Source organism: Sceloporus occidentalis, unplaced genomic scaffold (assembly GCF_023333645.1).
Source record: "Sceloporus occidentalis isolate IW3139 unplaced genomic scaffold, rSceOcc1.0.p SCAF_140, whole genome shotgun sequence".
In the NCBI taxonomy this organism is placed as follows: Eukaryota; Metazoa; Chordata; class Lepidosauria; order Squamata; family Phrynosomatidae; genus Sceloporus; species Sceloporus occidentalis.
Genome location: NW_028317120.1, coordinates 1,487,441 through 1,558,859, shown reverse-complemented (window position 1 = coordinate 1,558,859; position 71,419 = coordinate 1,487,441). Strand labels below are relative to the sequence as shown.

Sequence of the window (71,419 nt, the reverse complement as noted above, 5' to 3'; positions counted from 1 at the left end):
TTACCAGAACTATGGACTTCCCCACACTGTGCTTGTGCAATATCGCTGATAGAAAGAGGAAAATGATGGCTTTTTAGAGGGCGCCCACCATATCCATCGCTTCCCATCACTCCTGAGCTTTGCTACAGTCTATGTCTCTGGTCTCTTGGTGCCTCCTGTTTGTTCAAGAATTAGAGAGAAGATACCGTCCAAGTTCTGAGAAGCCAGGGCTAAGGATACGCACCGTGAGAATTTACTTCCTCCTTGTCTGAGATCTTCTGGCTGATGGGGTTGGCCGTTTTACATGTATACACTCCTTCGCAGAGCTGGTCGTCTCCATTAAGGTGCAGGACGGTGTCGTTGGAATCCCTTGTGATATTGCTTTTTATTTCAACACCCTGTTTATAAAAAATTGTGTTTAACGGCTCTCCTCCATGTCCACTGCAATATAGCAGTATCTGATTTGCCCCTCTGGTTTCTTTCTGTAAAACAGGCACATCCACTGGATCTGAAATAACAAAGAGGAGAGAAGAGAGAGTGAGGATAGAAAACAAAGAGAGAGAGAAAAGAAAGAGTGAATAGAGGGATAAGAGATAAAAGAGGAGAAGAGAGAGTGAGATATTGGAGGACAGAGAGGAAATGGTGAAAGAGAGAAAAAGAGAAATAAGACTTATGACTCACTTCATCTAAGTGCCAATAATCATGAGTTTACCAAGGGATTCATTCCATGACATATTCTGCTGGCCCATACTAATCATCAGGAACTAATTTGTCATCTCTGTTCTCTCATATACAGGCATTGTCCTTTTTGCGTTTGCCCCGGTTTGCATCGTTGCTGCCTGTCCTGCTTAATTAATTCAATATTTAGATTCCTAAATGCCAGAAATCGTGAGTTTGCCAAGGAGGCAACAAGGAATGACAAAGAGGAACTTTGAAGATCCCATCAATCAATACTCTACTCGTCTGCCATCAGCTGCTGACATACTGGATTTTGTGTTCCCTCGCTCATTACATTCTTCTCTCCCAGGAACTTTTCACCTTCACTCTCCCTAACCTCCACCTGCTCTCAACAGCTACTACTCGCTCCTCATGACGCTCACGTTTGTAACCCTGGCACTAAGCCGAAACCTTGGACATTGTTCCCGCGCTGCTGAACGTAGTTGGCGGATGTCTCGTTCTATGTCTCATCTCCTCCCTGTCTCATAACCCTAAACGTCTCTTCAGTACTTTCCATTCCCTTCTTCGCCCTGTCACAACTATCCCGTCCGTTAACCTCAATGCCTCTGACTTTGCCACATACCGTGCCACATTTCCTAAAACGCAATCTCTTCAAAGCTGAACTTCTCATCTTCCCTCCATCAAGATTCCCTCATCAGTCTCAGCGTTAATGGTGCCATCATCTCCCCGTCTCCTCACACTCCCTGCCTTGGTAACTCTAACCTCTCGTTCAGCCCCCATATTCAGACCGCATCCATCTCTCCATAACACAGGATACCACTAAGGATCTTGTCCATGCCCTCATTATCTCCCATCTTGACTACTGTAACTCTGTCTTAGCCGGTCTCCCTTTTAACCGTCTCACCCCTCTACAATCCACCATGAATGCTGCTGCCAGACTTATCTTCCTCTCCCATCGCTTTACTAACGTCTCTCCCCTCTGTCGGTCTCTTCCCTCTGTCGGTCTCTCCACTCTGTCTGTCTCTTCACCAGCTGCCTGTGTGCTTCAGGATTCATTTCAAAATCCTCACTCTTACTTTCAGAGCCCTTCACAGCGGTTCCCCTCCCTACATCTCCTCACTCATCTCTAAATACACTCCTCACCGGTCTCTCCTCACTCATCTCTAAATACCCTCCTAACCGCTCTCTCTTCACTCATCTCTAAATAAACTCCTCACCGGTCTCTCCTCACTCATCTCTAAATACACTCCTCATCGGTCTCTCCTCACTCATCTCTAAATACACTCCTAACCGGTCTCTCCTCACTCATCTCTAAACACACTACGGACCGGTCTCTCCTCACTCATCTCTAAATACACTCCTAACTGGTCTCTCCTCACTCATCTCTAAATACCCTCCTCACCGGTCTCTCCTCACTCATCTCTAAATACCCTCCTCACCGGTCTCTCCTCACTCATCTCTAAATACACTCCTCACCGGTCTCTCCTCACTCATCTCTAAATACCCTCCTAACCGGTCTCTCCTCACTCATCTCTAAATACCCTCCTAATCGATCTCTCCTCGCTCATCTCTAAATACCCTCCTAACCGGTCCCTCCACTCATCTCTAAATACACTCCTAACCGGTCTCTCCTCACTCATCTCTAAATACCCTCCTCACCGGTCTCTCCTCACTCATCTCTAAATACCCTCCTCACCGGTCTCTCCTCACTCATCTCTAAATACACTCCTCACCGGTCTCTCCTCACTCATCTCTAAATACCCTCCTAACCGGTCTCTCCTCACTCATCTCTAAATACCCTCCTAATCGATCTCTCCTCGCTCATCTCTAAATACTCTCCTCACCGCTCTCTCCTCACTCATCTCTAAATACCCTCCTCACCGGTCTCTCCTCACTCATCTCTAAATACCCTCCTAACCGATCTCTCCTCACTCATCTCTAAATACCATGCTAACCGCTCTCTCCTCACTCATCTCTAAATACCCTCCTAACTGGTCTCTCCTCACTCATCCCTAAATACACTCCTAACCGGTCTCTCCTCACTCATCTCTAAATACCCTCCTAACCGGTCTCTCCTCACTCATCTCTAAATATCCTCCACACCTTTCCCTCCACTCATCTCTAAATAAACTGCTCTTCTCCTGAATATATTTCATAATTGTTGTGATCTGGAAACCACCAGATATACAAGAGAATATATCTGAATATTTTTACCTAAATATTAGCAAATTTTACGAAAAAAATATTTATATATTGAAATACATCAGCGAAAAATGAAAAAACAAAGAACAATAGAAATATGACGTAACATCTTATCGATGATGATGATTTCCTGTACTCACCAATGACAGCGATGCTGAAAGTCCTGCGGACCGTGTAATTTACCAGGTGCTCGTAGGTCCCGCTGTCTTCCTTTGTCATGTTTGCAAGCGATAAGGATCCGTTGAGGAATTTAGCTCGGTTTTTGTAGTGGTCGCGCAGCAGCTCCCCTTTGTGGTACATTGCCACCCAGCTCGGATCTCCCTTTTTCTTCAGCTCATGAATCGTATTTTCATCCAATTCCATTCCAGGAAATAAGAACGACGCTCCGTTCGCAACGTACTCCACGGGCTGGGGGACATCCCGTCTGGCTATGCTGGCTGGAAAAAGATACAGAAGGAAACCATTAATGATGTAATACGTTCTGGTACCGACTGGTACTGTTAGAGCATCTGAATTTAATACGAGTTCCCGCAATAATACAAATGATGAAGTAATAGTATGAGAACAAAGCAAAATCCTCATGAAGGACAGCCCTGTGTCCCATGTAGCCCCAGTGATGAGCAATGCATACGAAAGCAATTTCTCTCCCAACAGAGAACTGGAATCCAGCATCACCGCGGTGCGGAGCCCAAACATAATAACAAATCCACATCCAAAGAAATCAGTGCCAGCGTTCTCGCCATTTTCCAATAAAACCGAGAGAAGAAATTAATTGTCACACGTGCACTAAAAATAGTGCAAATCGTGAGGCTAATAAATTAAGCGTCCAGCCATATTCCTGCGGCAAATGCAAAAAAAAATTAAAAAATAATAATAATAATTTGGTTATCACATGCAGGCCCGTACCGTAAGTGTCAAGGAGAGAAAAGTTGTGAGGCCATTGGTGCTCTTCACGCGCACGCACTTCAACAACATTAGTGCAAGGCAACTCAGGACTACTCTGGGTGCTTGATTGAGACACCTCTGGCTCCAAGATATCTCAGAACCCAGGGCCAAGGCACCAAGTTGACCCCCCCAACCCTACACTACCCTACCCATAAGGCTTAACCCAACAACAAAACAAAATCTAACTACCGTATTTGCTCAATTATAAGACGACCCCCCAAATCTTAATATTAATTTAGGAAAAAAAGAAAAAGCCTGAATATAAGACAACCCAATAGGAAAAAAGTTTTACCAGTAAATGTTAATTCATTTAAACTATTATTTTTAATAAAAGCTATGATTGAGAAAAATATTTTGGTTTTATTTCCTTCTATTTTCCAACCTGCCCCCCAGTTATGCACATCTGCCACAGAAATGCCTTATACCCCCTATATGCCACTGTGCCCCATGATATGCCTTTTAACCCTCTAAATGCCACTGTGCCCCATGATATGCCTTTTAACCCTATATGCCACTGTGCCCCATGATATGCCTTTTAACCCTATATGCCACTTAGAGGGTTAAAAGGCATATTATGGGGAAGAGTGGCATATAGGGAGGTTAAAGGCATTTCAGGAGGCAGAGTGGCGTATAGAGGGTTAAAAAGGCATTTCTGGAGGCAGAGTGGCATTAAGGGGGTTAAAAGGCATTTCACAGAGCACCCTGCCTCCAGAAATGCCTTATGCCCCCCATTTAACACTCCCCCCACCCCACCCCGCCCCACTTACCGGTACTTCTGAGTCTCCTGTCATGTAGCTGGGGCAGCGTGTAGCAGTGGGGGTTGTCTGCTTGTCTGCGTGCATCGCGCAGACATTCCCCGGCTATCAGAGATCAGAATTCCCCACGCCGGCGCCGGTGCTGGTGCCAGTGCCGCACCGGTGCGGGGAACTCTGATCTTTGACAGCCGGGGAATGCAATATGCAGATCATATGCAAATAAATTATAACAGAAAACCACTTACACAATCCTGCCATCAGAACCAATAATATTGGTCGGATTGACTGGATGAAGGGGGGTAACTGGTATTTTGGGAGCTCCGGCTTGCTCACTGTTGCCACCTGTGGATGGCTGAGCACTTTTTTTTTTTTTTTTTTCACCCACGATTTGCACATTAGGTGCATGTGTGCCAATAAATTGACTTTTGGAATCACTTTTTTATTTTATTTTTTAACATGGTGAGGCATCGATTTTGTTTTTGTTTTTGCGGGGAGAGAAGGAATTGGTCTAGCACATCCCTTTGGGCAAATAAAAAGACAGAACTCATATTGAAGCAAAACAGGAACTGGCTGTATTGAGGAAACAATCACCACCAGCCTCCAAGAGCCTTTAACCCCTTCGTGACAAAGGCTGATTTTACTTTTTGTACCCTTCGTGACAATGGCCGTTTTAACATTTCTGCGCTGCTCGTGTTTAGCTGTAATTTTCTTCTTTCCCGTTTACTGAACCCACACACATTAGATATTGTTTTTTCAGTACAAGAAGGGCTTTCTTTAGATGACATTGTTTTGAGTGTATCATATTATTTACTATTAAAAAAAGTATAAAATATGGTGAAAAATTTAGAAAAAAAATTACTGTTTCTAACTTTTAGTTGAAAAATCTTTTACTCATCTATAAAAGGTAATGAAAAAACCTGCTAAATAGATTCTACTATTTGTCCTGAGTTTAGAAATACCCAATGTTTTTATGTTTTTTTGCTTTTTTCTGCACGTTATGGAGCAAGAAGTACAGGTAGCGTTTTGCTATTTCAAAGCCATTTTTTCCAAATCTGGTAATTCTTCCCCCCATGTGCCATTTCGGGTATCTTTGAACCTGGCCAATGCAATTTACCCCATCAAATCATATATTTTTGAAAGCTAGACAGCCCAGGGTATTCCAAATGCTGGTATTTTAACCCTTTAAAAGCACTTATTCTACCATCAGCCTTTGTCAAACTTTATGGTAGTAATTTTTTTGCATTTGTTTTTTCACACACATTTTACTTTAGGTATGAATAAACAGGTTCTGGTATATGTCACTATCATAAAACACCCCAATATGTGTTTAGCAACATCTCCTGAGTACAGCGATACCTCACATGAATGATTTTCCCTGGCTGTTTGGGGGCAAAAGGGCCACATTTGGGGCATGCACACTTTTCAATGTTGAACTTTGGCATTTGGGGATCCACTGCCCATGCCCTATTTGGTACATCTTTGAGCCGGGCCATTTCAGTGTGCCCAATAAAGCCATATATTTTGGAAAACTAGACACCCCAGGGACTTTCAAATGCTAGTATTTTAACTCTTTCCATGCACCATATCTACCACCAGTCTTTGTCAAACTTAGTGGTAGTCATTTTTTTGCATTTGTTTTGTCACACACATTTTACTTCAGGTATGAATTAAAAATTTCTCGTATATGTCACTATCACAAAACACCCCAATATGTGTTCAGCAACATCTCCTGAGCGCAGTGATACCCCACATGAATGATTTTGCCTAGCTGTTCGGGGGCAAAAGGGCCACATTTGGGGCATGCACATTTTTCAATGTTGAACTTTGGCATTTGGGGATCCACTGCCCATGCCCTATTTGGTACATCTTTGAGCCGGGCCATTTCAGTGTGCCCAACAAAACCATATATTTTTGAAAACTAGACACCACAGGGTATTTTAAATGCTGGTATTTTAACTCTTTGCATGCACACATTTTACCACCAGCATTTTTTCAAAGTTTGCAGTAGTATTTTTGTGTGTGTATTTTTCCCACACACACCTACTTTATGTATGAATTTACAGCTCCTGGTATATGCCGTTTTCACACGACACCCCAATATGTGTTCAGCAACATCTCCTGAGTACAGTGATACCCCACATGGGTTTGTCATTTTTGGGGGAACTAAAAGGCCACATTTGGTACGTGTGCATTTTTCTAATTGGAAATTAGATGTGTGGCCATCCTTCCCCCCGTGTTAATTGGGACCTTGTTGAACCCGGCCAATTCAATTTACCCCATCAAATCATAAATTTTTTTAAAGTAGACACCCCATGGGCATTTAATATGCCAGTATTTTAACTCTTTCCATGCGAGAATTGTTTTAGACTAATATGCTAACTTTAGGACTTGCTCACAAAAATATATTTTTTATATATTTTATTTTTTTTTTGTCTTTTTTTTTAAATTTTTTTTTAAAAAAAAATTCAACTTGAAGGTTCCCCTGATAGTGACATAAGTGGGAAATTATTTTTACATTTTACTGGTTTTTTACTATTTTTTTTCTAATTATTATTAATTTTATTTTATTTTTTATTTATTTTTTCTAATTACACTGTGATTAGAAAGCTGAGCTCCATTGACTTGCATGGTTGAATGCAGTACCTATATTCAACCTGCAAGTGGAGCCAGAGTTCTCTAGAGGGTCTGGAGACCGTCTAGCGAACTTTAAAGTCTTTGTTGTTTTTTTTTCCCGGGCCGTCGCCATCTTGCTGATGGCGAAGATCACCGGCAGCTGCGGCTGTGACCGCTCTCCGGAGCGGTCACAGTCCATCCCCAGGTAAGTGTTTGGTGTCGCTGGATGCCTCCTGATCGACACCATTTAAGTTTAGGAGGCGAACGTTGATCGCCTCCTAAACGCTTTTAAAACGGGCGTCCGCCGCCATACAAAGTATGGCGGATGTTGACGCCCCGGGGAGGGGCCAGAGATGGCCCCTTTGTGCCGATAATGGCGTTGCTGAATGCCTCGAGGTCGAGGCATTACAGCAACGCCGTTTCGATGCAGAAAGCGAAAATAGATCGCTTTCTGCACCCGTTTAAAGAGGTGCCGGTCCTGGCACGTCATTTGTCGTTATCAACTTGAATTTCCGTGACGTGCCCGGACCGGCAATTGTCATCAAGGGGTTAAAAAGGCTGGCGGTGAGTTATGACCAGCTTGCATCACACCATATGTAAAACACAATATGCAGATTGTATGCAAATTAGTTATCACAGAAAATCGCACCAATTTACTCAATCCTGCCATCAGACCCAATAATATTGGTCGGACAGACTGGAGGAAAGGGGAAACTGGGTGCCCATTGATCCCCCTGTTGTGCCTCTCTAGATCTTTTGGCTAAGCTTAAGTATAGTACTTATATGCCTTGGGGGAACACTGATTCTCTGGAGTCATGATGTGCTGTTTGCATGATGCACTTTGGTGGCTTTCCATTTACCACATGCTTTTCCTCTTGTACCTGTTGGATTTTGGGATTAAGCTGAATATTTTTGAACCTGGTTAGGCCAGAAATGGCCAGTCACTATGTTTTTTTGGGACACTGTTTTTTTTAAGAGGCAGTGAAGCTTGTCTTTGTTGGAGGAGGTGTAGGGAGCCTTATGGCCCCTCTCTCTCTCTCCAAAGAAGACTGGGTTCCCTTCAGGGGAACCCAGTATCATAACAGGCTTCTGCTGCTTCTCGCACAGAATGCTGCACCAAGGAGCACGCACCTCGAGCTCCAAAACAAAACAAAACACAACAAAACAAAAGGGCACAACAGAGAGCCTAGTTCCCAGGGTGACATTAATTCAAGCAGATATTGCGTTGTGATTAGTGTCCACCGTAGCCTGCTAGAAGTATGTAATGCAATCCAGGGGTCTGCTGTCTATAATGGGAAATACAGCCTCCGCGTGCCCCCAAAGTCACGGAGGCTTCCATGATATTGATGGGAAGTTCGAATCAGTAAAGTGAATCGGATCATTTTGACTCGTTCATTGAAGTGATCCGATTCATGATCCGAATCTTCGGATCACTCAGTGTGACTCACAGCAGTTACTGTTTCCCAGTCCCTGCCTGCAGTCACACTGACGATTGGCCCCGCCCCTTTCATTACAGTCAATGAACCTTCCTGCCTGCCTACTCTGGTGATGTCACTGAAGGCAGAGAGTCATTCAGAGATTCAAATCTTACAGGGATTTGGATCTTACAGAGAATATCACTGACACCATACTGTTATAAATAAATACATTAATAATCTTCACTGCCCCCAGGATTTACATTCCCCTTAGTTTGCCCCCCTTTACCTCTAACTGCACCTTAATTTACTTAACTTTATTAAATTAATTAAATTAACCCTCAGTACTCAATTATTAAATTAACCTTAAAGACCTGATTAACTATAACTGCCCCTAAATACCCCATTAACCATAACTGCCCCTGTGACGGACCCTGTAGAGGCAGATGGTCTCTGCCGTCAATAGTTCCAGCGATCTCCTATGGTCTCCTCAGTATACTCCAGACTTCTAGTAACCAAGTAGTTACACTCCACGATGAAGTGTCCCTTGTCCCCAAATCACAGACACGGTTTTAGGCTTGAACAAGTAAGAATCTGCTTTAGTGTACACCAAACACCAACTTTATACCTGAGACCATCTTGATAAGAACAGGGTGAACAATACATAAATACATTAGCTTAAATACTTTTGTGACAGAACCCTCCATCACTGGGGTCCCTGGAGAGGCCTGAGAGCCAGCCTCCTCCCTATCGACTATGGGCCCGGGCCTTGTAGAGACTTCTGTGTGTGGATACAGGGGTTCAGTCTGCTGATTTACCCCATGTTTTAGCACTCAGAGTCCTGTTTTCACCTCAACATGAGTGTTGCCTGATGTTTGGGGTGGGCTGTAGCCACACTGTGTAGCTAAGCTTCGGATACCCACAGTGCCAATGCGGCTTCGGTGCAGCGACGTCCCTCCTTCTATCTACAACGCTGGTTCTGCCTGGTGCTGAAGGGGTTACTTGTTGGTGTACCGGCAGGAGGAAGCAACGTTTGGCGGGAGTACCCAGTCGGGGTACAGGTCGGTCCCGTCTGTTTGACCGTGTCCATGGATTTTGTCGATTGTTCATCCGAGGATGTTAACCCAGGATGGGGGGATGAGGCTGCGGTCTTCCCACTGGGGTCCTCCGAATGCTGGGTAGTTCGCTCAGATCCACAACCCCCAGCTGAAGCGCTGACAACAGGGTGGGGAGCCCCTGGCCTCTGCCCCGTATCTGGAACAACAACAGGAATCCAGGGAGATGCGGTAGCCAGCCCATATCCCCAGCGGCAGCAGGAGCACGAGGGAGTGGAGGGTGCTGTCCCTCCTCCCCAGCGGCTGTTGGATAACCCGGGAGACAGCGCAGTCGGCTCATCTCCCCAGCGGCAGATGGAGAACCAGGGAGGGGATGCAGGCGGCATCACTCCCCAGCGGGTGGGCGAGTGTCCAGGAGATGGTGGAGCCGGCCAGTCTCCCCAGTGGCAGCTCACAACTCTGGGAGCGGAGGAACCTGTTCTCCCTCCCCAGCGGCAGATCCCAGTTGAGGGAGCTGAGAGTGTCGTCCCTCCTCCCCAGCGGCTGACGGATGAACTGGAAGACGGCGCAGCCGGCTTATCTCCCCAGCGGCAGATCCCAATCGAGGGAGCCGAGGGTGTCGTCCCTCCTCCCCAGCGGCTGACGGATGACCCGGGAGACGGCACAGCCGGCCCATGTTCCCAGCAGCAGAAGGAGCATCAAGGAGGGGGTGCAGGTGGCATCACTCCCCAGCGGCCAAGTGAGCGCAAAGGAGATGGCGCAGGCGGCCAGTCTCCCCAGCAGCAGCTCACAGATTCGGAAGTGGAGGAACCTGTCCTCCCTTCCCAGCCACAGATCCCAGTTCAGGGAGCCGAGGGTGTCTTCCCTCCTCCCCAGTGGCGGACAGATGACCTGGGAGATGGCGCTGCCAACCCATCACCACAGCGACAACAGGAGCCCCAGGGAGAAGATGCAGGCATCATCACTCCCCAGCGACTGGGAAGATTCCAGAGAGAAGGTGCTGTAAGCACTTCTCTCCAGCGGCAGTTGTATTTTTCTGGAGAGTCAGAGGTGGGGCGGGGGAATACTGCTCTTGGAGGGGCAGATTATTTGGGGCACCAGTTTCAGGAGGGCATTGATGGGCTAAGTGAATTAACTGACTACGGAGTCAACCCGTTTGGGATTTCCTCCTGTGTCAGTCCTATTTGGAAGGGGGAGAAGTGTGACAGAACCCTCCATCACTGGGGTCCCTGGAGAGGCCTGAGAGCCAGCCTCCTCCCTATCGACTATGGGCCCAGGCCTTGTAGAGACTTCTGTGTGTGGATACAGGGGTTCAGTCTGCTGATTTACCCCATGTTTTAGCACTCAGAGTCCTGTTTTCACCTCAACATGAGTGTTGCCTGATGTTTGGGGTGGGCTGTAGCCACACTGTGTAGCTAAGCTTCGGATAGCCACAGTGCCAATGCGGCTTCGGTGCAGCGACGTCCCTCCTTCTATCTACAACGCTGGTTCTGCCTGGTGCTGAAGGGGTTACTTGTTGGTGTACCGGCAGGAGGAAGCAACGTTTGACGGGAGTACCCAGTCGGGGTACAGGTCGGTCCCGTCACAACTTTAACCGGCACCAATCAGGAGAGGGCTAGAACAGGGAGAAACCAATCACAGTGCAGGGTGTGTGGTCTTTAGGGTTAATTTAGGGACATTTATGGTTAATGGCGTACCTAGGGTTAATTTAGGGTTTTTTACTTTTCAAGTGCATTATTTTACATTTATCAACATTAAACTGCAGCTGCCACACTCTCCCCCATTTTTCAAATTGACTTAAGTTATTTGCCATTTGAGTTGTTCCACCCGGAATGTCTACGCTGCTGCAGACCTTTGTATCAGCTAAACACATCCCTTACCAATAAGACCACCAGTAATATTACTAATAAAAGTATTAAATATGACGGCTGTAATATTATGCTTTTATTATAACTTGCACCTCACGTTATACATATCGCTGGAAGAAAGTCAGTTCCTCTCCCGAATTTCCTCATAAATTATATTATTTGAAGAGTTTATTGGTTCCTGGCATTCTCTCCTACCACCACTGGGTGGCACTGTGCTCCTGCATCATCTTCCTTAAAGGCTGAAAAGTTGGGGCCCGGAGAAATGCCAGCAGCACAGCCAATCACAGTTAGTTTTACAGACAACACGCAGGTTTCAGTCCGACTCCTCACGCATCGAACAAAAACCGGTTGGCCTTTGGTTGGCCAGCCTTCCTCTGGTGGCGTTCTGGGTTGGTGGGACACGGCGTGTTGAGGGTGCAGGCGTTGGGTCTCAGTGGGTCTAATCAGACAGTAAAAACATTGAAACCGGCTTAGAGGGTGACAGATAAGTATCCTCTGGAATGCTCTCCCCCGGCCTTTACTACTTAAAAAAATCCCTCAAGACCCACTTCTTTAAGGACGCTTACAACATGTTTTACTGCAATGTTTAGGACGGACTGGCACTAAAATGGCTAAATAAAAAGTGTTAAAATGCCCCAAGTAAAAATATATACTTTTGTTGAGCAGTTTTTCTTTTTCTGGCCGCTATTGGGGCGCAACTCCCAGCATGTGCATCATTTATATTAAACCCGGCAAGTGCCAAAATAAATGAAAATACCAGGCATATGAGGCATTTCCAAAAACAGGACAAATACCCAAAATACACGTTTGGAGTTTTTCCCCCATTTGCACCGGTTATATTAAGTTTTTATAGGTGAAACTGAAAATATTTCCTTTTTTTCCTAATTTCCCCCACATTTTTAGATATTTTTCATACTTAATGATGGTTTATATATAATTATTATTTCACTAGAAAGCCCTATTTGTGCCAAAAAAAACAATATAATATGGGGGGGGCACTAATTGAGAAGAGAGAATTTACAGTTAAAGATTAAGACACAAAAATGGCTCCGGTCTTTTAGCACAACCTTAGTAACAAAAACCCGGTCCTGAAGGGGTTAAGCGCCCGTGCTGCGTGAGGAATGTGGTGTATCCGCGAAGGGCGTAGTTGCATCAGTCAGTGAATGGTTACTTCCGAACGTTTGTAAGATGATGACTTGGAGTATTTGTTGATTCACAGATTACCTCCGTGTTTGGGAGGCGATGCAGCGGCTGTCATGGATTGGAGGGGGAGATCAGGTGGCTTGTGACGTTCTTACTCCTTGTGTAGACCAGGACGTAGAGGCTCATGTTGTTATACAAAGCGGGAGAAAGGCTGATATTTGCCCGGACATGCAGAGGTCGACACCAACGGCGCGCATGGCGGAACGTTTACTGGGGTGGGCAAGTTAATGATGTTCTATGGACCTTCACAACCCTTTCCACGGACACCGGCGTGGCGTCTGACCCCTGAAGACAAGAAGCATGCGGTCTGATGACAGCGGTCCGGAGAGGAAGGTCGGAGGTGACCTCCTCACGTGACTGCAGACTAAGCGTCTTGTAGGTGGTATATTACCGTATTTGCTCGATTATAAGACGACCCCCCAAAATCTCAATATTAATTTAGAAAAAAGAAAAAGCCTGAATATAACGACTCTATAGGAAAAAAGTTTTAGCAGTAAATATTAATTCACATGTACATTTTTTCGTCATATTTAATAAAAGCTATGATTGAGAAAAATATATTTTTTTCTTTTTATTTGCCAACCTGCCCCCCAGTTATGCACATCTGCCCCACTGGCTTGCCACTCCGCCCCCAGAAATGCCTTATACCCCCTATATGCCACTCTGCCCCATGATGTGCCTTTTAACCCCCAGAAATCCCTTATACCTCTATATACTTCATTTGCTCTGAAAAAACCTTGTCTTATAATCGAGCAAATACGGTAGTTATTTCATAATAATCCAGCGTGGCTGCTATTTTTATCACCATTTCCGGTCTAAGGCAGACGGATAGTGAATTTATAACCCTTTCATTGCCAGAACCCAGTCATGCTAACATTTATTATTTATTGTAATCACATTCCACATTCCACAGCGCTGTACAAAGGGTAGACAGGACATAACAAGCAATATATAACATAACTAGACTTACAGAAACAAGAGGCGAGGGGGGGCCCTGCGCACAGGATCTTACAATCTAGAGCAGACCTGGGCAAAGCACGGCCCGCGGGCCACATCCGGCCCGCTGAATAGCTCGGACCGGCCCGCAAAGAGTGTCCTGGTGACTCACCAATGAGTCCGGTGTCCCCCCCCCCGCCCCGGTCACTTACCTTAAACTCCTGTGTTGGAAGCGTTTGTCTCGGGTGCCGGCGCTTTACGCTGGGCGCCGGCATATGACGTCAGACGCCGGCGATCAGCAGTGAAGCGCCGGCACCCGAGACAAACGCCTCACGCTTCCAACACAGGAGTTTAAGGTAAGTGACCGGGGCGGGGGGGGAGATCCTGAGAAGGGGGGGTTAGGGAGTTAGAGGGGAGATACTGAGAAGGGGGGGTTAGGGAGTTAGAGGGGAGATACTGAGAAGGGGGGTTAGGGAGGGAGGTCTTACTGTGTGTGTGTCTTACTGTGTTTGTGTGTGTGTGTCTTACTGTGTGTGTGTGTATCTTACTGTGTCTGTGTGTGTCTCACTGTGTCTGTGTGTGTCTTACTGTGTCTGTGTGTGTCTCACTGTGTCTGTGTGTGTCTTACTGTGTCTGTGTGTGTCTTACTGTGTCTGTGTGTGTCTCACTGTGTCTGTGTGTGTCTCACTGTGTCTGTGTGTGTCTTACTGTGTCTGTGTGTGTCTCACTGTGTCTGTGTGTGTCTTACTGTGTCTGTGTGTGTCTCACTGTGTCTGTGTGTGTCTCACTGTGTCTGTGTGTGTCTTACTGTGTCTGTGTGTCTCACTGTGTCTGTGTGTATCTTACTGTGTCTGTGTGTGTCTCACTGTGTCTGTGTGTGTCTTACTGTGTCTGTGTGTGTCTTACTGTGTCTGTGTGTGTCTCACTGTGTCTGTGTGTGTCTTACTGTGTCTGTGTGTGTCTTACTGTGTCTGTGTGTGTCTTACTGCGTGTGTCTTACTGTGTTCATAGCTTATTCAGTTATTGTAATAAATATTTTAGCCCATTTTTTAGCTCAAAATATTTTTTCCTTTTTTTTCTCCTCTAAAATCTAGGTGCGTCTTATCAGCAGGTGCGTCTTATAGAGCGAAAAATACGGTATGCACTCCGAAGCCTTGTTCATTTTGTTCACTTCTGTGCTGTGCTAATAGTTATTCAGGCCTTACTTATTCAAGCACCTCTACCAATGACGTAGGCTTGAATAACTTTATTAAACAGCACATAAGTTAACAAAATGGACAAGGCTTCGGAGTTTGTAGTTTGTAGAGGTCTGGCCCTCTAAAACCATTCCAATTTCTCATGTGGCCCCATGGGAAAATTAATTGCCCACCCCTGATCTAGAGGGAGTAAAGAGTGCCGCTGTTAGAGATGGAGGAGCCGCCCCTAGTATAAATCAGAACAGAGGGTAGGAAAGTTGAGCTAAGTTGAGGAAGGGGTTAATGCGTGTGCGATTCTCACCTGTTTATCCTGAGACTTAAGTAAAAAGTCACCACTTGTAACAGTTATAAACTGATCATTGTTAGCAAAGCTGCTTTGCCGAGAACATTGAATACAGAACATCTGGACACCCCCCCACACACACGATCATTCTGCCCCGCTGGGAGTTTTAGGGGGCTGTTAATAGAGTATAAGAGATATGCCCTGACCCTGAGCTACCGGAGGGGCTACCGGGGTTCCCAGGTAAAGGGCTTTAGGGGTTTTTTTTGCAATATTTCTAATAAATCCTAGGATTTTACCCCATTTCTCCAAAAGGACAGACCGTGGGTGGGAGATGTAGTGCAATTTACATATATATAAATATTTATATATACATACATACAGTATATATGTGTTAAGAACCCCTTCCCCCGCAGCCTTACCGGTCTGCAGTCTGCACAGAAGAAGAATCAGACACAGGAGCCTGGAGGACATCATCTTCAGCTCCTTCTTCTCAGGCAGTGCGAATGAATGAATGAGATGTCACCCAGGAAACTTTTTCTACAGAGATGAGGTGACTAAGCGGGAACACCGTGGTTTCACACCGTTCTCCAATCATGATGCAATACGAGGGCAGCGCCGAGTACATCCAGGACTGTTTTTTTAGTTACTGTTATGTCTGCACTTGTATTATTGAGCAGATATGTAAATATAAACATATATCACTCAGCAGCGTTTTGTAAAATGTATTTTATTGTTACACATTATTTTATGCACTTTCCTTGAGTATTAGGACTGCTTCTACCCATGAGAGAACACAGCCCCAAGCCCGGGCTGCCACACTCCCTGCAGGCACAGCTGTCCGACCTGGGTGTGAAGAGAGGGTAGTACATTCCATGATCTGCCACCGGGCTGTTGTGGCACTCTCGATCGCTCCGCCGCTGCCTTGACATCAGATATAACAGTCATTGCATGAGATTTTCCCAGCCATACCCACTGATTACATTAAATTTATCACCGCAGCATCAGGATAGCAGATTACGTACATACGAACATGTACACACATACATACATATATATATATATATATATATATATATACACACACACATAGATACATATATATATATATATGTCACGGAGCTGGCTAGTCCGACCGACTACCTCCGCTGTCTTGTGCTCCCTTAGCCTGGGACACCACACTTTCTTCGGTTCCCCAGTCACTCGCCGAGACTCAGTGTCGGGTAAAACCAAACGAAGACTGATTTATTTCTCACACACAGAGCTGGATATATCCACAACAACACACATTAACATAAAAACAAGATATTGGGGTACAAACTGGCCCCTTAATCTGCCTCCCAAAGACAACAGGGGCAGTAACGGGATTAACAATACAACAGGATCCCAACCTCCACTATCTATTACTGGCCAAAACCAGTTCCGGGGATGGCCGGGGTAAATGTCTGTAGTAGTGGAACTGGGGGCGGCACAACATAATAATGCACAGTGGGGGTAATATTAAAGTAAACCAATGGCAGTCACTCCCTGGTGGCAGATCCTGGCTGTCTGCCGGAGATAATCCCCTCAGCCAGTGATGAGATGATACTGCTGGGGGTAGCCACAGAAGTCTTTACAAACCCAGGGCCCGTAGTCAATAGGGAGGAGGCTGGCAGTCAGGCCTCTCCAGGGGCCCCAGTGATGGAGGCTTCCGTCACATTTCTCCCCCTCCCGAACGCGACTGACCCAGGAGGAGACCCTAGACGGGTTGATTCCATAGTCAGTCAGTTAATTTGGCCCATCAATGCCCTCCCAAAACTGGTGCCCCAAACAATCTGCACTTCCAAGAACAGTAATCCCCCGCCTGGCCTCTGCCTCTCCCGGAAAATATAACTGCCACTGGAGAGAATTGCCAACTGCACCTTCTCTCTCGAGTCTTCTCAGCCGCTGGGGAGACGACAGGGTGGCGGGGGCTCCTTCAATCCAGAGGTGGGGATCTGAGCCAGCTGCCCAGCATTTCTGAGGACCACAGGTGGCAACCCCAGTCACATATCATCCACCTGTATGGGATCCGTGGAGAGGCTGGCTCCCAGGCCTCTCCAGTGGCCCCAGTGATGGAGGGTTCCGTCACAACGTACAGACATACACACACATACATATATATTCACATACATACATATGTCTATATCAGTTGCAGATTGGAGCGCTATCTATTCCCAGCATGGAAGGGTTAATAGATGGAAAGCAGCCCAACTGAGTCCAACTAACCTGCACTGCAATGTTTAAAGACGGTAGGAGTCTAACAACCGGCAGAGAGGCCGTTAAACCGGAGGCCCGAAGGCTTAGAGAAAGCTTCGGGCAAAACAAACGCGTGCTTTGCTGCGACTGCTCGGTTTATGACCGGGAGTTGGATTCGCTGGCCGGTTGGTTACTGAAGGAATGCTTTGTATAGATAGTCTCCAAAATGGAGTAGGGTTTGTTTTTGTGTTGCAGCTTAAAGAATTGACACAATAAACATTTCTTGTCAATAACTGTTCCATCCTGCCACGATGTTGTGTACTGTGTGAAAAACCACAATTTTACATGTGACAGGATGGCTTCAAAATGTCCAGAAATTTTACATCTCTATTCCTGCTTAGAACATTCTAAAATAATGGAGGGGGGGGGGGGTGCCTCATTTCCCCAGCATAGTTTATTTCTTAACCCTTTGCTTTCCCTCTCTATGGGGTGTTACAGTTAGTTACATGGGTGATAGGAGTATAGTCTGCAAGGACCGGCTAAAGGTTGGTTGGATCCTGGAGCTCTGCTTAATTTACTCAATTTAACCCCTTGATTGCTGGCAATAGTCAGCAATCACATGTTAATTTATGTTTTCCCTATCCTCCTTTAACCCCTTCCCCTGAATTTTAGTTACGTCCACCCACAATTCCTACCCCCCCCAGTACCTAGTAGTACCCTCAGCATTAACCATTGCATGGCTGAAAATACCCAGCACGCTCCTGCAGCCATATAACATTTTTTTACAAAATCCCCCAATTAATTACCCCACTGCCTCTGCCACACCCAACACCTTACCAGGTCACCAACCCCATGACCTTGGGTAAGGCAGGAGCACACTCCAACCCAACCCCACTAATAACCCGTTAGTTACCTGGGAACTTTGAACCTGCAGACATATTTTAACCCTTACCTCCCACAACCACCTACCTTTACAGGTTACCCCGCTAGGGTGAGCACAGGTCCCGGATTCACACTGGGGGAATGCCTCAATCCAGGACAGTGCATTAAATGAGAAGTCTGAGTGAAGGAGGCCTTAGTCTGAGAGTTCAGAAGCCTCTTCTGATAGGCTGCAGCCAGCACCAGGTTTGTGTGTGTAATTTCTGCCAATAGGGGGTTAATACTCTGAATCGCCTCATGTCCGGTAATAGAAGGGTTCATTCTCTGAATCGCCTCATGTCCGGTAATAGAAGGGTTCATTCTCTGAATCGCCTCATGTCCGGTAATAGAAGGGTTCATTCTCTGAATGTCCTCATGTCCGGTAATAGAGGGGTTCATTCTCTGAATCTCCTCATGTCCGGTAATAGAGGGGTTAATTCTCTGAATGTCCTCATGTCTGGTAATATTTATAAATTACAATATGAATATATAATGAAAATCATAAACATTCAGAGCTGTGCAGTTTTCAGGTGCTGGGAGGGGGGCTCATTTCACGGAGTTTGCGTTACGTGCGGGGGGGGGGGGTCTTAGATACCACATGCGCGATACTAGCCTTACCGTCACTCACAGCCTTACCAACAAACCCTGCTCTGCTCCTCAGCGTTGGCTCTTTCTTGGGCCCTTTCCTACCAGGGGACCCAAATCCCCGTTCCTCCGAGGCCGACGGCTCTTCCAACGCGCGCTATCTAAATAATCCTCCCGATTCTAAGACGAGACCAACAAGACCTTGATTTAAAGGCAACGCTCTTTAATGTGCATATGACATCTGCAGTCAACCATCTTGTGGTCCTGTAAGCATTGTTACCAGTATGACATCATAATTGCTTTAACGTGTAAGTGTAGTAATGGACAGAGAAGTTAGCAAATCGGCCGTAGAGAGTCTGGACATACCGGACTTCCGTCTTCTTGAAGCCCAAGCTCTCGTATAACCCGTGGGCCGCTCTCTGTATGATTGACGTGTCCAGGGTGACCTGCTTGCACTCATGCTGGTGGCCAAAGTCAATGACCATCTTGCAGAGAGCTTTGGCCACCCCCTGGCCGCGACTTCGCTTCGCCACCGACAAGCGCCTGAGAACCAGCGTATCTTCGGTGTCTGGGGCCGGCTGGACGCCAACGATCCCGATAACCTTCCCTTCGGCCTCCGCAACCCAGAAGCAGCACTTCCTCTTCAGGAGGTAGGACTTCTCGATGTCCTGAAGGTCTGCTCCATGACATCGCTTCACATACGCTTGGAACTCGGCCTTCATCAGACACCAACCGGCGGCTAACTCAACCATCACACCTACCAGAGAGAGCGGGCAGGACTTGGAGATCGCGAGCAGCGAGATAAAAGAGAGCGCAAGAAAGACATGCACCCGAGGGAGCCTCAGGAGGTAGAAGCAAGTCGAGGGAACGTAGCCCAGCATCCCCTCCGCAAACAGGAGACGAACGGCGGCACGATCCGCGCTCCTGTATCTTCGGATAGAGAAGTCGGCCATGGCCTTCCAGCGGAGCTGTTAGGAGACAAAACGTGGTACATATAATCCCAGAACCCGCCGGCAGATCGGCCCCCGTCTGGTTGCCCGTTTCTCCTGCTGTAAAGACTCAAACCTTAATGAGTCGTTGGTCTTGTTTAATCCCCTCACTGTATTACCATCTTCTGCTGGGAAGCTGTTTCAGTTATCTACCACCCTCTCAGTAAAGTAAAACTTCCTTCTATTCCGTCTCAGCCTCTGACCCTTTAGTGTTAGGAGGGGGGTGCACCGGAGGAGTAATGATTACTAATGTGAAGACTAATGCCCAAAATGCCAGCCAGAAAGTCAATTATTAAGAATCCAGAAAGTGGCCGCTTGCTGCCCCTGGGGCCGCAGTGTCCTGCACATCTGACATGCTGTCCCTGCTTTGATGATTGTATTTGAATTATGAATAAAGTTTCATGTTTTGAAGATGCCACTAGCAGGCCGTGACAGACTCCACAGGGTACGGCGAGTATAGGGTTAACAGACATTTTTTTTATTTTTTTTTTATGGAGTCCGAGGTGCTGCAACTGTGCCGTAGGTAGCAGAAGCCAGAATACGATACCGAGTTCCCTCACGGGGAACCCAGACAAATCCCCCCCCCCCCATGGGAGGGTCGGATCTTGAGTCTCCCCCCGAAGGGTGAGACTCCTTTACTGGCCTCTAAAACGAAAACAGTGTCCAAAAACAACAGTGACCAAATCGTGTGCCAAATCATTGTGAGGGCCTCGCCGTGAGATAAAAAAAAAAAATGTGAGATCAAAACAGGGAAATGAATTGGCACTCGTGAAAAAAACAAAGTGATATATAAATTAAAGAAAAATAAATAAGGACAGACCATTTCTGGCCTAGCCAGGTTCAAAAATAAACCTTAAATCTTAACCCAGGACCTGATGGTACGAGGGGAAAAGGTAGTGCTGGTAGGCCGCCAGTGAGAACGTGCGCTCACCGTGTGTAGTGGCGTTCAGTACCACACACGGTGACTCCAGCATTTCTGCCGGGGCAAATCAGCACCTCGAGCTCCATGCTTTCCCGGCCCTAAGGCCAGAGGACCAGTGTTACCCCCCCACTACACTTGATCTTAGCCAAGAGGCTGAGAAGCGATAACAAACATCTCCGGTGCAGGCGCCCTTCCCTTCTCTCTACAACACTGCTTCGGTCCAGCACTGAAGAGGTTAAGTACTGGAGTGCAGTTTGGCGGGAGTACCCAGTCGGGGCTTCCCACATGACAGATCTATGGTATAAAAATACCAAATACGGTAGGGAACCCATTCCGGGAGCACGTGATAGGGTGACTCCCAGCTCCGTCATGTGGGGTGAGTGCGACATCATCACAGCTGCTTTTTATTTGTAAATATCCAGCTACAGGAAGCTCCACGGATTCCCTTCACGCCCACTCACCCCCCCACGGCAGCGACCTTGGGGCTGCTTCATAAAAACCTACAGAGAATTGCGTCGGGGAGGGGCCTCTGGAGACCCTGCATAGGAGGGCAATTAAAACGTGGAACGCTCTGCAGGATAAAGCTCAATAGATTTAGAAACTTGGAACCCCAGATCGCAGCCATCCAGGCTGCGGCGCGCTCTAACGGGCAGGCCCCTCTTCAGGAAGGGTCTCTCACGCCGCATGCTCTCTAATGCCTCAGCCCCCCAGCACTACTTGGCGGAGCGCCTCTCTCTGCAGGCGATGCGCTCAGTGCCAGTCAGCCCCGGCTCGCGAAACGCAGCGGGTAGCGTCTATTCACAGCGCAGGAACTTTCCTGACACTGATTGGCTGCTCGTTTAGACCCAACAGGCCCCCAAATCCTTTCTGCGATTGGCTGCTCCAGCTACGTATTATTCTGTCTCCCTAAACTGTTTTTTGATTGGTGTGGGTGGGATAATTATCTAAAACCTAAGGAAATAAGCATTAAGAGAAGGTAACAAACCAAGGCATGGAAAGACGGAGCGGGGTCAGCAATTCCCCCGCAATACTGACCTGCGGCTTATAACGCGTCCTCGTTCCGGGGCAGTCCACCTCCAGTCTGCGCGTTGCTCGAGTATTATCAGAACGCGGACTCCGCCGCACCCAGGGAGATACTTTACCCCCGCTGGCTGTGTGCAGGAGGGGCAATCTGTACAGGGGTGACGGGTTGAGAAGGGCTGGGGTAACAGTGCAGGGCAAATGAGGGATGATGAGGCTCCTCACATAGAAAACCCCTGGGGGATCAGCCCCCTTCTGGCCTATCCGGTCTGCCCGTTATTCTTGCTGTAGAGACTCAATTAATTCCGGGAGTCCTAACGGCTTTTCTTCTACTTTACTGAGAGGGCAGTAGCTAAGTAGAACAGCCTCCCGGCAGAAGTGGTAGACGGTAATACAGTGAGGGGATTAAACATGCATGGGATAGACATACGGCTCCTGAATCTAAGACGAGACCAACGACTGATTAAGGTTTGAGTCTTGACAGCAGGAGAAACAGGCGACTAGACGGGGGCCGGATGGGGCCGATCTGCCGGCGGGTTCTGGGTTTCTCTGAAATAGCCAACGCCTTAGATATCAGTAATTGTGGCGGCGTGGGGGAGGAAGTGCAGAGAATCGATCAGAATAGTCTCAGCGTGGCTTTTACTGAAAAGACCCAAAATATAGACATTAAAAAATAAAACATGCGCCCCCCCCCACTGGGGGTCACACGGCGGGACAAGAAACGGTGCAAAATCCGTTCAAATACAGTGCAAACCACCCCCACCCCCTGCTCGGCTGATGTTTTTAGATCATCTCCACCAGCCCTGTGTTCTAGAGCCCCGCGGCAGTCCGTGACATCTTTCCTCAGATCCCGGTCGTTCTGCTCCGTAACCCAGAACGAGGACGGTCCGGTGTTGAAGCCCCACATTCTCCGGAAGGCGTCCGCTGGCCCCCATCATGGTTTGGAGATCTTTCTGCTCCTGGCGTTTTACTGGATTTGGGGGGCATACGGGGGGGGTTACAAGTCCTCGTTCGGCAGAAGTACTTCTCACCAGGGTAGGGTTCAGCTGACATCGGGCTGGTCGGAGGCTGCGTTGCCGTGGCTGCCGGCGGCTCGGTTGCCGGGGACACGTTATAGGTCGTAGGTATAGGTGAGGACAGAAAAGTTGGAGAACATCCCAAACCACGTCGGGAAGACCTTGTCACCGGTCTTCTTGAAGCCGATGCCCTCGTACAGCTTGTGAGCGGCCCGCTGGATCATGGAGGACTCCAGGCTCACACTCTTGCACCCCCGCTGCCGGGCAAAGTCAATGACCGCGGCGCACAGGGACCGCGCCACCCCCCGGAAACGCTGGTCCTTGGCAACCGACAGACGTCTCAAGACCATCACCTTCTCCGAGTCCCGGGCCGGCTGGACGCCCACCATGCCTATGACCCGGCCGCCGGACTCGGCCACCCAGAAGCAGGACCTGGCGTCGTCCATGTAGGACTTCTCGATGTCCATGAGGTCGTCGCCGTAACACTGATCCACGTAACGGTGGAACTCGGCCTTCAGGAGCCGCCAGCCAGCGGCCAGCACGGCCGTCATGCACAGGAAGGACAGCAGGTAGGACCTGGAGAGCACGAGCAAGGAGATGAAGGTGACCATGAGGACGAAGTGGACGCGGGGCAGCTTCAGGAGGTAGATGCAGGTGGGGGGCAGATGCTCGATCATTCCCTGCGCAAACAGCAGGCGCACGATGTCATAGTCCCGGGTCTTGTACTTCCGGATGGAGAAGTTGGCCATGATGTCCGGCCGCTTGTTCTACAACGAGAAGGTCCACGAGTCAGTAACGGCCTTAAACATCCCATAATAATCACCCCATCGCAATACAATCAGTACAATAGAACTGCTTCCCGGCAGAGGTGGGCCGTGGTGCCATTTGGGGCCCGTTTGCCAAGTGCCCCTGTCATTAACCCCTGGGGAGGGGGTTAATGCAGAACCTTCGGGGCAGAACCTTCACAGCGCATGCGACATGGGAGCTCTGGGCAAAAGATTCAACAAAAACACACACACACACACACTCACACCATGCAGAGCATCGCACCCCCCCCCCTCACACACACACACACACACACACACACACACACACACACACACACACTCACTCACTCACTCACTCACTCACTCACACTCACAGCATGCAGAGCATCGCATCGCACCTCACTCACTCACTCACTCACTCACTCACTCACTCACTCACTCACTCACCACGCAGAGCATCGCACAAACACGCACGGGGCCTATAGCTATGGAGAGACCTTCCGCAGCTGTCACCTTCCCAGCATCCTCTGCTTCCTGTCATCTTCCGACAGCAGGCCCCGCCTCCAGACCGGACTTTAACCCCGCCGGTGCCAGAGAGGAGAGATCACACCCCAAGCACGAATACATTGCCCTTTAACCCTTTGGCTGCCAGGAGTCTAAAAACCCGAAAAAAGAAAACTTTTATTTCATCAGATAAAAATAATAGCAATATATTTCCACATAATCAGCGGGGCTGGCGCTAGAGCACAGATTTTATACTGGCAGCGAATGAGTTAATCTGTTACCATTTTCATGTAAAATCTGTGATAATTCGTGTCGTTTATTAATTACATAGAATTCAAAGGCTTGAGAAGATGAGAAATCCCCCGCCGGCCCCTCGTTAATCCTCTCACTGATTACATAGAATGGCCGCCACCGACTCACCACACCGGCCGATCCCTGGAGCCACCATCCCAACCTGCCTCGCCCTGCACCGTCCCAACTACCACAAACTACTACATTACCACCGCAACCCCACCGAAACCCCCATTACACCGCAGCCCCACCAAAACCCCCATTACACCATCCCTGGTTTATCTCCAGCAGACAGCCAGGATCTGCCGCCAGGGAGAGGCCGCCATTGTTTCAGTTAATCTGTTTACAGTTTTTTTTACGATCGCTTTGACAATTTGTTCAATACTTTTAACAATCTTCCTAAACTCTTAACACAGTTAGCACAACATCCGCCCGTGTGGGCGATACAATTAACACATTTCTTGTTGCTTTGACACAAAATGCACGTAGTTAACACAAATTTCAAATGCTTGGACTTCTTTTACACACGAGCTCAACCAAGACGAAAACAGCGGATTTCCACGGCCGGATTTATGAACGCTTCCACAGAACTGTATCTCAGAACTGAAAGCATCAGCTTCCAAACCCAACTTATGGGCTAAAGTCACAGCCGTTCGTATTGTGAACTGAAACACAAATATTTCATTCCATCGCTACAGAGAAACAGCGGATTGAACGGCAATAAATCCCATCCAATCGCGGAACCGTACGGTATCCCGCAAAAGGAACAAGAAAGAGCGACAGAAAGTAAGAAAAATGCGTGCATGAGTGAGATGAAGATGAGTACCGGGACAAGGGAGAGGAGTGGGACGAGGGAGAGGAGTGAGATGAAGACGAGTACCGGGACACGGGAGAGGAGTGGGACGAGGGAGAGGAGTGGGACGAGGGAGAGGAGTGGGACGAGGGAGAGGAGTGAGATGAAGATGAGTACCGGGACACGGGAGAGGAGTGGGAAGAGGGAGAGGAGTGGGACGAGGAGAGGAGTGGGACGAGGGGGAGGAGTGGGACGAGGGAGAGGAGTGGGACGATGTCACGATCCGTAAGTGAGCTGGTAAGCGAAAGGTTCCTAATCGCAAAAACACCAATCCACACAGGACAAAATCCAGACGAGGTACAATAGGGCATAAGCAGAGGCAGCGTCAAAAACAAGCAAGGGTCAAAGGCAGGCAGCAAAATAGATAATGGTTGGTAAGCGAGAATAGGAACTGGTACACGAAGGGTCAAAACACAGAGCACGCTTCAGTATAGGAAATAAACTTCAACTGATACTTCAGCAAAGGATACTGGGACTGAAGCGTCTAAATACGTTCAAATTTGGCGCCAAAATGACGTCAGTATTTGAAACGTGTTGCTATGGCAACGGTGGAGCGTGTCCTACGTTTAACTTGATTCTGCCGGCAGCTAGAGGGAGACGCGTCTCCCTGGCAACGGAGCGAGCGCCCCCTCCCTCCTGTTAACCTCCGGCTGCAGCTGCGTGGGAGTGTAGCTGGAGAGGCCCTGCTTGCTGCTGTGTCAGTAAGCCGGGAAGGAACGGAGACTTCAGCGTGGGAATGATGGCGGGGGTAAGTACTTGATTTATGACAGACGAGGAGAGGAGTGAGATGAAGACGAGTACCGGGACACGGAAGAGGAGTGGGACGAGGGAGAGGAGTGAGATGAAGACGAGTACCGGGACACGGGAGAGGAGTGGGACGAGGGAGAGGAGTGAGATGAAGACGAGTACCGGGACACGGGAGAGGAGTGGGACGAGGGAGAGGAGTGAGATGAAGACGAGTACCGGGACACGGGGGAGGAGGGGGACGACGGAGAGGAATTAGAGTGCGTGATGGCACTCAAAGGGGTGACTGATGAAATAAGAGCTACTATCATACACCATGTCGTAACCCGCAGTACGGGCTTGCGGTGCAATGGAATAACGACAAAGCCCGTAGGCTGACCGTGGATCCGAGGAGGAAAACCCTCCCCACAAGAAAAATGGCACTTGTTGGTTGTGTAGTGTTGGAAAGGAGCTTCTCTAGAAGAAGGCGCTATGGTGAGGGTGGAAGGGAAGGTAAAAAACGGATTGCCTTGCAAGGGAGAAGATAATGAGAACCTCTCCTCACAGAGGCTGCTGAGATAGAATGTCCAGGGCAACAGGAAAACACCCGGGACAAACCAACTACAGAAAAGTTACAGGGGAGGAGGAATAGCCCAATCTCAACTATGAGAATTGGAAAGGTTGCCAGGGCAACCAGCCACTTAATGGGAGAAAGGGAAACAACAAAATAAACAAACTTGTTCCATGACAATCGTATAAAGGCAGACCTGACACATATAGAATAACACAGGTTCTGTCATTCCATCTGATGTTAGTGTTTTCTGATTGGCTAAATGTTCCTACGGGACGAGAACGCGTGTCAGAGTTTGGGATTAATTATTTGGGTTTGAGACACATTTGCGTTATTTTGGTAAAGTGTATTATGTTACTTTATTATTGTATTTTGAAAGTTAGTGTTGGAGTTTAGTTTACAATGTGTGATTTTAAGCATGAAGTTATTATTATTATTATCTTTTATTTTTAACCATTTTGTCAATTGCGTGTTGTAGGTTTGTCTGTGTGTTAAAATTCTTGAAAAATGTTCATAGCGATCCATGAATGGTGGGCTTTTTCCCCAGGAAAGGTTTTTTAAAAATGAGTATTATCGTTTCTAGCAAAGCCCGCTTGGTCTGAGTGGAGAGAGAAAAGTATCAAAGAAAGCCTGTTAGCTAAAATGTTGGCGTATAATTAAAAATAATTGTTTGGGGTAGAAATGGGACTAAAGTTTTCACATCTGTCAGGTGTTTTTCCTTGTTTGTGAACCGTAGCTATACGCGCGTGAAGATTTTCAGCTGGAATGGGACCTTTTGGCATGAAGGACTGAAATTAAGAGAGAAGGTGGTGGCCGAGGACTGGGAAGGAAATCCTAGAATAATAATAATAATAATAATAGCTCATCTGGCCCAGAATTTTTCTTTAACTGATTTATAGTGGATTGAAGTTCATCCAGATCCATGGGAGCCAATAAACCGAAGGTCGTGTCTTGAGGGAGAGCAGGCAAAGAAACAGAATGAAGGCAATGATTGATAGAATCTAATGTGGGCTGCGGAATGGCGTCGTCATTACAAAGGTTGTATGACGGGACCCCTGGAGCAATCGGCAGAAGGGGTTACATGACCCTGCCTGCATTAATGCAGGTGCTCCTGGCCCCTGTCCCCCGCTTTGTGATTTATGGCCAGAAGAAGCAGGTGGGGTTAATGCCCTCTGGGCGACCCCAGGTGCTGAGGGGGAAAAGGGGTGGGTCTGGCCAGAAAGCGGGAAAAGTTGCTATATAAAGGGGATAGCGCTATAGGACATCCTATTCACAACGACGACGACTAAGGAGCCTGCTTACCTGCTGTATGAAGATTCTCTCCCGCCCTGTTTGGAAGTATTGAAGGTTTCCGTGCGCTGAAAGGTCAGAAGGTGACACGGCTTAACCCGACCCGCTGTGTGGAGGACCACCCGGAGGTACCTGGCGGGTGGTCTGCCGCTGATGCACCATGTTGCAATGTTTATAGTAGCAGGCTTAGGCGGCGAGGTGATTTATTGACAATTAAATGCTTTATTCTGCTTTCTCAATAAAGTACGTCGCAGCATTTAGGTAAATGAATGCCATTTCTAAATCCAAGTCAGGCTGGTGTCATTTATCGTGTGTGTATTATTTAAGGTAAACACTGTCATTGTATAGGCGGTGCAAGAAAAGTAGTATCTAGCAAACTCATCGGCTCAATGCGATGGTTTTTTAAGCGGTGTTCCCCTCGCTGCGTTGACCAACTGGGGGCTGCCGAAAGGCAAAGATTATTTACCGGCAGAGCATCGGCTTTGTTACCCTTGGAGTAAAAACTTTGGCGTAATCGCAGCATCATCTGAATTTGATGGCGCTATATAAAACTATAAATAATAATCTGTGCTGTACGTGCGGATTGGATCTCAGAAGGGTTTTGTTTGTTGGGAGTTTCAAGGTCATATAAATCAGAGGAGAGAATCTCCCTCCTGGGCCATTTCTCTTTTCAGATGAGAAGCAATACTACTAAATCTGCCCCTTATGAGCGATCCATAAAGTTCCAAAAGAAGGAAGCGGATTTTGATTTTCTTTAAAGTATAAATCTAAGTCTGAATGAATTTGAGATTTAACGGACTCCTCCGAGATCAGAGAGTTGTTTAGACGCCAGGATCCTCGGCCTATAAAGGGATGAGCGGCTTTTAGAGATAAATACAATGGTGCACGGTCAGTCCGGTAATCCCACCGATGGAGCACCCCCGCGCTGATTGAGATGTGAATTTGTCAATTAAAATAAATTCCATTCTCATGTAAGATTTGTGTAATGCGGGAAAAAAAAAAGAATAGTGTTTTTCTGATGGGTGGCGAAGACGCCACATTCCATACCTGGAAACTTCTAGTGTCTGGCTACCCAGATCCTTCCCTTGCGGGACGCGGCCAGGACTACCCACTGACGGAAAAAGGAAAAATGGGCAGGCCGTGTCAAGACCCCTCCCCCGCTTCGTGTCAAGACCCGGAGGAGCAGCGCTCACCCGGCAATCTCCGGAGTTCCCTGGTATGCACATGTCACCTTAGGGCCCTCAGTACACAGCGTAAGGTTAGACTCATTAGGCTTCACATGCTTTATACCATCAACTCAAACACTATGCTTCTACTCTTTTGTCGAATGCCCACCTCACCAGACCATTGACCAACTTTGAAAAACTCATCTCACCTACTCTCCCATATTTGCGCCCTATTGTTAGACGAGTTTTGCGCCACTAAACCGTTTTTTCCTCAGCTTGCGGGAAAGGGATTTGTCCATTCCATTCTCTGACCCTGAATGGGATCAAATATTTCTGTTTACACATAAGGGGTTTCTCTCCAGCAACATTCAAGAGTGCTGCTTTAAACTGCTCTCGCGCTGGTACAAGGTCCCACTGGATTTGCACCACTATTTACCTCATGTATCCCCTTTGTGCTGGAGATGTGAAGCCGCTGATGGCTCCTATATACATCTCTGGTGGGAGTGCAAAGATATCCGTCCATTCTGGGGGGCGGTCAGTGCGGTGATCAGGGAAGTGGCAGATCCTGATTTTGTGCCCTCTCCTGAGGTATTCCTTTTACACCATACTCACTCCTCATATGGCTCTTATAAACGATCCCTCTCCATACAACTAATTCAGGCTGTCAAGTCCATTATTCCCCTATTTTGGAAAACTCCAGGCCCCCCTCCAGTTGGCGCCTGGTTTTCTAGGGTTAACTATATTTACCTAAAGGGTCTAAAGGGAGGCAGTATAGAAACGGCCTTAAGTGGCTCCCGTGGACGGTCTTCATTTCCTCACCGCGTCTGTTAGACCTATGTTTCGGAACTCCTCAACGGGACTAATCCTGTTCTACCTCCTCCGCTGCCGCTCCCCCCTTCCGCTTGGGCCCATGTCATTATTATCGCTCTCCACGCAGAGCACTTACTTACACAGCCACTCTTGCATGCGGAGTTTCTGGTAGTCTTGATGTGCAGTGCATTTTCTACTTGTTTTTATTTCTGTTCTCGTGTACCCACCGCACCGCGATCTCCCCTGCGCTCTCCCCTGCGCTCTCCTGATACCTGTCTTTGTGTGACATGATACCGTTGACTCTGGCATGCTGTTCAATTTAGGACCCTGTTTAGCTTCCATTGCTACACTTTCTGTAAAGTATTACTACACAGGTCCTCGATCTTCCATATTTCAGTTCCGTATAATATTGTGCATATTGTACATGGATGCCATTATCTGTCTGCACTTTATTAGTATGCATATTTTCAATACAGGAGAATTGACCCCCCTGGTATGCACATTTCGTATAAATGGAATTAGTAACGTGGAGTTAGCCGACATCCTCATTTGGAATTATCTAGAAATGTTCTATTCCTAGGCCTCACTTGGAAATGTAGCTGCTGTGGCCTCTTCCCCAGTGGACTCCTCATAAGTGGGCAGTTAAGAGTTAAATTGGAGGGAAACAGCATACCGAGTGCCACCGCAGAAAACATGATTTCACCAGCGCCGCTCCCTTCCCCCGTTCCGTCAGACTTTCTGCCCCGTACGCAACTTTCAAAACCTCTCTGAAAACCCACCTGTCCAGGGAAGCGTACAACATTCCTTCCCATCACTCCCAGCCATCATCATAATCATCTGAACAATCGATAGCTTCAACACACCATCGGAACCAGATCCACTCATCCCCATCCCCTATTGTCTCACTTCCCCCTCAACCACCGACTAGATTGTAAGCTCCTGGGAGCAGGGCCCTCTGCGCCTTTGCACCAGTTTGTTATTGCATGTGCTATTGCGTGTGCTATTGCATGTGCTTTTGCGTGTGCTATTGCATGTGTTTATAAATTGTTCTTCTGACTGTAACAGTGCTGCGGAATCTGCCTGCGCCAAATAAATAAATAAATAAATAAATAAATGTAATGCTCCGGAGGAAACTTCATCTTCCAGATATCTTTCTCTGCAAAAATAATCCCAATTATTTACCAAGAAAGGGGTTGCCTTTTTTTTTTGTTTTGATCACATTTTATGGTTTTTCTTCTGCAGAGGTTTTACACAAATCTTATTCAGAGTAAATAATGCATTTAATGATTAATCATAAGACACCCGGGCCCAAGGACTCTGAATATGTTTGAGTTTGAGTGTTTATGGGGGTTGGGGGTAGCAGCCACAACATAATACCCTCTATACCTAGAATTAAGTGAATATTGACAATTTACCCCATTGACTGTAAAATATTTCACCCCCATTAATCTGAAAGTGCCCCGATCCCTCAAAGGATAGGCTTTCCGGATCCTGGAGTCAGCGCTGGAGATCCATTCCCCACCAACACACCCCACTCAACCAGCTCCCGAAGTGGTTATTGTCTCCTGGTCGGGATGTCAAATTTGTAGAAGAAGAACTTAAAATCCACCGCCTTGGCAAGGGGATGATTCAGGAACGTCGAATGCTGCCACCGGAATCCCATGCGTTTGTACAAATTATGAGCAGCCTGGTGACCCAACGTGGTCTCCAACACCACCGCTTGGCATCCACGTTCTCGGGAAAAGTCGATGAGGGTCCTGCAAAGAGCTTTGGCAATCCCTTTGCCTCTGTGACTCCTGGCCACCGACATCCTCTTCAGTTCCGTGTGCCGCTCTCCGCCGGGGTAAGAGGATGGTACGGCGGCCACCATGCCCACGACAACTCCCTCCGACTCGGCCACCCAGAAGCAGTGGCCGTCTCTCTGCAGGTAGTACTTCTTTATGTCCAACATGTCATCGGAAAGGGCATGTCTGACGTAAGAGGCGTACAGATCTCTGGTGCCCAACCACAGGCCGACTAAAGCCAGGGCGAGAGAGCCGACGGAGAAAGCGATGGACTCAACGAGCAGCAGCGGAAGAAGAAACACAACCCCGAGGAAGATCCAAACACGTCTGAGGGTAAAGGCGTGCTTAAAGGCCACACGCGTGTGCTCGATGGTGCCTTCCGCAAACAGATCCCTCACCGCGGCATAGTCCGAGTCCCGGTACAGTCGGATGGAGTAATCGGCCATGTTCTCACCTGCATCAAAGAGTCACATAGAATGATTAGAAGGTGGCGGCCATGGTGCCAAGACTTTATACGGACCCTCGTCTGGAAGAAAGTTATTCTCGTGGCGGCATTAGCCCAGAAATACAAGACCTACCCTCAATATATGCAATGTTTACCCTGGGCAGCATCTCAATAACTCATATATGTCAATGTATGAGAGCGAGCATGAGTGAGAGTATGTGAGAGAGTGAGTGAGAGTGTGAGTGAAATATGAAGAATCTTCCTGCATTCTATAGAGAAGAGACGTACTCGGGTCTGAGTGCGTTTCCGTAGGAGCGTTGGAGATATCTGGGACTCTGGTGGGTTCAGGAGTTGGGTTGTGAGGAGAGTTCAGTCCCGGCCCTGTCCGTGCCCAGGATATATACAGAACTGTGATTTCTATTACGTCTTATAGTCTGACACGTGCTGATAATGCCACCCGAGTCTCTCCGGAGGTGACGTCCGTTACAGTCTGATGTCATCGATTACAGCTCAGGAAGTGGAAATAACACGAAAGTCAGTTTCTTCTGGGAAAAGTCTCATTTCTTTTGTGTTGTAAGCAGCGCTGCGCTGTACGGGGTGTATGTGGAATGCATGTTTATATGAGGTGTATATCGTATGGATGCTGGATATATATTGATGTGAGATGTATGTTGGATGTATATTGTATGGATGTGGGATGCTTATTGATATGAGGTCTATATTACATGGATGTTGGATGTATATTGGATGTATATTGGGTTATATTACTGTATACAGCGCTGGGGGGTTATATTACTGTATACAGCGCTGGGGGGGTTATTATTGTATACAGCACTGGGGGTTATATTACTGTATACAGCGCTGGGGTTATATTACTGTATACAGCGCTGGGGGGTTATATTACTGTATACAGCGCTGGGGGTTATATTACTGTATACAGTGCTGGGGGTTATATTACTGTATACAGTGCTGGGGGTTATATTACTGTATACAGCGCGGGGGGTTATTACTGTATACAGCGCTGGGGGTTATATTACTGTATACAGCGCGGGGGGTTATATTACTGTATACAGAGCTCGGGGGGGGATATATTACTGTATACAGCTCTGGGGTTATGCTGAAGGAGAATAATTTCTTTCTGTGGCCCGCAGACGGCCAGATGCAGGTAGAATATGACAGACGTGTCCCTCGTTTTTTATCCCGACCCTGACTGGATTCTTTCTCTTCAGCTGCATTCATTCCATAAAAGTCAATCCGTTTCACGCTTTCCAGGACTTTGTGACCTTTGAGTGATTTAATATGGGATCTAAAGGTTAAACCAGGTACATAATGAGTGATTTATAAGCAGAAACAAAAACAAGCAGAAAAAAACACAGAAAATATGAAAATCCATGAAAGTGCGAAACATTTCTTTTTTGTGTCCAAATTTTCTGATGCCACCCGCAGAAGGAAGTAGAATTGGGAACCGAAATGAGCATAAAAAGTATTTAAAAAAATGCCAAACCACAAATTTAGAAAGAATTTGGAACTGGGTCCAAGATGTTTCTTTCTGCGTCTTTCCGGGCGATCATCTGTCTGCCGGGATGCTGTATTTGTACGATAACATCTTGTTGCCGATCAGCCTCGCCGTAATATTTGGGGAGTGGAAGGAACGTGTCTGCCGGAAACCCATCCCCTCGTAGAGCTTCTGAGCGTCCGTCTGGGCCAGAGAGGTCTCCAGGACCACGGCTGCACATCCGCCTCTCCTCGCAAAGTCTACGATGGTCCTGCAGAAAGCTTTGGCGATCCCTTTCCCGCGGTGGCTTTTCATCACGGACATTCTTTTGAGCTCTACGTGCTGCTCGCCGCCGGGAAGAGAGAAGGTGGAAGCAGCCACGGTGCCCACCACCTGCCCACCAGACTCCGCCACCCAAAAACCGTACCCTTCCCTCTGCATGTAAAACTTCTGGAAGTCCAACATGTCGCCCGAGAAGGTGTTCTTGACGTAGGAATGAAAGAAATCTCTACTGCACATCCACAGGACGAGCGCCGCTGAGACGAGGCTCAGGGAGGAGAGGAGAAGCGACCCGGTGGTCACCAGGATTAGAAGAAACGTGGCCACCACGAAAAGCCTTATGTGGGGGAAACGTAGAGCTTGGTGAAAGGCCACCATGGTCAGGTCCTTAACACTTTGGCCGTACACGTACCTCGCCATCTCAAAGTCTGAGTCCTGGTACTGCCGGATCGAGTAATCTGGCATTGTTCCCTGAAGAAGGTAAAGCATGGATTTTAGGGCAGTGTCGCGCTCAGGGCTGGATTCCTCTTAAAGCACCCAGAGAACTATTTCACCGAGCGAGAAGGAGCTTACCGGTAGCTCCACCCACTTATGTACACGCCCCAAGCCTTCTGAGCATACTTGAGTACATCCTTTGGGTTGTAAGCTCTACAGGCCAGACATTCACTGTCTCTGCTTAGATTCGGAGATAGGAGGATGCTGATAAAATTCCCTCCAGCTCCAGCCATCCAACACCATCGGTATCTAAATAAAACAGGAGAGGTAGCTTGATGGGGAGGAATAATCACGTAGATCTAAAGAATAGGAAGTTAAGATGGTTGCCCCTATGACATACACCTAAGCAGTGGTGCGCACTGGCCCAGGCAGCAGCCCCTCTCTGCAATGGAACCTGGGGGGGGCCTCATCCTGTTGGCCAATCAGGCTCCCAGGTAAGTCACTTCCCAATGGCACAGTTGAGGAGATCTAGACTGACAGAAGAAGGTCTTAAGGGGCAGCTGGGGAGTTCCCCGGGGTTAAGCCAAACCTAAACACATCACCCCCCATGGGATACACATAGAGTGGGTTCTAATACACACAGTCCTCACTTTAACACACAGTATCGAGTCTACAGAGCGCACAACAACAAGAGCATGGCAACAAGAACACAACAACATGCGCACAACAAGAGTATGACAACACGCGCACAAGAGCACGACAACAAGCGCATGACATGCGCACAAGAGCACGACAACAAGAACACAACATGCGCACAAGAGTAATGAGCAAAAAGCGCACGACAACAAGCGCATGACAACCAGAACACAACAACATGCGCACAACAACAAGAGTACGACAACACGCGCGCAACAAGAGCAAGGCAGCAAGCGCATGACAGCAAGAGCACAACAATCCCATGACAACAAGTCATTAAATTTTTTCAAATCATTAGCGATTCCACCACTGTAAAGGTAAAAACATGTCTGCCTGGAGAGGCTGCTGGGGGGGAAAGTGGTCTCTTTTGGGGTGTCTAGGGGGTAATAAACAGGTTTAGTACACACCCTGGGCCATCACTTAGCCCCCATCACCCCCTTTCCCTGGATCTGAGGTGCACTCAGCTTTGGCACATGGTATCTCGTGCCACCTCACCAGGTTAATTGCCTCGGGGCAGCACCGGCAGGTGAGTTATAAGACTGAAGATCCCACATTCTCTAGTTCTGTTTTGCCTGAGGGTGTTGAGAGTTTCCATGTATAGTATTTTATGGCATACCTGTGACTGAGCGTCGTGTCGAGCGAGGCTGGTGTCCCTGTCTCACCAAGGTCTCCTCGCTCTCTGGATTCAGAGAGAACTCGCCCCATACGCCGGCCCCTTGGCCAGGATCCAGCCATTCAGTGATTTACACAAAGATCCCTTAATGATTTACGATGAGGCAGATCTACCCACCAGGTAACTCCACAGCTCTACAAAGGCTGTCTGAGGGGGTTGCAGTTCTTGGTTAGAAAGTTGGGCTCCTTAAAAGAAATCAGGCTGACTCTCCCGGGGTTATTGGACCAGCCAGGGGGCAACAGCCCCTGCCCCCCGGCCAGTCTGCCCCGACTCCATATCCCTGCTCTTTTTACTCATTCTCCAGAAACATCGGAGTCATTAGAGCTCAAGAAGAAACAGTTTTCCTTCAGGGAGGAATACGGGGTCTCAATATGTCCGGCTTGGGGAGAGAAGAGAGAGAGAGAGAGAGGGGGAGAGAAGAAAGGTGATGGGGAGAGATGGGGAGAGAAGAGAGGGGATGGGGAGAGATGGGGAGAGAAGAGAGGGGATGGGAGAGAAGAGATGCATAGTTTGTGTGTTCGCTATCTCCACCTGCCATACTTTGTATTGTTTTTTATCACTAGGATTCTGGTCCACGCTGGTTACGAGTCCCATCCTTCAGGTGGCTGAAGACACTTAGAGAGCATTGAAAGCTTACGAAGTTGGGACGGCCCCCCGATTCTGTATGAATAATGTGTTTCTTTAAGATGTCTATTCCCAAAAAATGGGACCGGTCCTTTGTCTCTGTAACGGGGACCGGGGGGGGTTCATTTTTCGAGGTTCAGCCATGGGTTCAGAGGCCAGGTCGACCCAACTACTTCCTGGCCAGGGTTCCGTATCCTTGTTCTGGTTCCCGGCTGGTACGTTCTAGGTAGCCTCTAATCCAGAAACGCTTCTTGACTGCAGCTTCCTAAACATAGTAGAGCTCTCCGCAGGCAGCCCTTACGAAAAATTACCACAGTTTTTCTGGACATGAAAAAACTGCAATACTGCACATTTACTGCAGTTTTACTGCATTTGTACTTCACTGTACTGCAGTTTTACTGCAGTTATTTTTGTACGGAAGTACGAATGCAATAAAGCTGCGGTACATTGAAGTACAACTGTAGGTTTGTAATATAAAAAAAAAAAAGTGCAGTAAAAGTGCAGTATTGCAGTTTTTTCATGTCCAAAAAACTGCAGCATTACTTCAGAAAAACTGCAGTAATTTTTTGTAAGGGATGGATGTCCACGGAACCCACGCTCTGTCCACGGTGCGCAGAACCAAGCCCGGTATCGTCCATGCCCACTCACAAACCCTGGTCCTCAGAGAAACTCTCGATTCGGCCCAGCATGGCACCCATCATGGCTTCCCGCGTTGCAGGAATTCTCACGGATCGTGTGACAGATGGAGCATGTGTCCTGCTCCCTACATCATGGACTCTCTCCCCCACGCACACTACACACTACAACCCTTAGTACTACACCCAGGGCTGGCCCAAGGCCAAATGCCGCCTGGGGCGAATTTTAAAATGCCGCCCCCCCCTTATCTACCCTTCCTCTCCCTCCGCCCCTGCAGCCCCCCCCATGATCTACCCTTCCTCTCCCTCCGTCCCTGCCGCCCCCCCCATTATCTACCCTTCCTCTCCCTCCGTCCCTGCCGCCCCCCCCCCCATTATCTACCCTTCCTCTCCCCCCCCCCTTGTACTTACCTTTCAGCAGTCCTGCGGCGAGTCTCCCTGTTCGGTCTCGGTGCCGGCTTGTAATGCTGATCTTCCGGCACTCAGCATTACAAGCCGGCACCGAGACCGAACAGGGAGACTCGCCGCAGAGGAGAGAGAGAGGGGCGCTGAGCGGGTACCGACAGCTTGGTAAGCGAAAACCACTCGGCGCCCCTTTCTCTCTTTCGCTTTTTAAAAAAAAAAAAGTGCCGCCCCTTCAAAAGTGCCGCCTGGAGCGGTTGCCCCACTTGGCTCCATTGTCGGGCCGGCCCTGACTACACCACGTTTTACAACAACCCCCTCCTCCAGGACGTTGTCACACTCCATGGAACGGACAGTCATTATTTTTGTTATTAAAGCAAAATGGTCACAGAAATCCCTTCAGAGTGACCCCCAACGTAACGGTACGTTCACATATGGGGCCGTCACTGCAACTTGGATGACTGGTAGTGAAGGAGACGGGGACCTGACTTCCCTTCGGAACGGTTCAGAAGGCCACCACGCCCTCTGGTGTTCATTTAAAGCATCGTATGTGTCACGTTACGGGGAGGACCAAGGAACGCCAACTTTTTGCAGGGCAGTTAGTCTTACACTGCGGCATCCCACTGCCCCCCCCCCCGCTTCATCTTCATCACCAGTGACCACCTTCTTGAGTCTGGCCATCTGTAACTGGTCTTTTCCCTATCGATCTCTCCTACGGCAGCCTAGCCCATACCCCTCCACGAGTCCTAACGGCACACGCCTCGCACACTCTCGGCTTTTCCAAGGTCCTTAATTCTGTGTGTTTTCCAGCTATATAGGGGCCCCCCGGACGGTCAGGAGTTCATGGTCCGGTTGCAGGATGTGGGTTGCAACATTGTTGCTTTAATGTACTGGGGAGGAATAAAGGGGAGACTTACCTTGTGCTGAGCTTCAGTCATGTGACACTCTGGACGGGCTTGGCTTCCCTCCCACCCTCCCCTGTTTTTCTGTATGTGTTCATGTGATCTTTGCTCCTGTGCTGGTGTCGGTTTATTCTTTCTTCTAGTCACAGCAGGAAGTCATGGCAGCCCCTTTGCTTGGATATCCGGTGGCTGGAGAAGACTGGGGGAGACGAGTTCTGTGGAGGCTGACGGTACCCAGAACGAGAGCTCTTGGTAATGTTTGGGGTATCTGCCCGTCAGCAGAGGCGTATCTAGTGAAAATAGCGCCTATGGAAAGCACTGAAATTGCGCCCCTGTCCAAATATCTAATGCTGCTTCCACACATTAATTTACACTCTTTACTACCCCCTTGTCACTTTCTAACCCCTTTCCCTCCCCTTTCCCTACTACCCTCTACCTCTCCCCCTTTGTAGTTCTCTCACCTTGAGGTCTTCTGTCTTCCTGCACTGCCCGCTGCTTCACTGCTCAGCGCCGTAATATGACGTCATATTTCGGCGCTCAGCAGTGAAGCAGCGGGCACCAGCGAGCGGCTTTTAAACGCTGACTTTTTTTAAAATTTTATGCGGGGGAGAACAAGGGGCGCCGAGCCGTTGCTAGGCGCCCCTCTCCTCCGCATCAAAAAAAAAAAAGACGGCGTTTAAAAGCCACTCACTGTCGCCCCCTTTCAAATGGCGCCTATGGCACGAGCCATAGCTGCCATACCCTAGATACGCCTCTGCCCGTCGGTAACCCGACAGCTGGCAGGATGGTTATGTTTATGGTTATCTTATCTTTGGGTGGGGTGGCTTGGGGTCTAAGCAGTCAAGAGACGTATCCCCCCCCCCCGAGTCAATTGGGAGACCCCGCGGACTCGGTGGTCTTGGGACTCCTGCCAACACCCCCCCCCACGATATCCAACCCTTTTTTCCAACCACAATACATATTTCTAATAATTTCTCTAAAGAAGAATCAGAAAAAAAAATGGATTTTTTATTTGATTTTTCTTTATATTTCATTTAATTTTCTTTTTCTGTAATAAAGATTGTGAAAAATTACTAAACAAAAACCCCCAAAACACCAAAACCTTGCCGATCTTTATTCAGAGAGCGTCCAGGCTCCAGAATGTCACCTGTTTTGGGGGAAATCATATCGGTAACACAGGACACGGAAGTCAATGAACTTCGCTATAATGTAAGGCGGGTAATAGGTGCGAGTTTTGCGGAAACCCATCTTCTCGTACAGCCACTGAGCGTCGGTCTGAACAAAAGACGTCTCCAGGTCGACGGCATCGGCGCCCGCCTTCCGCGCGTAGTCGATAACCGTCCTGCACAAGGCTTTGGCGATGCCCTTCCCCCGATGACTCTTGGCGATCGACATTCTCCTGAGCTCCACGATTTTCTCACTGCTGGGGATTGAAGAAGGGACAGCGGCCACGATACCCACCACCTCCCCGGCGGACTCTGCCACCCAAAAACAACACCCGTCCCTCTCCAAGTAATACTTCCTAATGTCCAGCATATCCCCCGACAAGCACTCATCGACGAAGGAAGTGTACACACATCGAGTGCAGAACCACAGGGTGACCAACAAGACGGCCGCACTCAGCGCGGACAGGGGAACCGAGCCGGTGATCCAGAAGGAGAGCAGGGACAAGACCAGCATGGAGATCCAGATCCGCGGGAGACCGGCGGTGTGACTGAAGGCACCGGGGGCGTGCTCGATAATCCCCCGCGAAAAGAGCTCCCGGGCCTTCCCGCCATCCGAGTCCTCGAAGAGCCGTATGCTGTAATCCGACATGGCGGCTCCTTTAACGAGAGACAACGTGTGTTTACTAATACTGACAACCTGCGGGCTCTGCTGGGTCTCCAGGCGGGGGGTCTTAGTCTCGTAGTCAGAGCTCTATGTGACGTCTGATTAGAAGACGCCCCCCGATTATACCACGAGGGGTATTTTTCACAGTATTTGCTCTGAAAAAACCTCGTCTTATAATCGAGAAAAAAAAGGTATATTTATTGCATCCCGCCCAACAGTCCCAGTTTCAGAAAGAGTCCTGATTTTTCCATGTTTCTGTTACGGCTCAATAAATAAAAATACATAAACTCACCGGGAGGCGTAACCGGATAACTCAGCGCAGGCGCCGTGTAATTCACCGGCTGGGATTTCCTTAAATAAGACGCCACGTCACCCGGATCTGGGGATAAAAGATGTAGAAATAGAAACGTCAGAAAATAACCATCCGTGGCGTCCCTCAGAATCTTAGATCCCAACTAAGGAGCAGGAGACTCCAGACCCAACTTCCTGCCCCAACTTCCTGTCCTCACTTCCTGTCCTCACTTCCTGTCCATTCAGAATGTCCTCCTTTTTAGGCCTCATCCATTCCTCTCCCTGTTGCCCCCCCAGCCCTCTTGTCTCGTGTTATTTGCCCCCTCACCTGGGGCATGTCCTGATATCGGATTCCCGCTTCTGCCCCGAGACCCTCTGAGACCCCCTTACTAAAACATAGTAACCCTTTAATGAAGGTTCCCCAAACGCTTATAATACCGGTCGTCATGGAAACCCTCACTTGTCATTATTTAAAGATACACTTACTGGAGTCACCTGCATTCAAGCAGAGATATCAACCATAACATACTGGGGGCAAAAGCACCAACTGGGAGTCTTATAATCATACCTGGGAACTCTCCGGTTTTGACCTGAAGATTGCCGGGTGAATCACCGAATCCTCCGGGTCGTGGGAGCGGGGTCTTGATATGCCCCGCTCCCCGCCCATTTTCCCTTTAAATGGGGGTGTTTCCTCTCTCCGACATCACGGGACCGCCCACTGGGGAAGGCTCCGGGTAGCCGGAGCCCAGAAGTTCCCAGGTATGCTCATATATGATCCCAGGGGGGGAGAATAGGAAGGAGTTAGACACAGTGACCCCGGGAATCTGCCCCGTCACCCTGAGATTGGGGCAAAACGCAGAGAGTTCCCGGGTCTGATGACTCTGTTGTCCCCCAACCAGCCCATCTGTAGATAAATATCCATTATATGCTGATGCCCCACGCAAGTTCGCTGCAAGACATATGTCAGCTTCACCTGCCCCCCCTAAAAACTGCCCCCGACACCCACCTGGCGTGACCCTGTCGTATATCCTCACTTTAGATGAACTTTACACAGGTGATGAATGCTCTATATATATATTTACTGGTCTCACTATCTGCCCGGTCACTTTACCCCAGAACATTCACCCCGGGGCAATTAGCAAAATCTTCTCACTGCGTCTATAAAGCAAAGTCTACGCTGCAGTCTTGTGATTAACAGACCTTTGTGCCGAGGATCATGGGAGATGTAGTTTAACAGCATGATGTCTGCTAGCTTTATAAATAAAGTTATCCCGAGCTAAAAACCCCTTTGTTTGCAGTTAATTTTAATCCCGTTATATAGCGCCACGGATATATAATATATATAGTATATGTCAATCAATAACATAGCTCCCATGCGTCCTGGTTTTCTTGGAACAGTCCTGATTTTCTAAAAACATTACATGTAACAATAATAATAATAATAATATAAAACTAACCAACCCCGGGCTGTTTTACTGCCAGGGAACGTCATCTGTGTCCTGCAGGTCCATTCACCCAGTAATTTTACTGACGGGGAGGAAAAAATTGCTTAAGGCCTATAATAACCCAGAGGGGGGGGCAATAACTTTCATGGTATTTTTCCATACGCTGATTCTATGGGGAGCCCTACGGACAGCGCAGGGTTAAAGGGATTTGTGGGCCTGGATCCAAAAATAGGCAAAAAGGAGCGCCCCCCCTCTTGTTTAATCCTCTGACCCCCTAGTGTGAGATTCCGGGCTCTTCTCGTAACTTTTCTCCTCCTTAGAAATACATTTCTCTCCCGTCCTTCATCCCTTTATGTATTTAAATGTCTCTCTCTCCATCCCCCTCTCTTCTCTCCCCATCACTCACTCCTCCCATCCCCCTCTCTTCTCTCCCCATCACTCACTCTTCCCATCCTCGCCCTCTTCTCTCCCCATCTCTCTCACGCCTCCCATCCTCGCTCTCGTCTCTCCCCATCTCTCTCACTCCTCCCATCCTTGCTCTCTTCTCTCCCCATCTCTCACTCCTCCCATCCTCGCTCTCTTCTCTCCCCATCTCTCTCACTCCTCCCATTCTCGCTCTCTTCTCTTCCCATCTCTCTCTCTCCTCACCGCTCTCTTTTCTCACCATCTCTCTTTCTCCTCCCATCCCGCTCTCTCTCCTCTCCCCATGCCAGACACATTGAAATCCATCAGTCTTTATCCTGCACACAACTCCCTATTTTAGTCGCCTCCTCTGAATATGGATATCTTGTGTAGATTGGGTCTCCAGAACTGCCCCCCCCGATACTTCAGACGAGGTCTCCTTATTTCTGCCACTAATGCCCCCTGCGTTACACCCGTCACCTGACTTTTTCCGACCCTTTTTTGCGTTGCCTGCTTACCTTTAAGTCCTCGGAAATAATCGCTCCCAAGAACATCACCCCCAAATGCGTAATGTTACATTTATCAACGTAAAAAACCACCCGCAGCCTCCGTTCTCTACCACCGCTTCATAGAGCTCAGAAACCGACAATTTCTCATTATTTCACTATTACTATTATTTCACTAGAACTTTCACAGCGCGACTCGCTTTATTAAACAAAAGTCATTAAAAGACGAATAAATTCCAAGAATTATTACAATTCTTGAAAACTTTTATAAATAAAAAAAAACAAAAAACAGACATATATATATATATATATATATCCCCCCACACATATATATATATATATATATATACAGTACACACACACATAATATATAAACATACATACATTTATTCACACATCCACACACACACATTCACATAGTATACCAACACACATACATACTAATATATATACATAAATACATTTATTCACACACATATCCTGACACCCCTATACATTCACTTACACACACCCCTATACATTCATTTACACGCACCCCTATACATTCACACACACCCATATACATTCATTTACACACCCCTATACATTCATTTACACACCCCTATACATTCACACACACCCATATACATTCATTTACACACCCCTATACATTCATTTACACACACACACACACACACATATATATTGAATCACACGCTTACGCTGCGACAGCTCCGGCCTTGGGCTTCCGTCTCCTCCAGAAGTTTCTTGCGGGTTTGAAGAAGATTCTGGTTTATACCTTTTGCCCTTTGAGATGATCCGACCGCCCCGCCTCTCATCACACTCAATCATTAACCCTTACTCTGCGGAAGGTCAGCCACCTTTATGCAGCACTAAGACGACCCCCCCCCCCATACACAGAGGCTGCTCCGAGTATCAGTGATACCTGCCAAGTGTCCCGATTCGGGGACCTGAAATGTTTCTTAGCAGCCAGAGAAGAAGAATGATATAAAACATGGGAATGAGTGCGATTTGTGGGAATCCGAGTATTTAATGACAATTTAAATACTACTTTTTAACAAAGAAAAAAAGGAAGATAGAAAAGAGTGCAATGATCGGTCGACGGGATTGGTCCGTTGGGGCCGCCGGGAGACAGTTCCTTTCTGGCCGGGCGGAAGGCCTCAGCTGGCCGGCAGGACGTCGTAGCGATACTTTGAGATGGTGAAGTTGACCAGCTTGCCGTAGACGGTGGGCAGCACGACCTCCACGTACTTGGTGAAGCCGGCGCTCTCGTACATCCTCTGCGCCTCGCTCTGCACCACCAGGGTGTTGAGGACCACAGACCGGTAGCCGTTTTGCCGGGCGAACCCGATGACCTCTCGGCACAGGGCCTTGGCGATCCCCAGCCCTCTGAAGTCCTTCCTCACGGACATTCGCTTCAGGACCAGCTCGCCGTCCTTCTCCTCGGACGGTTTGGCTGCCACCATCCCGACGACGCTGTCCTCCGCTTCCACCACCCAGAAGCGCGATCCCTCGCTCTCCATGTACGTCTTCCGGATGTCCCGGAGATCCTCCTTCAAGCAGCGCTCGATGTACACGTTCCAGACGTGGCCCAGAGCCTGGCGGCCCAGGGCCAGGGCCAGCGTGACGGCCATAATGGGCAAGATGAGCGACTTGGAGCTGCACATCAGAGACAGGAACATGCAGGTCAGGACGAAGACCACCCACGGCTGCTTGAGGACGTGGAGGCAGACGCCGGGGACGTATTCGCTCATCCCGCCAGAGAACAGATCCCGCACCGCCTCGTAGTCCGAGTCCCGGTACGCTCGGATCTTATAATCCGCCATGATCGCTGCCAAAAGAGAGCAAACGGAAAAGTCAGGCCACAACCGTTAAATGCAGGGTGGCGGTGGTAGATAAGTGGAGCAGCCTCCCAGCAGAGGTGGTAGAGGGTAATACAGTGAGGGGATTAAACACGCATTGGAATAGACATACAGCTCCCGAAGGCGAGACCGACGACGGATTAAGGTTTGAGTCTTTCCCTTTGTGTATAACTTCTTCCCCTCGGTGTATAACTTCTTCCCCTCTCTGTCACTCACGGGGTTAATTTATGGCACAGGGCAAGATTAATAAATGATGGTGTGTGAGGACAGATTGCAAGCTCTTGGGGGCAGCTTCCTTGACACAGAACTGCATGTAATTACACAGCGACTCACACTCAGCGGAGCACAACCGCCCCGTACAATGGGAGGTGTGTGCAGGTCATCCCAGTGCATTACTCTCGGGGCCGGCAGGGGCAGGTAGCTTTACTCCGGGGGGCCGGCAGGGGCAGGTAGCGTTACTCCGGGGGGCCGGCAGGGGCAGGTAGCGTTACTCCGGGGGGCCGGCAGGGGCAAGTAGCGTTACTCCGGGGGGCCGGCAGCGGCAAGTAAGGGGAATTCTTCTGGGGGGGGGACTTCAAACATTCTCACACACGCTAAACCCCTGCGACCTCCCGAGCAGCCTCTCTCACCTCTACATCACAGGAACCCGCAACCGAGCCGGCGCCGCAGATATACGTCACACACTCAGACCAGGCTCGGGAATCCCCGGCAGACATACTTAGTGAGGGCAGGCGGCAGCAAAGGGGCTGGCTGGAAAAGGTCAGTATCGGCATGGGGAGAAGCTAGGGGGTATGTGAGGGTCGATTAGGAGTGAGAGGGGGTATGTGAGGGTAGGTGTGAGAGGGGGTATGTGAGGGCAGGAGTAAGAGGGGGTATGTGAGGGTAGGGGTGAGAGAGGGTAGGGGTGAGAGGGGGTATGTGAGGGTAGGTGTGAGAGGGGGTGTGTGAGGGTAGGGGTGAGAGGGGGTATGTGAGGGTAGGGGTGAGAGGGGGTGTATGAGGGTAGGGGTGAGAGGGGGTGTATGAGGGTAGGTGTGAGAGGGGGTATGTGAGGGTAGGGGTGAGAGGGGGTGTGTGAGGGTAGGGGTGAGAGGGGGTATGTGAGGGTAGGGGTGAGAGGGGGTGTGTGAGGGTAGGGGTGAGAGGGGGTATGTGAGGGTAGGGGTGAGAGGGGGTGTGTGAGGGTAGGGGTGAGAGGGGGTATGTGAGGGTAGGGGTGAGAGGGGGTGTGTGAGGGTAGGGGTGAGAGGGGGTATGTGAGGGTATACAGGATGGGCAGATTCTTAAGGCAAGGAACAAGTTATTTAAAAAAGTGCAGTCCCAGGGTTTTTACCTCAATGTCGGCAAATGCCCTGGGTTTTTACCCCAGTCTCAGGGTGAATGGGCAGATTCTCAGGGTTTTTACCCTAGTCTCAGGGTGAAATCTTCTCTGATATATTGATATCTGAGAGTCCAGATTGGTGCTTTACTCCCTGCTATATCACAGCTGGAATCTCTGCTTGAACACAGGTGACTCCATTCCGAATATCTTCACCTCCTGACCCGTCATGGTTTGGATAAGGAAAGTGCAGCGCCTTCTAATGCAGTGTATGGGCATATCTCCGAGTCAACACCCGAATCCTCCGGGTCTTGACAGGCCCCACTCCCCGCCCATTTCCCCTTTAAATGGGGGTGTTTCCCGTGATTTCAACGGGACCGCCTCCTGACATCAGTGGAAACGCCCCAGACGTACCGCAAGGGCAATTCGGGTAGCCGGAGCCCAGAAGTTCCCAGGTATGTGTTTGGGGCCACGCCAGCACATTCTCTGTTCTCCTGTACCCGGCCCATTCAGCAGCGGTACCCCAGGGGCCCGATCACCCAGGAGGGCCATCTACCCCCTCACTTTGACAGCAAGAGGACTGCCACCTCCGGGTGAAACGCCACTTCTCCGGGTCACAGCACCCCCACTCCCCAACCACTTTCCCTCCAAAAACCGTGCCGTCCACACCCCTGTGATCTGACCACACCCCTGTGATCTGACCACACCCCCGTGATCTGACCACACACCCCTGATCTAACCACACACCCCTGATCTAACCACACCCCCGTGATCTAACCACACCCCCATGATCTAATCACACCCCCGTGATCTAACCATCGCGCTCACAACCGTGCTGTATCTGACTGCTGTATTGCCCACCATTTAAAGGGCATGTCCAAAATCTATTTGCCCTCTGCCTTCCCCTTTTCTCTGTCTCACCCTTCTCCCATCTCCCTCTCTTTCCTCCCTTACCCTTTTTCTCTCTCTCCTGTTTTCCGCCCTCCCTCTGTTTCTCTCACACTCCCCTTTTCTCCTTCCATTCACTCCCTCCCTACTTTCTTCCTTTTTCTCTCTCACTTCCCCTTTCTTTTCTCTCCATCCACTCCTTCCATTCTCTTCCTCTCGCGACTCTCTCTCAACCCTCTCTCCCTTGTCTCTTCCTCCTCTTTCCACTCTCTCCCTCCTGCTCTCCCATATCCATCCATCGCTTACCATCTCCTACCCAATTCTTTACATTTCCTCGCCCCACCTCAGGCTACCATATTGGGAACAGATAGCTCCACCCACTTGGTTATGAGGGCTGCCATTGGCTCCTCATCGTTCCTGGGTCTGTGTGTGGATGGGGAGAGCAGGGAGGACGGGGGGGAAACCTGGCTCCCCTCCTCGGGCCATTGGACGGTTATCACCGTGGGACATGCTGAGAGGGAAAGGGACCAATCAGAGTGCAGCATGCAGCAAGTGACCACATAGGCTTCCATTATGTGTTTTAGATGGAATCTAAGTAAGTTTCAGGCGAAGCTTTAATACGTTTATTGTTATCACTTGACTTGCAAGAATACACAATGCCAGCATTTTTATTATTCTGACTCTATATACCAAAAAAGAAACTCCCCATCCCACGAGCGTCAGCTCTTCTGTTCAGATCCAGCCTGGAAGAACATGCGCCGTACTCCCCGCCATCACAGTCGGAAATCTACTCCAATGCTGACTTTAATATTTTCTCATCAGCGGGCACCCGCCAGCTAATACGGGCCCTCGGTAACGGTGGACCAGTCAGCAGGGGGCATTCATTTGCTTGCTTTGGTGATTGTGCTCCTTTTTTTTACTACATTTTACCAAAATACCTCTTATTATGTAAACCACCGAAGTGATCTGACAGCTTGGTGTCAGCACAGTGATAAATAAGAGAAATCTGTAAAAAAAAAAAAAAACAATTCGGAAACTAGAAGCGCCTCTAGATACTTGATATGCTTGAATAGTTCTTGTGTTGACCCATATGTTAGGGCCACCATAAGACAGGCTCTCATTGGGCATAGGACAGGCTTACCTGGTGTACTAGACCCAAGAACCTCAACTGCTTTATAGCAGTCTGGACCAAGAATGTCCACCTGGCGGCCCATTGGTGGCCTTTAGCGCCCAAATGAATTTTGTATAGCCCCAAACCGGTAAACTCTCCACCGATTTTGAATATACTAGATCAGAGGGTTCATAGGGTAAAGCTGTTTAGCACCTAATTATATATTATGGCGTCTCCGCTAAACAATAGGACTATACTGTTCCCGATGCGTAACGTTCCAGTCTTCCATGAATGGTGATATAGATGGAATACAGTGGTCTTTTGAGTTGCTTGAGTCCGGACTCCATGGCCGTGGTCAGCTGGCCTCCTCTTTACACTCGCTTGGGGCTCAGGGACTTTAGCTTGCGGAGTCTCAGCTGGCGCAGTCGTAGCATGAGCTCTTTGGGGAGCTTCCCCCCCTTGGCCAGAAGTTCCTTAAGGCGCCGCTTGGGAGTTTTGGAGATGTAAAAGTCGCAGATTGTTGGACGGTCTTCATAGGACACACGACATGACTTGGTTGATGGATGGTAGCCCTCAGCCTTGGCTGTGACTTCATATTCACCTGGGTTGAGAAGGCGCCAGTAATCCCCATCTGGTGCTAAAAGAAGCAAGGACAACCATTATAACAGATACCATCTTCAGCACCAACAATCTAGCCTAAAAATGAATACCTGCCTTAAGATGTAGATGGTATATTTTGGATAAATCTCTATCTTACTAAAGATTTTTATCCCCACCCAGTCTCACCACTTGGCCATCAAACCTTCCTCAAACCATCAATAATACGAAGTCTCTAATAGTAGACTCTAGAGTCCTGGAGACACATCCATATCCAGCTCTTGAAGGTGGAATTAGGATTAGGATATCCCTTACCTTACCCTGACCCAAGAAACTACTAAATCTGATCTCTATAGCCAGTAAGAGCTGAAGGCTGAAACCTGAGCTTCACATACCCGTGCGGATGTCGTGGTTCAGATAGTCCACAACGATGGTGGCCTCAGCAATCCCTTCTCCCGTGTCTTTGTCCCGTACCACGCCTTTAATACCTCGATGAACCTGCAGATATCAGCACATGGTTACCTGAAACAATGCACACCATAAAAGTGCACGTTTAAGAGCGTAAAGGAGCCATAAGCCGTATTCTCCTGTCTAATGCCACATTCTGTGGTCTGTCACATGCGTATGCATTATCATAACCCCATTGTAGAGGGATTATTTCCCCTTCTCTCTCATATACATTGACCTGCTCCATGAAGATCAGAAGAGACTCCTTGTTATTTTCCCACTCTGTTGGTAGCTCCACCTCATGTGGGAATTTATCGCAGGAAAGCTCCACCGTCACCTCGAAGCAGTTGGTGTGCAGGTAGCTGAAATCATTCATGCCTGGGCAGGAGGGATAGGAGAGCGTTACCGATGTTCCCGGTCAGAACATACTAATGATGCCTACCTGAGATGCCTACTGCAGGAAAACGCTGTATCAGTACAACAGATGACAAATATGATGATGATGTCCAACAAGTTGAAGAGGCGCTCGAAAAATAAAAATGGAGGTCTTAAGACCCAATATATATGAAAAATATGCATTTAGGGGCTTTCTAAATTCAGGGATATTGAAAAGTAATCATTGTTGGAGGTTCCACAATGTCACTGTACTCACTTCCAGACACAGTGTGCCAGTTTGCTCCGTTGATGATGTTTCCATGCCTCATGAAGTTGTCGTAGTGGCAGATCCTGCGGTTGTCATCCGCCATGATGCGGTGACTGGTGGCATAGACAGTGGACAGCCATCTGAACATGGAGTCATCAGGTGTCGGGGTCAACTCTTTGGCCATCCAATAAGAACGAGCCATGTCGAAAGGGTATGAAACTACTAGCTCTCCACCGTGAAGGTTGGCGCTGAGGACAAAGGGAATCTTCTGCATCCAGTCAATTACTGCACGAGTTTCTGGAGCAACCTGTAAGGTGATGGAAGACATGCGAGTAATGAACCAAAATCCTCAGCACCATAAACCATAAACATGTAAGCCAAACGAGCCGGTAGATCTGCAAAATATCCACTTTCCAAACTAGAACATGCAACCAAACAGGCGTGACACAGGACACCAAAGACACCAGCCACGCAAAGCATTCGCTGTCCACTCAATGCCCACTCACCGTTTCATTGGCCAGAGTGTAATATTCAGGAATTGGAATATAATGGTTTGGGAAACGTTCAGGGACTTCTTCCTTATCCTCTGCTTCCCACAGGGGAGTGTTGAGATCCGCAAAGTTGTGGTTAAGGTCAATGCCTTGGTACGTCCAACGGCCGATGCCCCATCCGGACAGCTCGGAGCCCTCGGAGATGACACACAAATGCCGCCATGTTTAACGTGCATAGGACTGTTCAACGTACATGCAAGACATATGAAAGCAATCGGAAAAGGCACGCGGCTTTACCGTGCTATCAGAAGATCTGCGGTCTGGTAGCCTCCGCTTGGAGACATAAATGGACGGTATTTCTTAAGAGCCAAAAAATTTTTTGGAGCCAAAAAATAACGAATACACTTTAATGTGCTTTTTGGGTCATTGTGGACCTGCACTAGGTGGCCGATCTCATTATTTCTAGAAGTCACCAAATCCTAGAATACAAAATCTTATAGTCGTCTGCGTCAGAGCCTTATCCTGTAAATATTCCCAATTCCAGCAGTTAGGAACCGTAGGAAAATAGCATTTAAAAAAAAAAAAAAAATGTGTCCATTACGGGTTTTTTAAAATCTTTTTTGTGTCCAGACACTGCTATGGGGGTCAGTATTTATCGCATTCTCCTCTCGCTGGATAGCCCTTATTAACGAGATAGCAGAGGCTCGTTACCAGTTTATACGCCTGCTCGTATCCATCGGGGTTCATTGAGGGCAGGAGGTGGATGCGGGTCTCCGTCACCAGTCTGAGGACGCGAGGATTGCCTTTCTGATATTCCTGGCACATGTACTGCATCAGGTTCAGCATCAACTCCCGCCCGACCACTTCATTTCCGTGCATCCCGGCCACGTAGCGGAATTCCGGCTCACCTGCGCACAGAATGTAAGCTTAGTCAATAAAGCCCGTTACTGTGAATGAATTTCAAACATTGACAAAAAAGTCTGAAATGGCAAAAAAAAAGCACGGTAACGCAACCAGCTTGGTGAAGTAGATGCCTGGAGGAGAATTATTTGTACCATATTTTTAGGTGTGTATTAAAAACTGATGCTCAAGCACACACCCCATTCTCACCCATTCTCCCCCATTCTCACACACACACTATTCATGCGTTAATTCATAAAATAATGAATTGAATTTTAACGTTTTCATCACCATTTATTATGTATATTATTTAATTATTGATTATATTTGTTACTAGTTTCTTTTTTAATTTTGTTAACTTTTTTTAACTCGTTTAAATACTCATTTTCTGAAATCGGTCAGAAATCCCTTCTTTTCTATAGAGTTTTTTTCTTCCAGTTTTTGTACACGAAAGCAACGCGTACGCTCACGCACTCTCCGCTCGCAGAAGGCCCAACGTGGGAGAGCCCCTCGATTTCTTGCCTGCGTTACCCTGCGATGCTGTAGATGTTATTGAAGAGGCTTACTAAAAATATATAGAAAAATACATCAAAAAAATCTAAAAGTCTGGTAGGTGGAACGCGCAGGTTCATGCATTTCCACCCGTGGGCGGTTGGGTACGGTATCTTGTGTCCTATGTGTGCCTTACACGTGTCCATAATTATACTGCGATAATTATGACCACAATGGTATGACGTCATCACCATGGTTTGTTTAATTTTTAGTTGATTTTAAAGAAGATGGAGTCTTTGGGCCAGGAAGACTTTGAACGTCTGAGTGAGACTCACCTAGTTCATGTTGTCCCGGATTGTCCGAGATCTCCATGGCGTACATCTTCAGGCCCAGGTAGCTCTTGCCAATACTGTAAATCCGCGTGATATTTGGACATTCCTCATTCACTGCCTTCATCAGCTACAGCGGGGGGGAAAAACTGTTAGAAAGAACGCCTTGGGGGGGCTGCGTCGCTCGTTTAACGTCTATAAGAATTACCACCTTCGCCAATCGAGCAATTTTATATTTGCAATTATTTTATTTTTTTATTATCGTTGAGAAACTGGCAGAAAGCAAAAACAAACGAGCCATAAAAATGAGTCCAGATCCCCTTGGTAGGAATTTAAATTTATACAAATAGAACTTCTTTATATTCAAAACCCTGCATATAATCATCACCTATTTCTGTCAGAAATGCTCGGCACGCGCATGTGAGTAATATTTAAATATCCATATATGGTAGTAATAATAATACATTCATAATTATAAGGAATGAGGGCTTTAAGGCAAAAAGCATCAAATTGCTTATTTTAATGTTATAATCCACAACACAAGCGGGGGGGCTAGTGCTAGAAATACAGATTAAAATTTTTTTTTTTTTTAAATGGGCTGTTTTTCCACCCCGTTGAATTGCTTGAACAGGTCTTAGCGGGTCTTGTCTAGATTTTAGACAGAGGATAAAGCATTTGTTATTCCCCTCCTTTAAAACCAGTGACTCATGGGAATTAGCATGAACGGACAGGGAGCGTCAATGAGTGTGTGCTGTGTGATTGGTGTATGCAAATCAGGGGGGTGGGTTTTTCTTTTCTAGTCGCGGCAGGCGGAAGTTCTGTCCTTGCCGTAAAAGAATGGTTGTCAGTCACGGTTATTGTGCGGGTGTGAAGGAAGGGAAATTGGGCTCAATCCTCCCCTGACCTCTGGTGTGGTCAATGACCTTGGACGTGCCCACCAAGCCTTAATAAAGCTGTGGCCTGTTTATATCCAAGAAGTTGTGGTTTGTTGGTGGGTCTCAGTTTTGGGGGGGTGGTAACAGTTTGTCTAGAGGTCACCTCGGTCCCCACTACCTTCATACAAGGCTCAGGGCTTCTATTTCTAACCCCGGTTGGATATGAATAGTCTGCTCCTTCGTATTAGATGCCAATGTCTCTCAGATACAGCAGCCAAATGTTTTCTTTTTTGTGGCCCCTAACGGACTAGTAAAGCATTGAGCGTATACTTGGGTTGCCGGCCGCTGTAACCCCTCGCACAGCGCACCAGCATACAAGAAAATACTTCTGCTACAATGGCGCCACCTAGTGGGAGATTCTGAGTACAACAGCTTGGGGGTTGATAAAGAAATGGTTAAAAAAATGGCATTACTGATTATTATTATTATCTTTTATTTATATAGCGCCGACAATGTACTCAGCGCTGAATACAATCCATATATTCAAGGGGTCCGACAAGACGAGAACTGACAGACTAAGACAAACCGATACATTAGTTCTAGAGGCTCGGCTCACAAGCTTACAATCTTGCACTGGATTCAGATTGAGGGCACATCGGGGCTGAGACAGCTCGGTATAATGTATTGTTAATACAAGGAGATTTCCTGAACGTCATCTAATTGATTAAACTCTAACTTTATAAATAAAAGAAGCAGTGTGTCCATTCTTGGTAAAAGATTTCCACCTTCTTACCGACACCCCTTGGTGTCCTAAACCCTTCAGTAGCATGGCCTGGGTAACAATGGTTGGCTAGATAGATAGAACAACAGTGGCACATTCTGGCCTAGGGCAATTAGTCTTATGAAGCCACGTCCAGGGAGGCAGCAGCATAACTGATCCTACAGAGCGATCAGACTCCATTTCAGGGCCAGTTGGTTGGGAAGAAAGACCTTCCTTGTAACCGGCCCATAGTTGCGGGTCCCGGCTTTTGTGTTCCGCATTTACCTTCCTCATCTCCTTGTAGTTGTGATGTTTGAAGTCCAGTTTGTCTGTGGGTTGGGGTTCATGCTCCCACAAAAACACCGTGTTAGGGTCTGGGGAGAGAAAAACCAGAATGAAAACGAATGACCTTTTGTTGCGATGAAAAGGCTGCGCTCTCCAGCTGCGGTACGGCAACAATTACCATGAAATGCATTTTAGATGAGGACACATTTCCCCCCTTGGAGGCCGGGGCAATTGACGCAGCTTTGCAATGGTACACATTACTTAAAAAACATGTGATTCCAGACAACCCGCGTGTCACAACGTGATATAAAAGTATGAATGCAAAAGGAATGGCAGGGATCGGACAACAGCTCAGCTGCCAGCATGCAGAGAATTTTCTTTATATAGAAATGTCCTCCATGATAACTGTCAGCTTCTCGGCTCTGTAGACTGTTCCCTGCCTTTACACTTTGAGGAGAGCTGTTTAGCGATTGTTGGGAAGGGGGCTTAACATGCGCTAAGGGTTAAAAGCTGCCATTGACGACGAATACAACCTTGTCCCATCACTGTGATACCTGGCAGGGGGCACCCGAGGATCTCAGCCCGCAGGCAGATGGTTCCGTTCTCAAACCAGGTCTGGGGGTTGATCCTGATGTAGCGCCCCACCATGGGAGTGGGCAGGTGGTTCAGCACAGGGGTCTCGGGGTCTTTATTGGCAGTAAAGATCTATAAGAGACATTTGGCGATTAAAACATTTGGAACAGTTTCACATTTCAGAGATAATTATTTCCTCGTGAAGTTCTTAAAGCTGCCGCCGTTCACAATAATTTGGGGATTATATTAATTCCGGTTCCATCTTTATGTTTGCCGGACACTGAGCCACACGTGCTTTCAGATGCTCCTATGGTAGGATTGGGTTAAAACTCTCATTTTAAGCTGAAACTGGCAGAAACTGTAAAAGATTCTGGGCTGAGGATCAAAACACGTTCCAGGAATGAGAAGAAAGCCAAAGAAAGCACCGGGGGAGGCGTTTCCACGAGCAGAGCCAAGTCCGTGGTGCCCAGAGCCATCGTGGTAATTAAAGCTGTCACTGGGCAAACACCGCTTCGAAGAAAAATAAACTACGGATTTACAAGCGGGGCAATTACTTTGAGGGCTTTCTGACCACTCAGGGATGTCTCTCCGACCATCACTGTCTTCCAAGGCGCCCCGCAGGGTGCATTCAAAATGCTGCCTCTTTCAGTGGCTTCCAGAACTAAATCACATTGCCCGTTCGGTTCCTATCCGAGTCGTCGTCGTCCTCCTTCATTTCTTGGCGGGTAATTATTTTTTACAGACAGACGGACCCCAAATTTTTTGCCACTTTTTTTTTACCCTCCATTTTTAATGGCCGTTGCTGCGCATATCCCAGAAGAGCGTCCGTGACATCCGGAAAGGTGTGAACAGGGACCTGGCTCATGGCCGAGCTTTTCTTTCATTAAACTGGTAATTTGACAGGGTTTAGCCTGGCCCGGCCCCAGTATAACCCCGTCTGGGGCCAAAGCTCACAAGCAATAAGTGTAACGCCATGAAAAGGCAGTATTGACGTCTAGAAACATAACATTGAACGTGGCTGGTTATGTAAGACCGGGGTACTGAGCCTCCGTGGTCCATAAAGGGAACCTCAGATAACCTCATCCCCAAAAGCGTGTGTCGGAGCTCACTGCCGAATCCTCGATGAACCATTTCTAAATGTCCGAACGCGATACAATGCTGCCCTGGCTCCATGGAGAATTATAATCATGAAGACAACCTTTTCTTGCCTTCCTGGTGGGAAATTAAGTCTGGATCCACCAGCGGGAGGAGGTGGAAAACTTCTTGCTCATGAGAAGACCTTGTTCTCTTCCATGAAGAAGCTTTGTTGAAGCCAAGTCACCATAATCAGAAAAATAACTATCCTCCTGTTCTCACCAAAGCCCGCTGTTCCCTTATATGTAGTATAGCCATGGCCCGGGGCTCCTGTTGACATTCTTTAAAAAAATATAGAAAAATAAGAGTATAATATATGCCAAGGCATGGCATCAAAAAGTGGCCAATATGGAGCAGAAGACAATCAGCAGCCACAAGCAGGTCTTCTCCTCATTCATCTCTCTTGTAAGCAGGTCTTCTCCTCGTCCATCTCTACTGTAAGCAGGTTTTCTCCTTGTCCATCTCTACTATAAGCAGGTCTTCTCCTCGTTCATCTCTATTATAAGCAGGTCTTCTCCTCGTCCATCTCTACTGTAAGCAGGTCTTCTCCTCGTCCATCTCTACTGTAAGCAGGTCTTCTCCTCGTCCATCTCTACTGTAAGCAGGTCTTCTCCTCGTTCATCTCTATTATAAGCAGGTCTTCTCCTCGTCCATCTCTACTGTAAGCAGGTTTTCTCCTTGTCCATCTCTACTATAAGCAGGTCTTCTCCTCGTTCATCTCTACTGTAAGCAGGTCTTCTCCTCCTCCATCTCTATTATAAGCAGGTCTTCTCCTCCTCCATCTCTACTGTAAGCAGGTCTTCTCCTCCTCCATCTCTATTATAAGCAGGTCTTCTCCTCGTTCGTCTCTATTGTAAGCAGGTCTTCTCCTCCTCCATCTCTACTATAAGCAGGTCTTCTCCTCCTCCATCTCTACTGTAAGCAGGTCTCCTCCTCCTCCATCTCTACTGTAAGCAGGTCTCCTCCTCGTCCATCTGTACTGTAAGCAGGTCTCCTCCTCCTCCATCTCTACTATAAGGGGGATTTTTCTAGAGATGTTAAGCCATTTTTGGATAGTCCAGAAACAGCCGCAGATGAGCTCAGCAGAAAATAAGGCGTCCCAATGCTGAATGCTCAGCATTTGCTCCCAATAAAAAAAGGTTCTGAGCTTGCAGAGCCAGCTCCACCGGGTTAGCCTCTCGTGCCAAACGGCTAATGGGAAACAGACCTCTGTAACCTCCCGCAGGAACTCGAAAAATCCATCGCAGATGGGTGAATCAGCAGCACATCGGACTGCGTGTTACCAGTGTCTGCCCGTGTTCTTCTGCTACATGTAACAAGCGTGACACGTTGGTTTGCTGAATTTGGATGCCGTTGATTACTTTAGAACATCAGGATCATAGTGAATAGATCAGGAATGTGTTTACAACTAAAATAAATACCTCAAATCACAGGTAACTGCAAAGGCGTTGCGGGATCCTCTATAGATATGAATATATATAGTTAGTTTAAATTGCTCACACTTCTCGTCATCTTCACAATGTTACTGAGAGGGTGGTAGATAAGTGGAGCAGACTCCCAGCAGAAGTGGTAGAGGGCAATACAGTGAGGGTATTAAACATGCATGGGATAGGCATACGGGTCCTGAAGACGAGACCAACGACTGATTAAGGTTTGAGTCTTTACAGCAGGAGAAACGGGCGACTAGACGGGGGCCGGATGGGTAAGTGATGGCAGCTCTATACATCATCGGGTTCTCTAACACGTGGCCCCCCGGACACTCACCACGTCCTCCGTCCCATTCTTGCACGTTTTCCACGTGTGGGTGTCGTTGCTGACCTGGACTTTGTAAGAGGTCACCCAGTCATCGCTGCGAGAGAAAGGAAGCATCTGGATGTCATTATTAATTATTATCAATTGTTAGTAACTTTAACATTTCTAATAAAAAAAACTAGACGCTCTGATGACATCACGCAAACACCTGGCCAATAGCATTCTAACTGGGATTAAACATTCTGAAAATGATATACAGTATATTAACACATAACTTCCAGAGCCATTTATAATGTCATCGCTGTGTCACTGATGTTATTTTCTATGTCATTATTATGTCATTGATGATGTCATTTGCAAAACCACATGGGGGAGCGAACTTTGAAGAACCTCGTCTTGTATTTCCCAGCTTTTGTCCAATTTACTGAGAAATGAGTGTTGGCGCTAACCAGCGCCCCCCTGTGGCATGGATGTGTTAAGTGTGTTTAGTAGCCCTGTACGGCAACGAAGGGCCGAAGGGCCCGGCGACAGGCGTGACGGACGCTTTCTATAATCACTGGGTAACCGGACAAAATCGCTGAGGATCTCTAAAAGAAGGAATTAATCGAGATTCCAGAATCATTTTACTCTTTCTTTGTTCTAAAAAAAAAAAAAAAAAAGCAAAAAAAAAACCTGGAAAATTGTTATTGTGCTGAAACCAAATGCTTTCTTTTCCTCAATCATTAATCTCAGTGGCCTCTGCATTTTTAGACCTGGACAGGCACCACCCAGGTGACGTCACAGGTGATTTCGGGCAGCAGCAGGTACTGGGGCAGACATTTTACTAAATGCTCCGTACAAACTTTACAAAGATACCCCCGACGTAGGATGGAGCCCAACCTTCAGCCTGGCCTGGCTCCTCCAAAGCTTGTGGCCCTCTGGACACCTGGTTGCTGGTGGATCTAGCTTGGCTCTGGCTGCTTTGGGGCTGGCTCTCCCCCTCATACAGACCCTTTTATTGCCCCAGTCAGACTAGTTACACCTGGGTGGTGTTATCGAGTATGTGGCCTCACCCTGTGCTGTGAGAGCTTTTACTCACCTTCATGGCCTCACCATAAGGACCAGACTGCCCGTGAGACACAAGGCAGGGGGCAAATACCTGGGGGCCACACAGTCAATAAACACCCAGGTCTACTTGCCCTTTGTGATCTTTATGATTCATACTTACGTCCAGATGGAGTTCTTGCCCTGAATGATGACTCCGGTGAAGCGGGTGAGTCTTCGGGCGTCCACTTCAAACCACTGGTTTTTGTTCTCTTCCCCTGCGCACCAACCGCCATCATAAAAATCATCGTCGTAGATCCCTGACTGAAGAACGGAGAACAATATTCAGCGCGCCCTGCGTTCTGTCTGACAGACATTCTGATAAGAGCGACACCAAGGGGGAGGGGGACAGCGGAGGGGGGTAAGGAGGGCATTAAGGGCAGGATTTCCACAGAGGACACTGGGGCATTCTGGTGGCATCTTCTCTATGTTCAGATGAGGGCACAGACATGGGTGGTGGGCCACTGGGGCCAATAAGTGCTTTCCCAGGCCCCATACAAGGGTGCTGGTTCTACCCCATTGATGGCGGCCCGGCGGACTCCTGCATTGGCACGTATTACATGGGGTAGTTATGGGGTCCCACCTGTATGTTGAGACGTCCGCGGTGGGATCCTAGACCGTAGCGTTTGATGCTGGATGCCCTCAGCTGATAGTCAGACACCCTCAGTGACTCCAAACCCAGAGGCGGACATTCTGCAACGAGGACAGACGGACAGCGATATAAATCACGGGACAGCAAGGTTCACGCGGGGTCTGCGGGGTACATCCTCTCTGGATCTGCCCCCGTACCAAGAGCTCATATCACTGCCTTAATCCCAGGGCATGTTCTCACACTCTGGGCACAGGGATAGAGATTATTCCTGCCCAAGCTCTCCTGATTCTGCCCCTTCCTCCCCCGATCCCTTCTTTTAATCCCTAATTGATGGGGCAGTTGTAAAGAGACCACATTCTGGTAACATTTTGATCCCAAAATACTTATACGTTCTCACTCACTATCTCTCTCTTGCTCTCACTCACTATCTCTCTTGCTCTCACTCACTCTAGCTCTCTCTCTTAATGTCTCCTTACACTCTCCGCTGGCCTCCTCCGCTTCTCGTCTCCTTTCCTCGCTCGCTTCTCCCTGAACCTGGCCTCCTGGTGCACTTCTGTAAAAGGGCGGAGCTTCTGAGCACACCCTCACTCCCCATTGGAGGAACAGGGGAGAGATTGTGGTGCTGCCCTTTTTTTGCAGAAGTGCACCGAGGGGCAAGAATAATGCAGAGAGATCCGCCGAGAGAGAGAGAGGGAGAGAGAGGGAGAGAGAGGGAGAGAGAGGTGCAGAAACGCTTCTCTTTCTCCATGAATCTATCCTGAAAGAAGGGGAGGGAAATGACCGCCTGGGGCCCATGTGAGAGCCGGCTCTGATACCGACACAAGTCAGACCACCACTGGGGGCTAACACAAGGGTATTACTGAATGGATGGTTTAACCCTTTCAGTAGTGGTGGGCTGAGTAGCACAGGGAGACGGTATGATGTCATAAATGTTTGTTGGAGATGCGGTAATTTTTTCTTTTAATTACATAAAAACAGCAAAAAGACATTTTAACCCCTTAATGACAAAGCCCGTACATGTACGGGCTTGAAATGCTTTGTTTTCAATGGGCTTAAGGGGTTCAAAGCTTTTTTTTGTCTCTATGGCAACAACATATCAGCGCCTGCCTTTTTGTCGCATGACAATTAAAAATTCCTGTAAAAAATGATGCAATATTTGCCGTGATTGAAGAGTTACTGGTGGGAAGGGGTCGGGCATTCAGCAGAACTGCAACCGGCGTCCCTGACGCTGCATTTAGTTAATAAACGCCTTATATTCAGCAGCAGAGGTGGGACAGCAGCTTAATAAAAAGTCCTGACATCCGGGTGTGTTCTTCTCTATTGCCATTTTCATCGTGTTTTTCCTCCTCTCACCTCTGGCCTCCCATCTGTTTTTTGTTACTGTTTTTTGCTGAGTGTGCGGTTTGTGTGTTACCCGTTCCCACCGTTCTGTAACAATGCTGAGTCTGTCCTCAAAATCCGAGGCTGAAAAACTACTTTGGGAAATTAAAAACTTAGCTGCCCCCCCGCACTGGGTAAGTTCTAAACCGTCGTCATGGAGACAATGGCGGAGACGCAACGGCTGAAGCTCGCTTTGAAGACCACAAAGCTCTTTGTTATTATCAGGCGCAGATAACGAGGCCTTCATCCAGGACAAAAATTCGAACTGATAATACGAAAAAAGTGTACTTTTAGCCCATTTATAGTCTGAACGCTCGGACGCTCCATTCCGGCTCTAAAGAGTTAAATCTCTAGCGATGACAGAATGTGAGGCTGCTCGATACCGGAAACAATCTGCCGGCGGAAATCTGGGCCGCCGCTCGCTGACTAATAGTCTTCTTTAAAGAGACAGCTCCTGGGACAAGGAGAACTCCTTCACCTCTAACCGAGGAGGCTGCCTCTCTGCTGGCCTCTAAGGAAGCCAATAAACCTCATCCCGACCAATGACGTAAAGCCACGCCCCCGCGGAGCCGTCACGTTACGGCCAGACGTGTGCCGTTACGCCCTTAGATCTCCTGCGTCTGTAGACTTGGGGACCGGGGGATCCCCTGCAGCTGCTGTAATACCCACGTCCGTCTGTTATCGGGGGTGGGGCTTTTCTGCTGAGGGAGCAGCCATGGGTTTTTTGGAGAAGCTTTCCCACTGGCCCCGTGATATTTTGCAGAATATATATTTCTTTTCAAGAAACTAAAGGGTTAATAGATCATCAAAGGGACAAATTATCCAAAATAAGTGATGCGTTGGGGAGCTTTTCTCCGGGGAGCAACCTCAGAGGCGAGAAGGAATCGCACCTGACACTCCACTCACGCCAGATCACGCGTAACCTCACACTCACGGTACATACGTTCCACCGGATCTCCTCCAGTCTGTGACGTGGGACTGTCCTTTTTCGGCTTCTTCAATACTTTCACCTTCTTTACTATCTTAACTTTTTTTTTGGTCACCTCCTTGGCTAGAAAAAGGCAAAACCGGATAGGGGGTGATTCTCCAGCACATGCGCTTCGGACAACGTACTCATGCCGGTGAACATGCGCGGGGAAGCGTGTGAGCGTACACATCAATACATGCGTGCGCACTTATCCCACCCCGACACATTTACTGTACCCGTCACTGTCTGTGAGTTACGGAATGAAAGCCAAATGACCTCCCCTGAAGACCCTACTGAAGAGTTATTGGGCATCGGGGGTCCTGTCCAATACCAACCATTTCTCCCGGCACCTTCGTCATTCTGCCCCCATGTCGGACACGCGCGGCACGACAAAGCCAAACATTTAACTCCCCTCCCCCCATGCTGAAGAGTGCCAGCGAGGTGCGTTGACAGCCAGCGCAGGTGGTAATACACGAGCATACATGCCCCCTACCTGCCCACTGACCTCCAAACTATCAGCCATTGCTTTCCGGGAGGCATTCGATTCTCATGCCAGGTGCTGCCCCCTGCAGTATGTGGAATGTATTACAGAGACCCCCAGTCTGTGGGGTTATACCTTCCGCATACTGCAGGGGGCAGCGAAAACAGCTGAAGGGGGTCTCCCTACAGAAGACGCACAGATAACCCACCCATGCCAACGAGGAGCGCTGTGCGGGGCCAGCACATGGGTTCAAAATAAGAATGATTGTACTTCATGAGTCGGTAGCATTTTGATCTGCAGCACGGCAGGGGTGTAACGTGGTAGAAATGTTTAGTATCCGGTTTTTAGGCATTTATAGAACCGATACGTTCTGCTGGCCACGAGATGTCCTTCGGGGGTCTGAAAAACGCATCAGCCGAACGCAGTGAGAAGAAGTAATAAAGTAAAATCACCGTCACATTGTTATTTTTTTTTTATATTTTGTTACCGGGGTCGGAACTTTGTCTGCACTGGGGGCAGGACTTCCACAGGATGGCTATTCCAGGTATCTACTACTATGAGTGTATCAGGGTTCTACAGCCGTAAAAGCCCCAAAAATGTGTAAAAAAACCCAGCAGGAAACGGCTTTATAAATTAAACGGGGCAAATAAAAAATATCCGTATGTTTTTTGGATGACGAAAACGTTTTATAAGAGATTATTCTTATCGTCCGTATCTCCGTGAAATGAATATTTGGGGGGCGGGAGGGCATTTCTCCCCTGGGCCGCTCTGACCGTAGCCCTTTAATGTGTTTTATTCATAATCCCACCTTCAGCCACTAGAGGGTCCTAATGTAACAAGGATTTTATACACTGCCCCCCCCCCGACTGGATCCTTTATATGTTTCCTGAAATGTATCTGCCAAATGCCCCTGGGACTTGCCCCTGGGTTAAATGTCTCCAGCTCTCTACCTTATAGAGCAGTCGGGGGCCACAATTACACAAATATTCAGCAATCGGTGACGCGTAAATATATATTTTTATATAAATATATCTATAAGGGTCCGATGGTCCGGGTGGGCGACCTCTTCTGGCGGACTCATGCTCTGTCCATGCATCCTGCGAGCAGCCAAGCTATTATGTGCCCCCCTTGCATGCTGCCCCCAGCCCAGTGGCCCCCAGCCCAGTGGCCCCCAGCCGGATGCGAGCCCACCTTTCTTGTCGGGTCTCTTCTCGTCTGATAGCCGCAGCCTCCGGTCTCGGGGTAGAGGCTCCTCCAGATCCTCGTCCGCGTAGCCCGTAGGTTTCGTGGTCCCGTTGGCTCCTGGAGTCACCGTGGTGCTGTTTACCTTGGTTTGGATCTTCTGTGTGGTCACCGTCCTGACGGTGCCGGCGTGAGGTGCACCACTGGTGTTACTGAGCCAGGAGGCGGTGGCCAGCAGGACCAGCAGAGGTGGTATCCGATGCATTGTACCTGTGGAGGCGGACTATTGCCCTGGACTACCCTGCGCGGTGTGTTCGTGGAGTGAGATCTGGCGGCACAGCCTGCCTCTCCTCCTCTCCTCTCTCCCAATCTAACCCCCCCTCCCTTCACTGGAGCAGAATATTTCACCAAAACCCTCCCTGCCCCCAATCCAAATTCCAAGCCCTTCCAGAGGGGAGCAAGACCACAAGCTCCAGAACAACAGCCCGCTCCAGACGTGCAGGACCAGTGGGAACGAGGGGTTAAATGCGTGAAGAATATATAGGGGGGGAACCAAATTTTAGTGTTTTCATTAAAAATATAACATTACAATTAACATTTAAAAAACAGCCACGTTCCTCTTATTTAGGTGGTTAACCCTTTCATTTCCAGAGACACTGGGGCTGCAAGGGATAATAATAATAATAATAAAATAATAATAACAATAACAATAATAATAATAAATAATAATAAAATACTACTAATAATAAAATAATAATAACAATAATAATAATAATAATAAATAATAATAAAATAATAATAATAATAATACTAATAAAATAATAATATAATATAATAATAATAATAATAATAAAATAATAATAATATAATATAATAATAATAATAAAATAATAATAATATAATATAATAATAATAAAATAATAATATAATAATAATAATAATAATAATAATAAAATAATAATAAGAATATAATAATAAAATAATAATAAATAGCAGTATGAATTTTCGAGGTAATGGGTAACAATGGATATTTGTTCAGCTCATGAATCGAATGATTTGCATGAAAAACCACAATTTTCATAAAAGCCCGTTTGAGATAAAATTTATATAATTATTATTATTTGGTAATAATTTAATTATGCAAAGTCACGAAAAAAAATGAAAAATTTTAAATCGAAGAAAGAATTAGAAGGCTTCCAATGAAGAGGCTCTCTCAGTATACGTCCTCTGAATGTTTACAACAAATGGTTAAAAAGACAATTTCCCCAAAAAGTGGTAACTGGAGCCAGACTCAGACCCTCTTCCAACAAGAAAGCGGAACTTCTTCCTGAGAGCTCTTTGGAACTTGGGGTATGAAGGGTTAAGGGGCAGCCCTAGGGGAGGAGATAGTAAACAGAACCCAGAAAGGACTCAGCTGATTGGAGCTCCGCCTGCCCGGTCGCCGTCTGGGGGTCTAAATCCAGCCTCAACATGAAGAGGAGTCAGAATTCCAACGGTTTACAAAACCAATCGTTCCAAATCCCTCTCTGCGGCTTAAAAACATCTCGCTTTATTCTGTAACCCAAAAAACCTCGACCCCGGGAACCAATCAGAGATCCCGGCCCGGCAGACACTGACCGTCCATTCAGACTGCCGGCGACATGACCCTTGCACTGCCCATACCCAGGAGGTTCCCCATTTCTCAAACCCGAAATAAGAGACAGACACCAGCAGGATTGGATTTAGAAAAGGCCGAGACATTTATTTAACAAATGTCTCGACATAACTTTATTTAACAACATATAAATTATTATAAAACACTTTAATAATAACTTCTGTATAAATACTATACAGTCTTCTGTACACCTGTGTACAAACAGCTGAGGGTTCCCAACCTAAACACCAAACAATGGCTTCACACTACCCCTTCCGCCGGATACCACAATCGCCCAAGCGACCGCGGGTCGGATAGGGGAGCTCCACCTTAACGCTTTGTTTAATCCTGTACAGGGAGGGCATTAACTCTAACCTCTAACCAAAACCATCAACTCCCACTCCCATTATCATTCAAACTTCTCCAGGGAACTCCTCCGCCACAGCAAAGAAAACGGATCCTGCAAAAAGAAAGAGGGAAAGGGGGAAAGAAAAAACACACAAAGCCAACACAAAAACACAAAGCAAAAGACAAAAAGAGGGAGGGCGGGCGGGAAACTGCTCCTGTGGTGTTCAGTAATTGCCCCTTGCACGTGTGCTTAGAGGGGCTTTATAGCCCTGTCCCCTTCCCCCTACAGTCACGTTCCTTGTGACTTCCCCCACGTTCCCTGTGCATTCTCACCTCGTGCTAACCCTTGCTGAGTTAACCCTTTCCTGCCCTAATACCATGTGCACCGTCCTGTAGTGCTGGCAGGGTCATGTTCCCCTTACGCCTATGACTCCAGGGTTTCTACCCCAGCGACAGCAGTAATATAACCCCCCCCAGCGCTGTATACAGTAATATAACCCAGCGCTGTATACAGTAATATAACCCCCAGCGCTGTATACAGTAATATAACCCCCAGCGCTGTATACAGTAATATAACCCCCCAGCGCTGTATACAGTAATATAACCCCCAGCGCTGTATACAGTAATATAACCCAGCGCTGTATACAGTAATATAACCCCCAGCGCTGTATACAGTAATATAACCCCCAGCGCTGTATACAGTAATATAACCCAGCGCTGTATACAGTAATATAACCCCCCGCGCTGTATACAGTAATATAACCCCCAGCGCTGTATACAGTAATATAACCCCCAGCGCTGTATACAGTAATATAACCCCCCAGCGCTGTATACAGTAATAAAACACCCAGCACTGTATACAGTAATATAACCCCCAGCGCTGTATACAGTAATATAACCCCCCCAGCACAGTATACAGTAATATAACCCCCAGCGCTGTATACAGTAATATAACCCCCCCAGCACTGTATACAGTAATATACCCCCAGCGCTCTATACAGTAATATAACCCCCAGCGCTGTATACAGTAATATAACCCCCCAGCGCTGTATACAGTAATATAACCCCCAGCGCTGTATACAGTAATATAACCCCCCCAGCACTGTATACAGTAATATAACCCCCAGCACTGTATACAGTAATATAACCCCCAGCACTGTATACAGTAATATACCCCCAGCGCTGTATACAGTAATATAACCCCCCCAGCGCTGTATACAGTAATATAACCCCCAGCGCTGTATACAGTAATATAACCCCCCAGCACTGTATACAGTAATATAACCCCCAGCGCTGTATACAGTAATATAACCCCCAGCGCTGTATACAGTAATATAACCCCCCAGCGCTGTATACAGTAATATAACCCCCAGCGCTGTATACAGTAATAGAACCCCCAGCACTGTATACAGTAATACACTGTATTAACCTCTACTGCTTCTGCTGGGAGGTTGTTCCACTTATCTACTACCCTCTCAGTAAACTAAAACTTTATTCCATTCCATCTCAGTCTCTGATTCTCTAGCGTTAGATTCCGGTCTCCTGTTGTAAATTTTCTATTCTTCTGGAATAAAACTTCCCTCCTGCACTTAATGTTTTTAAATATTTCTCTCCTTTGAACCGCCCCCCCCCGCCCCCCCGCACTGAGATCGTTTCTCTATTAGTTGTCCGGCTGACCCAGGGAAGGCGGTGATTTTCTGATCTCAAATTAGGTTTAATCCCCCGTCTAGTCGCCCGTTTCTCCTGCTGTAACGACTCAAACCTTAATCAGTCGTTGGTCTCGTCTGAGATTCAGGAGCCGTATGTCTATCCCATGCATGTTTAATCGCCTCACTGTATTACCCTCTACCACTTCTGCTGGGAGGCTGTTCCACTTATCTACCACCCTCTCAGTAAAGTAATGATTATATAACCATAACATTCATGGGCTTTGTAGACTGATGAGTATTTTCCTCTCGGCTCTCAAGAGGGCCGCTTGAAAAGGGGCCGTGGGCTGGCTGATGGCCGCCCCGTGTGCGCTGCACATGTGTAGGGGGCAGAGTTCCTGTTTGCTTGTCCCGCTCCTCACGTGGTATTCAACATCTCAACATAATTGCAGCTGAATCCTCTACACCGATTGCCAAGAATGACAGAGAAACCCAGCAGAGACACATCTGGAGCTTGTGGTTTATTCCTCCCCGTCACATCTGATACAATCGATAGAAAACCCTCCATCTCCCCCTCATCTCTCAGATATCTCTGCGGGTCAGCGGGTCTAACTACCTCACCCTTCCCTTCACTCGCCATTTAGATGGTTAGGCCTTGCCGGTTGGTGCCGCTCGGGGGTCACGTGCACTCGGTACGGGTGAGATGGCGGAGCGGAGGAGCGTCAGGGGACGCCGGCTGATCACCCCTAGCCCTGGACGATTACTATCTGCTGTCCCTCAGTGGGACCCCTGCATTGCAGAAGTAGTGTTTTGGGGAACAGACCCCCAGTGTAACCAGGTGTGTGAATAACCTCTGTGATAGCTGTATTTCCCATTATAGATGGCGGACCCCCAGATTTCATTACATACCCCCAGCAGGTGACAGCGGACACTGATCACTGCGCTACACCCAGTCCCTTTGTTTGGATTTATGTTTAAATCATCCGGTAGCCGATTAAAGCAGCAACAATTCTCTGAATCCCGGCTTCTCCCCTCCCCCTGCCCGTCTGACCAATAGCATTGGTTCTGATGACAGGATTGTGTAAATTGGTGCGGTTTTCTGTTATAACTGATTTGCATACAATCTGCATATTGTGTTTTACATATGGTGTGATGCATGCTGGTCGTAACTCACCGCCGGGCTACTGAAAGGCTCTTGGAGGCTGGTGTTTTTCCTCAATCACTTTGGTTTCTGTTATCTCTGGATGGGTTTTCTTTTACTCTAATGAGGCTTTTGGCTAAGATCATGTGTAGCATCTCTACAGTCGGCTACACGCCATCACACACACCATCACACACCATATCACACACCATATCACACACCATATCACACACCATATCTATCACACTATTATACACCATCACACACACACCATCACACACACCATCACACACACCATCACACACACCATCACACACACCATCACACACACCATCACACACTATCACACACCATTACACACCATATCACACACCATTACACACCATCACACACTATTATACACCATTACACACTATCACACACCATTATACACCATCACACACCATCACACACCATCACACACCATCACACACCATCATACACCATCACACACTATTATACACTATTACACACCATCACACAACATTATACACCATCACACACTATCACACACCATTACACACCATCACACACTATCACACACCATTACACACCATCACACACTATTATACACCATCACACACTATCACACACCATTACACACCATCACACACTATTATACACTATCACACACCATTACACACCATCACACACTATTATACACCATCACACACCATCACACACATCACACACCATTACACACCATTATACACCATTACACACCATCACACACTATCACACACCATTACACACCATCACACACTATTATACACCATCACACACTATTATACACCATCACACACCATCACACACTATTATACACCATCACACACTATCACACACCATCACACACTATTATACACTATCACACACCATTACACACCATCACACACTATTATACACTATCACACACCATTATACACCATCACACACTATTATACACCATCACACACTATTATACACTATCACACACTATTATACACCATTATACACCATCACACACTATCACACACCATTTTACACCATCACACACTATTACACACCATCACACACTATTATACACCATCACACACTATTATACACTATCACACACTATTATACACCATTATACACCATTATACACCATCACACACTATCACACACCATCACACACTATTATACACCATTATACACCATCACACACTATTACACACCATCACACACCATCACACACTATTATACACCATCACACACTATTATACACTATCACACACTATTATACACCATCACACACTATCACACACCATTATACACCATCACACACTATTATACACCATCACACACCATCACACACTATTACACACCATCACACACCATCACACACTATCACACACTATTATACACCATTATACACCATCACACACCATTACACACCATCACACACTATTATACACCATCACACACTATTACACACCATCACACACTATTATACACCATTATACACCATCACACACCATTACACACCATCACACACTATTATACACCATCACACACTATTACACACCATCACACACTATTACACACCATCACACACCATTACACACCATCACACACTATTATACACCATCACACACTATCACACACCATTACACACCATCACACACTATTATACACCATCACACACCATCACACACTATTACACACCATCACACACCATTACACACTATTATACACCATCACACACTATCACACACCATTACACACCATCACACACTATTATACACCATCACACACTATTACACACCATCACACACTATTACACACCATCACACACCATCACACAGTATTATACACCATCACACACCATCACACAGTATTATACACCATTACACACAAACCTAGTGTTCTACCTTCACCGTGGTACCCGGATGTGGCCTTCTGCTGTACCCCCAGAAGACTCTTTGTTGCATATTTTGGGTCACCTCGATCCAACTTAGATCAACCTGTCAACCGGTTAATGTGATGTCCAGAAGGGCAATTCTTCCTCCCCACACTAATCTTACACCCAAGGACAGGGAACCCGCGAGGATCGGCCCCCGCTGGACACCGCGCTCGAGTATTCTGAAAAACCACATGCAAACATACAAGAACTCCACAGCGGTTTCGTGGTTTTGTGGCTCGCGCCCGTCAGTCGGCTTTTCCCCAAAACATACTTCAAGTGGATGCAATAACGTCGCCATAGAAACCGCCAGGAAGAAACATGCGCCGGAGCGAAGTCCTTCCGCGAGTCTCAGTATAAAAACATAAACATGTCCTGGATTTGACGTCAGAGGCAGATACCTCTCTTTGATCTGTTCGGATGAAGCGGCCGGGAAGCCGCTCCGCTCTGGAGTCCAGATGTTTGGAGTGAAAGGACCTCGGCAGGTCGGCGCTTCTCCTGGGGGGGGTGTAACATTCCATAAAGAAAGAAACACTAACGTTATTGTGACATCGTATTCGTGGCACCAGCAGCTTCTGTAGCGCAGATACAGTAACATAAATTCCTGCTCCCAAGAGCTTACAATCTAATGGGAGGCTGAGGGGAAGGAGAGAGAGGAGAAGTCGGAGATCTCGAAGGTGGCGAGGAAGGATGGTTTCTTCAGGATGCCGGCTGAGGGTGTTAGCAGGATAGATTGTAAGCTCCTCTGAACAGGTGGGTTTTAGAGAGCGTTTAAAGTTATAATAAGCGGGGGAGAGAGTGACAGAGCGGGGGCCGGGGATCCCAGAGAATAGGAGAGAAAAATGAAAATGTGCAAAACAGCAAAAAAATTTCCTTATCGATGTTTAAATAAACTCTCCCGGGTATTAAATTTTGACCCCAAAAAAACCCATAAGAGCAACTTTAAAGTATAATTGTGAGTGTGTGGGGGGCTGCGCTTTTATTGTTTGGATTACGGCGAGGGTCCTACTACTAGCCTCACAATGTGTAACGAGGGCCTTTTTAATGGTATCTAAACGTCTCCATGAACTCGATCTCCTGCTGTTTATAGATTTACAAGCCTTGTAAGCACTACTCCTTAAGATCACATAAATCATTGTCTGGGTCTTACTGCCACCTACTGGTAATCATTGGCATCCCCTGTATAATGTATAGATAAATCAGTGAGCCGGCCCCCTGTATAATGTATAGATAAATTAGTGACCGGCCCCTGTATAATGTATAGATAAATCAGTGACCGCCCCCTGTATAATGTATAGTTAAATCAGTGACCAGCCCCTGTATAATGTATAGATAAATCAGTGACCGGCCCCTGTATAATGTATAGTTAAATCAGTGACCGGCCCCTGTATAATGTATAGATAAATCAGTGACCGGCCCCTGTATAATGTATAGTTAAATCAGTGACCAGCCCCTGTATAATGTATAGATAAATCAGTGACCGGCCCCTGTATAATGTATAGATAAATCAGTGACCGGCCCTCTGTATAATGTATAGATAAATCAGTGACCGGCCCCTGTATAATGTATAGATAAATCAGGGAGACGGCCCCTGTATAATGTATAGATAAATCAGTGACCGGCCCCTGTATAATGTATAGATAAATCAGTGACCGGCCCCTGTATAATGTATAGATAAATCAGCGAGACGGCCCTGTGTCACAGGAGCCTCCGTGACTTGGGGGGCTCCTGGAGGTGTGTTTCCAGTTATACACAGTGGACCCCTGGATTGCATTACATACCCCCGGCAGGCATGAGTGTGCAAACAAGTACAATAATATATAACTTGAAACACTGGTAAAAATAATATACATTAAATATAGGAAAAAACAGCTAATTTTTGTAACAAAGGAAAATTGGAGCCTAGGCAAGCATTTCCTGGGCCGCGCTCCACGCTCCCTA

General features: G+C 47.7%; 6 protein-coding genes across 6 annotated transcripts; all 6 read right to left on the bottom strand.

Annotated features, from left to right (window-relative positions):
- Positions 1-22,887: 22,887 nt before the first annotated feature.
- Positions 22,888-24,018, bottom strand: LOC149281021 (putative N-acetyltransferase camello). Its single transcript, XM_089499831.1, has 2 exons — positions 24,007-24,018; positions 22,888-23,559 (listed from the first exon to the last, which is right to left on the bottom strand). The coding sequence occupies exons 1-2, from the start codon at positions 24,016-24,018 to the stop codon at positions 22,888-22,890; spliced, it is 684 nt and encodes a 227-aa protein (XP_089355957.1).
- Positions 24,019-31,322: 7,304 nt separating this feature from the next.
- LOC149281020 (putative N-acetyltransferase camello) lies at positions 31,323-31,997 on the bottom strand. The gene has a single exon (XM_089499830.1). The coding sequence runs from the start codon at positions 31,995-31,997 to the stop codon at positions 31,323-31,325; it is 675 nt and encodes a 224-aa protein (XP_089355956.1).
- Positions 31,998-33,563: 1,566 nt separating this feature from the next.
- LOC149281019 (N-acetyltransferase family 8 member 2-like) lies at positions 33,564-34,235 on the bottom strand. The gene has a single exon (XM_089499829.1). The coding sequence runs from the start codon at positions 34,233-34,235 to the stop codon at positions 33,564-33,566; it is 672 nt and encodes a 223-aa protein (XP_089355955.1).
- Positions 34,236-39,280: 5,045 nt separating this feature from the next.
- Positions 39,281-42,195, bottom strand: LOC149281018 (N-acetyltransferase 8F1-like). The gene is made up of 3 exons (XM_089499828.1): positions 42,147-42,195; positions 40,260-40,346; positions 39,281-39,960 (listed from the first exon to the last, which is right to left on the bottom strand). The coding sequence occupies exons 1-3, from the start codon at positions 42,193-42,195 to the stop codon at positions 39,281-39,283; spliced, it is 816 nt and encodes a 271-aa protein (XP_089355954.1).
- Positions 42,196-43,771: 1,576 nt separating this feature from the next.
- On the bottom strand, positions 43,772-44,437 carry LOC149281017 (putative N-acetyltransferase camello). Its single transcript, XM_089499799.1, has one exon. The coding sequence runs from the start codon at positions 44,435-44,437 to the stop codon at positions 43,772-43,774; it is 666 nt and encodes a 221-aa protein (XP_089355925.1).
- A 3,724-nt stretch (positions 44,438-48,161) lies between these two features.
- On the bottom strand, positions 48,162-63,018 carry LOC149281016 (putative carboxypeptidase X1). The gene is made up of 14 exons (XM_089499827.1): positions 62,763-63,018; positions 61,058-61,174; positions 58,735-58,844; positions 58,276-58,415; positions 57,081-57,165; positions 54,164-54,314; positions 53,610-53,698; positions 51,696-51,819; positions 50,680-50,876; positions 49,984-50,163; positions 49,487-49,784; positions 49,073-49,212; positions 48,783-48,885; positions 48,162-48,427 (listed from the first exon to the last, which is right to left on the bottom strand). The coding sequence occupies exons 1-14, from the start codon at positions 63,016-63,018 to the stop codon at positions 48,162-48,164; spliced, it is 2,256 nt and encodes a 751-aa protein (XP_089355953.1).
- Positions 63,019-71,419: the final 8,401 nt, after the last annotated feature.

What these genes read in the sequence shown, in the direction of transcription:
- LOC149281016 (XM_089499827.1), bottom strand. Translation starts at nt 63,018, where the DNA reads ATGCATCGGATACCACCTCTGCTGGTCCTGCTGGCCACCGCCTCCTGG. An exon ending in TCCGGGACAACATGAACTAG is followed by an intron (nt 50,877 to 51,695) that starts GTGAGTCTCACT and finishes TTCTGTGCGCAG; the next exon opens with GTGAGCCGGAATTCCGCTAC. An exon ending in CTGGCACACTGTGTCTGGAA is followed by an intron (nt 49,213 to 49,486) that starts GTGAGTACAGTG and finishes CCTCCTGCCCAG; the next exon opens with GCATGAATGATTTCAGCTAC.
- LOC149281017 (XM_089499799.1), bottom strand. Translation starts at nt 44,437, where the DNA reads ATGGCGGATTATAAGATCCGAGCGTACCGGGACTCGGACTACGAGGCG.
- LOC149281020 (XM_089499830.1), bottom strand. Translation starts at nt 31,997, where the DNA reads ATGGCCGATTACTCCATCCGACTGTACCGGGACTCGGACTATGCCGCG.
- LOC149281019 (XM_089499829.1), bottom strand. Translation starts at nt 34,235, where the DNA reads ATGCCAGATTACTCGATCCGGCAGTACCAGGACTCAGACTTTGAGATG.
- LOC149281018 (XM_089499828.1), bottom strand. Translation starts at nt 42,195, where the DNA reads ATGGGAGGCGTGAGAGAGATGGGGAGAGAAGAGGGCGAGGATGGGAAG. An exon ending in AGAGGGCGAGGATGGGAAGA is followed by an intron (nt 40,347 to 42,146) that starts GTGAGTGATGGG and finishes TTTTATCCCCAG; the next exon opens with ATCCGGGTGACGTGGCGTCT. An exon ending in TTATCCGGTTACGCCTCCCG is followed by an intron (nt 39,961 to 40,259) that starts GTGAGTTTATGT and finishes CTCTCGTTAAAG; the next exon opens with GAGCCGCCATGTCGGATTAC.